Source organism: Saccopteryx bilineata, chromosome 11, assembly GCF_036850765.1.
Source record: "Saccopteryx bilineata isolate mSacBil1 chromosome 11, mSacBil1_pri_phased_curated, whole genome shotgun sequence".
Classification (NCBI taxonomy): Eukaryota; Metazoa; Chordata; class Mammalia; order Chiroptera; family Emballonuridae; genus Saccopteryx; species Saccopteryx bilineata.
In genome coordinates this window covers 75761302-75831785 of record NC_089500.1, presented here as the reverse complement: position 1 = coordinate 75831785, position 70484 = coordinate 75761302, and the positions used below count along the sequence as shown (strand labels likewise).

Below are 70484 nucleotides of genomic sequence, written 5' to 3'. Positions count from 1 at the left end.
GTGAAACCGTCCTCATAATTGAGATAGATATTTCCAGAGCCCCAAAAGTTTCTTTGGATCCCCTTTGTCACCCCTGCCCCAGCCCCTTCTCCGCCCTCTGCCAGGTGACCACCGCACCACTGTCACTATAAATACCTTGGCGTTGTCTAGAATGGTATATGAAAGTAATCATACAGCATGTTCTCTCTTTCTCTCTCTCTCTCTCTCTCTTTTGGTCTGGCTTTCTTCACTCAGTATAAGGATTTTGAAAACTAGATGTGAAATGTTCAATTAAATTATATGTTTTAGGTGATCAAACTCATCCCACATGAAAAAAAGAAACACAACTTGTATTTAATGACGTGGTGCCCCACGCACTGTAAACATCAACAGTGAAGGTGAGGCTCAGCTTTTTAAGTATGATTAAGGATTCATTGTGCCTCGGATGGAAACCCCCCTAGTTCCGCCAGCCACTGTCGTCTGAAATTATCTATGAAAAGCAGGAGACCTGTGAAGCTCCCCAGCACGCCTGTATCTCAGAGAACATAGATAGGCGTTTGGTCACCAGAGCCTGGGGCCGAATCACCCAGGCCCGTGAGAGGCGGGGAGCAGCAGTTACGGGGAGGACGGGAGCGGGGGGCTCTGCTGAGTCTCTCAGACCCGCTCCGTTAAACTGGAGGCGGCCCACGTCAGCCCGGGGCACCGTCACACGCGTGCACGGCCTCCACGCTTCTCTCCTCACACATTGCTTTAGCCTGGCTGACTTCAGCCATTGCTTCACGTTACCAGTTTAATTTTCTCATATATCTCCACTAGATTCAAACTAAAAATAGTTTTAAAAGAGAACTGTATCCAAAGCTCAGGAGCTGATAATCTAAGGAGCATGTGAAACGTGCAAACCCTAGAGTAGGTCACGAAATCCCGCCTCTTAGCTTTTTAAAAAGTGTTTCAACACAGCACCAGGATGTGTGCGTTGGAGGCACCTGGGGAGTATTTTGTTCTCCAAGGGAGGGAAGCAGCGCGCTCCGCTCTGCGTCTCCGCTGACCTCGGGTCACTCACTTCGGCACACCTGAGAAGCCAGCGCCGTCCCATCTTCCAACAGAACATACACCAACCAGCCCGGTCATCATTTTTGTGAAGTTGATGAATACGTTTTCCTTTATGAAAGCGTGTGCCTTTTTCATCTTCTTCGCCATTCCAGACAGCCCAGGACCTTTTGCCGTGTTCGGGAGAAGGGATGGGTGACTATTTCCCGTACCTTAGTTTCTGTGTTATCATTTCGCACGTTTAACTATCACAGCCTAAGAGAGGATGCCTTTCACTTCCGGCTCCACAGAGCCCAGTGCCAGATACCGTAGCGTGAGTTCACAGGGGAGTAAACCTGACCCACCCACGTCCTCTTCCGGTCAGGTAGGATGGGACGTGCGAGTTTTCACAGCCACGGACCATCGCCGCGGTTTTCTTTCCTACGCACGCCACGCCCACACATCACAAGAGTGGATCCCGCTCTCTCTTGCCGTCTGGGAATATTGCGGCCCTGCGTGTATTGTAGCTCAAGTTGTCTGTTTCTTGTCAAATGTTTTTCATACTTGTGACAGTGTTTCCAAAGATCCTTTTGCTGTGTTTTATCTTGGAGGTGATTCTCTTCCAAAAACCAACTTTTAAAAATGTAATTCTTCAGTTCATTTACCAGGGAAGCCCATTTCTCAGGGACCTCTGGGGGTGTGTACGTGTTTGGGCCAATTCCCAACTATTGGAGAAATAGTCTAGGGCAGGGGTCTCAAACTCGCGGCCCGCCGAACAATTTTGTGTGGCCCGCAGACTAATCCACAAAGTTCAAAATATTTTGGATAAAATTAAGTAAGCCTAGTGGCCTACTTGTATTTTTCATTTCTCTAGCATCCTAGCTAGATATTAGCTTAGTTAACAGCAGTTGTGATGCGAACTACAGTTTCTGGTCGTTTTGTGACACTGAGTAAACTGCATGTACGATTGTGCTTGTTGTACTGATTTTTTTTTGTTTTCAACTGCAGTGAGCAAAGTGTTGCGTAACAGTTGCCTTTTGTAGACGTAGTGCGGCCCGCCGAACGGCTGTGATCTTGTTCTGCGGCCCACATGCTGAGTTGAGTTTGAGACCCCTGGTCTAGGGTCCTTGGAAACTTCGGTGTGGAAAACCAGGACCAGTGAAAGGAGCTTTTGGTTTCTAGATAAGCATGTGTGCCATGCGGCTTACCTAAACAGGACGTGAGCCAGGCCGGCCTTGTTCTAGAGGCTTCAGTGCAGACTTTCAATGCGAGCAGAGACACTAAGAGAAAGAAAGTGGAAAACCGAATTCTTCCTGGTATTTCCTCTTATGGTTTTCTCACAGTTTGTGGCTAAGACAAAATAGAGTCCAGTGTCAAGAAATGATATCAACAGAGTGTCATTTTCAAGTATCAGTTAAGCCGAGGTAATGATATAGCTCACACCAGGGTTTTTGTTCTGTTTTATTTTTAAAACTTCAAAGAGAGATCCCATGTGACTCTTTCTTTCTCATCAAAGAAAGGTCCCAGGGCATGCGGCTTGCTCCCCCTGCGTGCTCCACACTGCAGGGCGGGGCTGCCTGCGGGCCGCAGCCCCCCCCCCTGGCTCCCCCTGCATGCTCCACACTGCAGGGCTGGGCTGCAGGCCGCAGCCCCCTGGGGCCACCTCTCCAGGCCCCCACCTCAGCTCTGCAGTCCTCCCTTTGAACCCTCCTGTCCATCCGCCACACCCCCTATCGGTCCTGAGTAATCCCTGATAAGAAACCCAGTAAGCGGGCCATGCGCATATAAAAGTAGAGTGTTCCCCACACCGCTTGGAATGGGGCGCTCAGAGAGTCGGCCCGGGGTGCCAGCGCGGGCTGCCCTGCGCGGACTCAGGAGGGGCTTCCTGCGGGCCCTTTAAAGACGGATCTTTAAAAAGCTGCTCTTCCCTGTCTGATCGTAACTGGAAACAGACCGATTTACTTGAAAACGTGCGGGAGATCAGGGGAAGCACAAGTGTAGGGGCTTTATTTTTCAAATGCCAAAGCGACCGGGTTACTCCGCTCATCATCGTTCCTGGAATGGGGCCGCTTGGGCTAAATTCAAACATAAGCAACTTCTTCTCATTTGTATCCATGGGGGTCCCTCACCGGTGAGTAGATCCACATGCTGGACCCTTAAGGCGCAGTATCAAATACAAGCGGGTTCCTTTCCGTGGCAGCCGTTTAGGTGAACGATGGAATAGCACTTGTTACAACTGTTAGGCGTCCGGTGCGCTGTGGGCGCTCAGCAGCACCAGCGAGCCCGCGGCTGCCCCGCATCCAAGCTGGACGCACAGCCCCTGAGACAAACCACATCTCCCTCTTCTCTTCCCCGACAGTCCCCAGCCCGGGGCTGTGAGGACGCGCCTTTGCGAAAGGCTTGCCGGAGGGCGTCTCTGGGAAGGGGACAGCAGGTGCAGACCAGTGGGCCGCCTGAGGAACAGCGGGAAGGGAAGGTCAAGCGGCGCAGGGCGCTGTGGACGGTTGGCCCCAGCAGAAGCCAGGCCAGCGTGGGCTCGCCGGCCGTCCTCAGGACTTGGGGTTTCTTTTGCAATCGGGAAGCTGCTGGGGGATTTTGAATAGGTGAATGGCTTGTCCTGGTTTATGTTTTTAAAAGTTCGCTTCGGCAGCTGGATAGACCACCGAGGGCGAAAGCAGGGGTGGATGGAGGCGAATGGTTTCAGCAACCGAGGGAGAGGAGACAGGGTTGGACTAAGGTGGCAGGTTGAGCGGGCACACTCACTCCAGCTGAGCACCTACTGTGTCCAGGCTCGACTCGAAGTACTTTGTACGTGTTAACATCATTTCTACAAACAACCACATGAAGCAGACGCTACTGTTACCGGTTTCACGTGCAGTAAACCGAAGCCCCCGCCCAGTATTGCTCTGGAGTCAGTGGTGAGCGGGGAGCCAGGACTCAAGCCCAGGCCCCGTGGCCGCACTCCCTGCTGGCTCAGCGTCAGGGTGCAGGGTGCAGGGGTGGCTGCCAGGGCCTGAAGGACCCGCTGTGGCGTAGGAGGGAAAAGGCAGGGGTCGAGGAAGACTCCTAGGACTTTGGTGTAAACCCCACAAGACGTTATTAGAAGAGAGAAGAGGAGGCAGGGAGAAGGGAGGGATGTTCTGCTTAGAGCACGTCGGGCCCGGGTGCCGCATACACAGCCAGGCAGATCGGGCCGAGGCGCTCTGAGCCCCTGGGCACCCGACAGGGGACAGCTCTGTCTAAATGTAAGGAGGAAGCAATAGCATAATGTCAGAGCATCGTTGTCCCACATCGTGTCAGCTCAGGCAGTCCCTTCCTGGGGACTGGCAAGGGGCATTTTGCCAATTCAGCACAGCGAAACATGCAGGTCACCCAGGACCTCTGGGCTGTCGGCAGCCGGGAGGCAGTGAGCAGACACTTTTCGTAAGAAACTCCCGGAACTCCCCTCACCTCCCCTGAGCGCTTGGCCAGCAGCCCCGCACACGCTGCAGCCTGTCACCTCCTCCGGCTGGAGAATTGGAGCCGGCTTTGGTGCCCCCTCCACCCCGCCCGGGGCCCCTGTCTTCGCCGCTGCCTGCCGGGGGCGCTGAACTTGGCCTGTAAAACACGCACAATTGCACAATCCCGAACCTGCTCAGACTTACCAAATGCTGTCCCCGGGTCCCCACGGTCTGGACTTCAGTATTTGACTTATCAGTCACTCTATCTGACCTCAGGTGACACCGCCCCTTCAGACAGGCCGCAGACGTAAGCGCCCTGCGTGCACCCTCACACCCTGCGGGCTCCCACCTGTGCGCAGGGCCTGCTGGGCCACCGGCAGGGTGCCGGCCACAGGGGCTGGCTTCGCCGGCGTGGGGGCCGCGACACAGGTCTGCGTGGGTATCAATCCTCGTCGCACTCTACACTGAGACACCTCAATTTAAAAAAAAAAATTGCCTTCAGGAAGCTTGTTCTAGTCTAAAGAAGGTACACAGTAGCAGGTTAGGTCTATGTGCCCCTTGGGTAGCCTGGTGTCATGTTAGGGGACTTGGATAGTGGAGGAAAACCTCACAGAGAGACAGTGTGGAGAACAGGCACAGCGGACCGACGACTGCGGGCCAGAGCGAGCCAAGGGGCGGATTGGCAACGAGAACAGATGTTGGGAAACAGTGAGTAGACCAGCCTGGGTTTATTCTGAGAAACAGCCGAGATGAACATTTAGAGGGATGTGATTTATGGATTTTCTCCGTGGCCAAGGGAAGTTTAGAGAGCCCTGCGTAGGCAGGAAGGAGTTACCGAAAGCGATCTGTGTGTCTTAGGGGAACTCGGCCGACCACCAGCGCACTGCTGCATTCCAGGCGGAATCCTGACTCACAGCCGCAGGGAGGGTGCTGGCGGCCCATGCGCCTTCATAAGGCCTCTGGGGACTGGGCGCTCCTTCATAAGGCCTCTGGGGACTGGGCGCTCCTTCATAAGGCCTCTGGGGACTGGATGCGCCTTCATAAGGCCTCTGGGGATTGGATGCGCCTTCATAAGGCCTCTGGGGACTGGACGCTCCTTCATAAGGCCTCTGGGGACTGGACGCTCCTTCATAAGGCCTCTGGGGACTGGATGCGCCTTCATAAGGCCTCTGGGGACTGGATGCGCCTTCATAAGGCCTTCGGGGACCGGACCGGGATTGGGACCGGACCGAGATTGGGACCGGGACCGGGAAGGCAGGAAACGCCCAGCTCTGGCACGAGGCTTTCCTCGGAGCTGTGACCCTATTTCCATTCCGTTCCAGCCCCTTTCCACTCTTCACATTTCCCTCTCGCCTCGACTTTTCCATCCCCCTGCCAGCTGTGTGTGGACCTGTGCCGGGTGCCCTGGGGACTCCTCTGAATCGAACCGCTGCTCCCTCCAGCACCACCCAGGACAGAGCAGGATCCAACCCCTCCGCCCTCAGTTTCCTCAACTACACTGAAGGCCGCCGGGCCCTGCCCCCCTTCCTTCCTTGGGTGCACGAAAGCCGTGACCCTGGTCCTCCTACTGCTCTGGGTGAGCTTCTCCCTGTCCCGCCGGCTTTTCTGACGCTCGGAGTCCTCAGACGGAGTCTTTCTTCACGGCGCGGTTAGCACCATTCCCCCCCCACCCCCACCCCCGGCTTCCCAGCAAGCCCTCGTGTGCGCCTGCGCGTGGGCGGCTCCCCTTCGCCACCCGGTTCCTCAGGTGCCTACGTCGTCCCATGGTGCAGAGGCTGCCGGTTCAGTCCCTGGTCAGGACACACACAGGAACAGATAAATGTTCCTGTCTCTCTCCAGCTGTCTCCCTTCCTTTCTCTAAAACCAATAAAGTAAACATTAAAAAAAAATAATAAATTATTTTTTAATTCAGATTTATTTTAAAATCACTCAGTCTATGTTATGGACATTGCTTTTTGTGACTCCCTCTGGGGATAAGGCTTATGAGAGGCAGAACCCAGATTCTTTCTACAGACGTTCAAGAGGCAAGAGGCCAGAAGCCCCACACCCCTGCATCTGGACTTGGGGTCCCATGACCCCCGCTCAGCCCATGTGGGCTTCCGCCCTGTGCAGCTCCCGTGGCCCCACCTGGGCTGAGACTCCGGGTGCCTGAACCCCCTTCTTTGTCATTTGTTCCTGAACTGGGCTCCAGGCTCCCCTCTAAGAGCTGCTCATGGTCTTTCAAACGAATTTCTTTTAATTTGATCAGTTATTGCTTTCACAAAACAACCTTAGTTGATCTCGGGTTCTTTTTTTCCTTCTTCTTCTTTAATGTTTTTTAAAACAATAATTGATGGCAGCCTGGGGGTCTCATTGCAATTTGGATACATTAATTGAGTATGAAAAATAAATGTCAGTAAGAGGGAGAGCATTTATTACCTAATCCGGGCTCCTACCCGACGTGTGACTGGCACCATACGGTGGAGAGAGGTCCCTTAATGACATTACTGTCCGGTCATCAAGGGATGATTTGTTTTGTTCGGTTATTGAGATTATCTTCTAATTGATATTACCAACGGTGGACTTAACTCTTCAATAACCAAAACATTCGATCGAGTGGGATGCTTTAGCCTTTCATCACGAGGTCAATAGAAATGTATTAAATAAACAGTTCTGCCTCCTTTACCACAAGTTGTTGATCTGTTTTAATGCCGCAGGCTGGGGTGCCACCGCGAATTCTGAGGCAGCAGCACACCCAAGCGCCCGCGGAGTCTGGCCGGCCCCTTCTGGGGGTTAATTTTACCCCTAACACTCACGGAACGCCTGCCCTGCTCTGGGCTCTGTGTCAGCAGCTGGGGACAAAGATGAACACGGCTTCTGGCTCCTCGTGTGACACCTGCCAGGGGCCGGGGACCCTCGGTGAATGGCGTGTGAACTGACGATGTCACCCCTGCTGTAGGGCGCTCTCTGCTGTGGGAGAGGCTGACACTCATGTGACACAGCGTGCATGCCCGTGCCCATAGCAGCGCCTGCGAGGAGCGTGGGCGTGCGGAGTGGCCCGGCGTGGTTCACATGCCTTTGAGGGTTCATCACGGTGTCACGGTCACACTGTCCTGTCCGGCGACACCTCCTGGCTCTCTCAGAGCTGTCATTCGGGTCTCTCCTCCCTGGGCCTCCTATTCAAACCCTTCCCTGGGTTTGAACTCCTATTAATAGGCCCCGTCAGCTTCTCGGCCGACTGCGTCTTAACATCAAACAGCCAGAGGCCCCAACAATGACCTGTTGGTGCCAGGCCGGCCCTCTGGCATCAAAGCCGTGTTCTGGCCGGTCAGCCCCACATGAGGACGGATCATGGCATCGGAATTCCAAGCCGGCTGTCCCCGGGTGAAGGCATTGTCCTCGAGGGCACAGGGGCCGGACAGGGAAACAGTGACACAGCTGTGGCCCCCCGCGCTGGGCACAGTGCCCGCCACGGCGCCAGAGCGTAGCTAGGAAGAGGGGCGGGGGGCATGGCGTGTCCCCCCTCTGCACCTGGCTGAGGCGGCCAGGCTGTGGGCGCTGGGATGTTCCTGGCCCGAGACCCCACCAGGACCGCTACTGCCACCCGGCCGTCCCTGGAACTGTGTGACAGCGTCGGCCGTGTGTTTCCAAATTCAGGTCCCAGCACTCAGATCCTGGGCAAGCCATTCTCCAAGCCCAGTCCCCGTGAGTGACGGACGGCTGTGAGGGCCTGTGACGGGGAAGCATTGCTCATGAGAGCCGTTTGTCCGGCCTACGCTGTGAGTCCCCACGTGACCTCTGCGGGAGGCACTTTTACCCCCAGTAATGGGTACACAGAGACCTGGGTTAATTACCCGGTGGTCCAGCGTGGGGGAGACTGGATTCCTCTCCGGCTGGCTGCCGCCCAGGCCAGGACCTTTCCCACCCTCGGGGTCCACCCAGCAGCCTTCTGGGCCCGGCCCTACAGCCTGCCCTCTCTGTCGCTCCCCGACTCGCCGTGGCTGTCTGTCGGCCTCCCTGGGACAGGACGGCCTCATCACTGCTCACCAGGTGGACGGGATACTCCCCCATGTGGGCCAAATCCTCCTGGCGGACAGACAACAGAGGACCTCCCAGGGGCCCTCACTGAGGGAGCTCCGTCTGCAACAAAGTATCGTATTTGGCCCAAGCTGCACACTGCCCTCCGTCCCCAGCAAGAAAGCTGCGAGCTGAAGCATATTGAAAAAGACTGGCTTTGGAGGATCTGGAAATTTGTATTTAAACCTCGAATCGGGGATTACAAGCCGTGTTGATTTAATCAGGCGCTTAATCTCTCTGAGCCTGTTCCCTTCCAACTTAATGGATGTGGCCGCTATTCTAGGCTCCTCCCAGAGGCATCTGTCCCCTCTGGGCTCGCCTGTGTGCCTGAGGCCTCAACCCTGCAGGGACTCCCGTGCCATGGGCTCGGTGACACAGTGTCTACCCCAGTCCCCCAGCTCTGGGCTCAGAAGGGCTCCTTCCTCCTGCTCTGGTGCCCCCCTCCGCGTCCTCTGTGCCCCTCACCGTCTGCAGCCTCTGTAAACTGTCCCTTCACCCAGGTCTGGCCATCGAACCCTCAGTCGTTCTGTTTCTTGCTCGGAACCTGACGGGCACCGTGAGCAAAGGGGTCTGAACAACCATCATGCCCTGTCCACAGAAACATAGGTTTATCAGATCAGTGTCGTTTGTGATTATTTGGCCCTGTTTTCACCATCAGTACTATGTTCTGAAGTTTGCAAAATTTTCTGGTTATACCTACATATCACCCCAGCCCAGATATTAAAAAAGCCAGAGCCGGGGATCAAGGTTATACGCGGTGAGACGCAGCTGGATCTGATGGTTTGCTTCCTCGTTACAAGTTAGGGAAACGGAACAGGTATCGAATGGAAGGGTTTCCAGTCAGGACTAAAGTCTCTTCAAAGAGCGGGTGCCTCGGTGTAGAATCAGAGACTGTTTTCATACAGATGTAACTGTGTGTGTGCATGCATGTTGTATACACATATACACATGTGCCGTTTTTAGTAGTGAGACTGTGGCAGCTGTTCCCACCTGCAGCTGTTCCCCCATGCAGCTGTTCCCACGTGCAGCTGTTCCCACCTGCAGCTGTTCCCACGTGCAGCTGTTCCCACGTGCAGCTGTTCCCACCTGCAGCTGTTCCCAGGTGTAGCTGTTCCCACGTGCAGCTGTTCCCACCTGCAGCTGTTCCCATGTGCAGCTGTTCCCACGTGCAGCTGTTTCCACCTGCAGCTGTTTCCACCTGCAGCTGTTCCCACGTGCAGCTGTTCCCACCTGCAGCTGTTCCCAGGTGTAGCTGTTCCCACGTGCAGCTGTTCCCACCTGCAGCTGTTCCCATGTGCAGCTGTTCCCACGTGCAGCTGTTTCCACCTGCAGCTGTTTCCACCTGCAGCTGTTCCCACCTGCAGGTGTTCCCAGGTGCAGCTGTTCTCACGTGCAGCTGTTCCCACCTGCAGGTGTTCCCAGGTGCAGCTGTTCCCACGTGCAGCTGTTCCCAGGTGTAGCTGTTCCCACGTGCAGCTGTTCCCATGTGCAGCTGTTCCCACGTGCAGCTGTTTCCACCTGCAGCTGTTCCCACCTGCAGGTGTTCCCAGGTGCAGCTGTTCTCACATGCAGCTGTTGTTCCCACGTGCAGCTGTTCCCACCTGCAGGTGTTCCCAGGTGCAGCTGTTCCCAGGTGCAGCTGTTCTCACGTGCAGCTGTTGTTCCCACGTGCAGCTTTTCCCACCTGCAGCTGTTCCCACCTGCAGCTGTTCCCACCTGCAGCTGCAGTGACTCGCTTTATTCCTGCTCAGGTATCTCCTTTTGGAGGTAGCAGTTTATATTCATTATAATATTTATGTGAAACTTAGCAGTTTTGCATTAAAAAAAAGGTTAGCTTCTTTAAAATTCCTTTTTAAAAATAATGTTTTGTTTTGTTTTTTAAAGAATACAATTTTTGTCAATGCATTGAGGAAAACTGTGCTTATTGCATATGTATTTTCAGCTGTGCTTGTGTGCCCTGCGGAGTGAATTTCTGCATGGCTCTTAAGGAAAACCAAAACGAATTCTCCTTTTTGCCCTTGTCAACCAAGATATTTTTTAAAGGTCGAATAATTTTAAAAGTTACATTCTCCAGACCATTTCCGTGGGTCGCTCTCTTAGGCCATTTCTGTGGGTCGCTCTCTTAGGATTCTCTTGGTCACAAGCAACAGAAATCAACAGAGACATATTTCCATGAAGGGGGTCTTCCTGGAAGGACGTAGGTAGTGCGATAAAAGCTGGGGACCAAGGACAGGAACAAGGGGACCCCGTGCTTCAGGGCCCTGTCATCAGACAGTCTTGGCTACAAATGTTTCCTGACCTTGTGTCACCCTGCTCAAGATTGAAATCCCAGGAGAATCGGCCTGGCCTGGCTCAGGTCCCAGGCACACTGCTTGGCCGAGGGGGTTGGGTCCCTTGATTGGTGGTCCTCGTGTGTGGGATGGCGGGGGGGGGGGTTGCCACAGGAAAAGTGGGGCACTGGGATGGGAGGCGGGGGGATTGCTGGGCCAGCAGAAAGGACAGATCCAACCACAGATGTCTCTGGAGTCTTTTATGACATATTAAGATATTGGATACGAAACATTTCCTTCTTTAAAACAATGTTGCAATTTGGACATGGGGAAGTGAAGGCGAACGTGAACCCAGGGTTGAAAGGCGGCACAGAGGGGTTCTGATGGACTCCTGCGGACACCACCCTTTCTCCCCGACTGCCCTGAGGGGTCGTATTTGGGAGTTGCTGCCCCCGTCACCTTCCTGCACGACAGGCGACACGTCGTAGGTGAGGAGCAGCAGCGTTTTCCTGACACGGTGGAAACCGGATAACCATCGGCAGCAGCAGAGACTGTCACCCTTTCTTCATCCCTCCTGTTAGAGGCAGTGGTTTGGATTTCAGGAGCCTTGTGGTTGACAAAACAAAAACAAAAAATGAACAGAGAAACCACAACTACAACAACAAATAAAAGCTACAAATGAAGTCTTTAAAGAGTGGTTATGAACTTGAGAGTAGGCCTTGGCCGGTTGGTTCCATGGGTAGAGCATCGGTCGGACATATGTTCACCCTGGGTTCGATTCCTGGTCAGGGCACAGAGGAGAGGCAACCATCTGCTTCCCTTCCCCTCCCTCTCTCCCTTCTCTCCCCCTTCTTTTCCTCTTCCTCTCCTGCATCCAGTAGCTCAATTGGTTCAAGCGTCAGCCCCAGGCACTGAGGATAGCTCAGTTGGTCCAAGTGTCAGCCTCAGGTGCTAAAAATAGCTCAGTTAATTTGAGCATCAGCCCCAGACAGGGGTGGCCAGGTGAATCCCAGTCAGGGGCACATGCAAGAGTCTCTCACTGTCTACCCTTTATTTATCTCAAATAAATAAATAAATAACTTGAGGGTAAATGTCCCATGTGGACACACACTATTTCTGATCCACTTCTTGTCTGTGAAATTCTAGAATGAATATAAAATATTGGTCCATAATGGCAAGACTTGTGTCTGCATCATTTCTGCACCAAGTAGGCACTTAATACCTGTTTGGGGAATAAATGAATCAATGACAGAATGAATATACCTATTATTAATAAAAGAGAGTTTGTGACCGGGCACTTTTTTGGCAGAAAACTTTTTTTTTTAATATATATATTTTTTTATTATTTATTAACTTTAGACAGGAAGAGGGAGAGACACCAGAACATTGATCTGTTCCAGTATGTGCCCTGACTGGGGATTGAACCAGCAACCTCTGTGCTTCAGAATGACCCTCGAACCAACCAAACCATCTGGACATGGTGGCAGGGACCTTCTTTAACAAGTGAGTTTTTGCTCTGAGTATGTAGACCTTTGAAACTTTCGGAAGGAAATAAAATATATTTCAGCCATTCCCTCTGGTTTTGGCTTTAGATGTAATAGTTTTAACTACTTCTAACATATTATATAATTTACATATTTATTATAGAGTTATCTATATAATTATGCTAGAAAGTAGCCTGCACAGGGCTATCTCTGCCTGCTTTGTTTACGGCTGGGTAGAAGTAAACATTAGATGTTTACTTCTAGCATGTGTTCAATTAATGTTTTGAAGAGATTAATACTTTATAAATTTACTTATTATTATATTGATGATTAATTGGCTATCTCTCCCCTATAAGGCTATAATCCCCACAAGGGCAGGAATGTTTTACTAAAATATTTTTCACTGGACCAGCTACATTTTCGGTTTTAAATAAATATTTGATGACTGGGTGAAAGAATAAATAAAATATTTTAATGAAAGTCAATCCATCTCTAAACCCCAAATATAGAAAAATATTTAGAAGTTATTTACATGCTGGTAAAATGAAGCTTTAGCATAATATTTCTTACCAAAGAGCTTTTAAAAAGGAATTAAGATATACCAGTAATTGAGATCTATCTAGCATTGTGTAAGTCTAAGGCATGTAAGTGTTGATTTGCAACATTTACATGTTGCAATATGATTGCCACTGATAGAGCCCTATCATGTCACATAGTTGCCATTTCTTTTTTGTGGTGAGAACACTTGTGACCCACTGTAGTTTCTTAGCAACTTTGAAGTTTACAACACAGTGTTGTTGTCTATAATCACTGTGATGTGAGTTGGATGTCCAGGACTTACTTAACTTCATGTTGCAAGCTGGTACCCTGAAACAATATCTCCCCCCAGCTCCACCCACCCCCACCCCCGGCCCTGGTAGCCACCATTCTACTCTCTGTGTCTACAGTCTGGTCAGAGATAGCTTTTAAAAAGAATATATCTTCCAGGATCAGATTCTTAGCTGTTTGCAGTTCCCCTAAGACTTGAGCCCTACTGGGACCTCCTCCCACCCCCTGTCCCAAGGTCAAGTCCCGGGGCGGGTGCTGACTGAGCCGCTGCCTTCTCAAGTTCCTAGTTCCGAGAGTTATTTACCATGTTTAATACGACTTTAAAGGTTGCCTCTGAAACTGCGTTTTAATATCTACTTAACTTTAATCCTCCTTAAAAATAAGAGTCAATAGTGCCCACATTCCAAAGATTCGTTAGCTTGTCAAGGATGATCCATTCGTCTGTCTAAGGAAAAGACAAAAGGTATTACAGCGTAAGTAAGGCTGGAACAAAGAAAACCATTCACTTGCTAGTGTTCTTTCTTCTTGGTCTCTGTAGGCAAAAATGTCACCTGTAATTAGCAAATGGCCGGCTGGTGGGCAGTTAATGAATTGTTTTCCAAGAAGGCCAAGAGGTTGAAGGACAGCATTATAATTGGGAATAATGCTCTTCTCTGCAGAATATCTCTTTCAGAGGAAAGGAAAAGAATATTCTCAGACCTTTTTGTTATTGCTGTCATCATTTTGCAAGCAAGAAAGCCAAAGTAAAATATCTTTTTATGTTACCTAATTATTAGTCAAATACATAAAAGTGACTGTATTTTTATGTCATTTTATTCTGATGACTGAATTCTAGTACTGAGAAGACTGACAGGCCTCATCTGGGATATACTTGTATTTCCCCAATGTCTTTGTGGTTATGTAGATATGGGCGAGAGGTTGCAGTCCCTCACTTGGTAACGAGTACTCCCTAACTCCTTGCTGTGTGCACATTTGTGTCTGGGGGACCACAGTAGTAGGTCCCTGGCCTCATAGAGCATACAATCTACTAGGGATACCCACCTTGCAAAACAACTACACAAAGAATCAATTGTGATTTAATATGTGCTAAGAGGCCCTGGCCAGCTGGCTCAGTGGTAGAGCATCAGCTTGGTGAGTGGCTGTCCCAGGTTCAGTTCCCAGTTAGGGCACACAGGAGAAGCACCCATCTGATTCTCCACACCTCCTCCCCTTCTCTTTCTCTTCTTTTCTCTTCCCGCAACCATGGCTCGATTGGTTCAAGCGCATCAGCTCCGGGTGCTGAGGATGGCTCTCTGGAGCCTCTGACTCAGGCACTAAAAATAGCTGGGTTACAAACATGGCCCCAGATGGGCAGAGCATCAATCTCAGATAAGGATTGCTGGGTGGATCCTGGTCGGTATGCATGTGGGAGTTTGTCTCTCTATCTCCCCCCCCCCCTCACTTGGAAAAGAAGAAAAAAATATATATATGTGCTAAGAGAGAGCCCAGGGCAGGGAGTACGGTCAGGATGGGCAGAGCTGTAAAGAACGTTCCTTGTAACAGAAAGCACAGATGAGGCCTTGCAATACACAAGGGCATGGGACATTCAGAGAAGCAAAGGAAATTCCTTTGCGGAGAATAAACAATGAGGAGGGAAAGGAGAAGACAGAGGTGGCGATGTTGGCAGAGGGTCTTAGAGACCTTGTTAAATACCCTGGGCTTCGTTCTAAGGACAAGAAGAAGCCTTTGAAGGATTCCCCCCCACCAAGATTTCTAAAGTGAATTTCATAGAATAACATTGGTTAATAAAATTAAATGGGTTTCAGGGGCCCAATTCTATAATACATCTGTATGTTGTATTATTTTAAAAAACAAGTTATGTTCTTAATAAACTCCTTCTGTTGGAGGACTGACTGACAGACACCACCCGACTTAAAGACTTTCTAGAAGGCTGGAGCAGTCAACACAGTGTGGTATTGGCCGGGGAGAGACAAACAGATCGAGGGAGCAGAAGAGAGAGCCCAGAAAAAGGACCACACAAAGAGTCAACCGATGTCTGTCAAGGAGCAAAGGCAACAGGATGGAGCACGTGGTGCTGGAACAACTGGACCCCCCCACACAAACGGGTGAACCAAACACAGACCCCACGTCCGTCCCAGCAGGGAACTCAGGATGGACCCTAGACCTCCACGTCCAACACGAAACCATGGAACTCCTAGAAGATAACACGGAGAAACTCTAGGTGACGCTGGGTGTGGCCACGACTTTTTAGATACAACACCGAAGGCACGGTGTATGCGAGAAAACCTTGACAAGCTGGATATCATTAACATTGAAAACTGCCGACACTGTCGCAAGAGTGAGAAGACGGGCCACAAAACTCAACAGTAAGCAAACGAACAATTCAATGAAGAAAACGTCCGAAGGCCTGAACAGAGACCTCATCAAAGAAGACACGCAGGTGGCAAGTAAACATACGAACAGATAGTCCACATCGCGGATCGTTAGGAAATTACAAATTAAAACAACAGGGGGCTACCTCTGCACACCCGTTCCAATGAGCAAAATCCAAAACACCGACAGCACCATCGCTGGCGAGGATGTGGAAAAAGAGGAACTCTGATTCACTGTTGCCAGGAATGTGAAACGATACTTCGGAAGACAGTTAGCTTGGCAGTTTCTTATCAAACTAAACACACTCTTCCCATGTGATCCACCAGTTGTGCTTCTTGGTATTGACCCAAAGGAATTGTTATGGCCGCACACAGACCTGCACACAGATGTTTACAGAAGCTGTACTCTCAGTTGTCAAAACTTGGAAAGAGCCACAATGGCCTTTAGTGGCGAGTGGATAAATAAACGGCGGTGCATCGGACAATGGAATATTACTCAGTGCTAAAAATAAATGCGCTGTTTCAAGCCATCAGAAGACATGGACGAAACCTAACATGCATTTTATTAAGGGAAAGACACCAATGTGAAAAGGCCACATCCTGTTTGAGTCCAGCTATATGACTTCTGGGAAAAGGGCCATAGTACGGAGACAGTAAAAAGATTCGTGGTCGTCAGGGGTTCGTGGGGACGGAGGGGTGAGCGGGCAGAGCACGGAGGATGCTCAGGGCGCTGAGGCGACCCAGTATGATGCTGTCATGGTGGATACCTGTCATCATCCACTTGTCAAAACCATAGCATCTACAACACCAAGAATGAGCGTTAGTGTAGTAGGGAGTGTAGGCGACAATGATGTCAGTGTGGGTTCACCGGTGGTAGCGAATGGACCCACTGGTGAGGATGTTGGCGGTGAGGGCGTGTGGGCAGGGTTAGGGAGCAGATGGGAGCCCCTCGTCCCTTCCACTCGGTTTTACCGCGAACTTAAAGCTGCTCTAAAATATAAAGTGTATTCATTATTTTAAAAATGGAATTACCACACCCTGGCCTGGTAGCTCAGTCAGTTAACACCTGATAACACCAAGGTTGCAGGTTCAATTCCCTGGTCAGAGTACATACAAGAATCAACCAGTGGATGCATAAATCAGTGGAACAATAAATCGATGTCTCTCTCTCTCTCTTCCTTCCTCTCTCTCTAAAAATCAATAAATGAAAAAAAATTTTTTCTAACTTTAAAAAGAGTTAGCAAGTTAAAGAGGAAAGAAATAATCTCCGGGCTCCTGCGTGGAGGAAATGAGTGGCGGGGGAGGGGTAGTCAGAAAGCCCCCCGCAGCGAGAGGCCGTCAGTGGAGGAGAAGCTGACGGGCGGGCTGTGCTTTGGTGACAGCATGTGGAACTTGCCGAGGAGTTGGTTGGGTCTGCCGGTAGAGGAAAGGGACAATCGAGATGACCCTGGTGACTAGTGATCTGTTTACTGAGACCTGGAAAATGGGAGGGCATGGAGGCAGACTGAGATGCATGGGAACTCCTTTATTTATTTATTTTTTTAATGTTTATTTGATTGATTTTAGAGAGAGGAAGGGAGTGGGGGACAGGACATCGATCTGTTCCTGTATGTGCCTTGACTGGGGATCGAACCGGCAACCTCTGCGCTTCTGGCAGCTGAGCCACCCGGCCAGGGCAGCACAGGGGCTTGTTGGAAGGGGGCCTGAGCTCCCTGCAGTTCTGCTGAGGCTGAGGCGTCTGAGGCACTCCTCAGAGATTATGTAGGTTACTTTTGTTTGTTGTTAACTTTGTGGCAAGCAAAGTTTCACTCTCCTAATGCCAGTTTCTCAAAAGTGGCCTTTCCTAATATGGGTTGTTTTTTTTTTTATTACCTGTCATTTGCATAACTGAAGGGCCCATCCTGACGGTTTTTCAATAATAAAAGAAACATCTGACTCAAATATATATCGAGTGTCTAATTCCCCAGAAAACTGCTTGCAGTTTTGAAATGAGTTTCTCCAGCTCTGTTGCCACCCCTGCAGGGTTTCAGTGACTTCGAGGCCGCGTGTCAGACAGCTTGGGCGCAGGAGCCGGTTGGGAAGGGACGGTCCCAGAACCTGGGGCCACAAGCACGCAAGGTCTCCAGTCCCCCCCCCCCCCTGGGATCCCAGGTGGATGCCATCGCCATCCCTCACAGGGCGGGGTGGTCGCTAGTCCTACAGTGTGAGCCTGGGAAGACCAGGCATTCCGTCTCTGCGGCATTAGCACCCCGGCCTGTTCGTGGATCTGATTTACATGTAAACAAACCTTCCTGAAAGCCACAAATCAGGGCAGCACAGAAGGAGAAGCTGTGAGGGAGATGGGAAAGGCCAGGAAGAGAGCCGGTCGCCAGCCACGGGGCTCTTGACTGCAGATGCACGGCTGTTCCACCCGAGGTCAGGGGTGAAACCCAGAGCCGGCCGTAGTCCCGTCGCAGTGGCCGACAGCCGGTCTGACCGACGTCCTTCCCTGAACGGGAAGAACTTGTTAACTTCATAGTAATTTAGCAGATCTCTCTTCTTCTCAGAGTGGTGCGGGTCAGCGTCAGGTGTAGCTCGAGGACGGCCCCACACACTTCCGTGGACACTCGGGGCCTAAGTCAATTGATGTTTAAGGAGAAAGAAACAGCACTTGACTTTCTGCGATTTCAGTTATTCGCTGGGCGGGTGTGTTAGTGACGTCTGGCCCGGGGACTCCACCTGGTTCACTTGTGGAGTTTGCAGTCTGGTGGGAGAAGACAAGCCCATTACAGACCCTGTGCTGGTGATCATTTCAGTGCTGTGGGGGGAAACAGAGCAGGTTGAGGAGACAGAGTGCCCTGGTGGATGGGACATGGGTCGCATGGGGAAACGGAGCAGGTTGAGGAGACAGAGCGCCCTGGTGGATGGGACATGGGTCGCATGGGGAAATGGAGCAGGTTGAGGAGACAGAGTGCCCTGGTTGATGGGACATGGGTTGGATGGCGCTGGATGGCACACAAGGCCCGAGTGGGGGGGGGGGAGGAGCTGTCTGAGGACAGAACAGGGGAAACTGCAAGTTCAAAGGCACACAATTAGTTTCGAGTGTATGTAACAAGCTTCAATGATTGTCTTTTTTATTACTTAAAATGGACTTATTTCAAATAAGCAGGACACCAGGAGAGTGACTGCCGTGTGACCTTCCAAACTTCCTCACTTTTCTGCAGTTCGAGTCGAGTGACAGAGACAGAACCGGAGTGGCCGGAGGTTCTTGGCTGAAGTGTGAGAACACACAGAAGTCAGTCCGTCTGTTTGCTCCCTCGCCTCTAGTGATCAGCTCCCCTCCTGCTACAGAAGAGAGATTTTTTTAAAAATCAAAGACAGCCCTGGCCGGGGTAGGTCGGTTGGTTAGAACATCGTCTCCGTGTGCAGAGGTTGCCGGTTCGGTCGGTCAGGACACGTACAGGAGCAGATCGATGTTCCTCTCTCTCTCTCTCTCTCTGATATCAATCAATAAATAAAAATTTTATTTACAAACAATAGAACATGTAAAAATTAGAATGGCTCGGGGGACAGAATAAGGTGTGAGGACAAAGAGTGCCAAGCTGGGCGCGTCTGAAGAATACTGTCAGGACTCTGAGTTAATACACTAAGATCCCGTGAGCACTGGGGAAGCATCTGTTTACCAATCCTGGGTTGGGGGGAAGAGGCCACAGCGGAAGAGGGTTTTTGTCAGAAGCAGGACCTGGAAGGCCCAGAATGGAATGCTGGGGATGGAATGGAAAACCCCTGTGCGTCCCAGAGATGATGGAGATCTGCCCAAGGCCACAGACTGAGGCCCCTGGACAGTGTAAGGTATTTTTCCCCGCCAAGAAGGAAGGAAGGGGCCGTAGCCACAAAGTGTGGAATAGTAAAGGCTTTATTGAGTACCGCGCTACCCAGACGATGTTCTCTGGTCCTGGGGGGCAGGGGTCAGAGCAGTTGCAAGGGGTGACCCGCGTGAGAGATATTTAAAGGGTCCCTAGGGTGGTCGAGCTAATATGAGGTGGTGAAATCTCACTGGCTGACGGACAGTCGCTCTTTTCCCAAGGACCTCTGGGAAGTTTTTCTTGGCGTGCTTGGTTGTGGGCAGTCCTAGCCCAAGTTCCCAGGCCTGAGTCCCCCACATGACCGTCCCCCATTGCCCACCACCCTACAGACAGGGCATGGGTTCCTGCCTTCGCCACGCCTGGTGCCTCACAGAGCAGGGCAGGGTCCTTCTCTGGCTTTCCAGCCGCTGTGGCAGGGAGCCCTGGGCTGGCCGCAGTGCCAGGTGTCCAAGGCCACCACAGCAGAGCAGGCAGTCCTGGCCACCCAGAGGAACAGTGCGAGGTCACAGTGTCCGGCACTCCCTGCCTCCTGACGGTTCCTCGTGTACTGCCTGTGTGTTTCCTCACGGTCCGTCTTCTCTACGGGATGACACGTCCATGGCGTCAGGGGCCTCATCTGTCTCCTCAAGGCTGCAAGCCAGGCCTGGAAGAAGTCATAGCAGGTCCACAGCAGGCGCTCCATGGACAGTGGTTGAGTAAACAAACCAGCTTCCCTTTGATCTCGACTGTTTCAGGATGGCTTCATCTCGTTTCTGATACCCCACGGTTTGGAAATGACGGCTCTCAGTTTCTCCTGGTGTGTGTGCTTCTTGCTCTGCGAACATACACGTGAGAGCTTTCTTTAAGGGACCCCTCCCCACTTTGTAATGCCAGGAAGCCCTCTCCAGTGAGGGGGAGGCTGTTAACATTTATCACACGGTCAAGAGCCCAACAATGATGGTGGGAGGATGAGGAGGAGGTGGATTCAGAAGCCCCTCAGGGTCACCACTCTTGGTGGCCAATTTCACACGGGCCGTGAGAGAGAAGGAGTGGCCAGAATGGAGTCTGAAGGTTCTAGCTGGTCTGAGGAGGCGAGTGCTGGGGCCATTAATGATGTGTCATGGAGTAGGCGGGGGGGGGGGGGGGGTCAGAGGAGAGATGCTGAGGTCCCAGGTTCGAAACCCTGAGGTCGTCAGCTTGAGCATGGGATCATAGACGTGATTCCATGGTCGCTGGTTTGAGCCCAAAGGTCACTGGCTTGAAGCCCAAGGTCGCTGGCCTGAGCAAAGGGTCACTGGTGGCTCGGCTGGAGCCCACAGGCCAAGGCACATATGAGGAGCAATTAATGAACAACTAAAGTGACACAACTACGAATTGATGCTTCTCATCTCTCTTCCTTTCCTGTCTCTCTCTCACTTTCTCACAACAAAACAAACAAAAAACTTGGAGGCTTTGATCTTGAGGTGCATGCAATGCACACAGAGGGAGGTTTCCAATACATACTTGGGGGTTGAGTTTGGAGAAAGGTGACGTTAGAGATGCAGAGGGCAGAGCTGTCTGCACACCTGTGGCAGAGAGAGCCCAGGAAGTCAGTGAGTAAGACCAAGAAGGTGTGACCGGAAACGAGGGAAGATGGGGGAGGTTGCGTTCAAGGAAGGCAGGATGCACAGTGGAAGTCTGCCTCGTTTTCTTCATCTGTAAAATGTTTTTTTTAAAATTTATTAATTAGTACCTTGCTTGTAGAATTGTTGAGATAAACTCATTACCTATAAAATGCTTCTTTAGTTCCGTGCCTGGCACATGATGCAGGCTATGTCATTATGACGAAGTACAGAAGGGGATATTTAAGATGATGTAGAAAAAGGGATGCCGGTTCGGAGTGCAGAGAAAGGAGCCGGCTGAGTGAGAGGACAGAGAGAGAGTGAGCAGGGGACACAGGGACAGAGGGGGGCATTTCAACAAGGGAGGTGGGCGGTCAACAGCATGCACTGGGAAGGCTCCCCAGAGCGGGCCGCTGCGCACCTCTGTCTGGGCTGCGTAGGGCGTCGTGTGCATCCTTAGAAAGGTCAAGCTCAGGAGAACCGATGCAGACTGCCTGGTGCAAGAGAAAATGGAAATGACCTCAGTTCAGAGATAGCGAACTGAACACTTTCACTTCCTCCCACCCCCACACATCACACACATAATAGCGATGGGATTTTTTTTGTTTTGTTTTGTTTATTTGTTTGCATAAATGAAGAAGGAAAAGTGTGAGAGGCGGCAGCAACAAAATTTTAGAAACTGAGAAGCAGAAGGAAGAGACTTGATTTACTTATTAGCACAGTTAAGAGAACCGAAGACCCAGGTCTGGGCAGCCAGCAGCCAGCTGACGGCTCTGCAGAGCCCCAGAGAGGCCCAAGCTTCAGAGGTCTGACGGGTCTCTGGGAGCGGGGTTGAAAGTTAAAATGAAAACAGAGAGTCTGCCCGACCGTGACCACGACTTGCCCAGCCTGCACAGCTGGAATGACTGTCTCCCCCCTAGTGGAGCAGGAGGCTGGGGGTAGAAACGGCAAACAAAGTGACTTTGACCAGGGACACCACAGTCCAACCGAGAGGGTTTCAGGGGCGTCTTCATGCCAAGTGGTGACAGACCTCAGCTCCATTCTCCCACTCTCCTCCTTCCGGGGATGTGACAGCCAAGATGAAATCTGCTAGGAAGGGCAGTGGGGATGTTTTTTATTCCCCTTTGGATAACTGAGTATCCAAACAGAAAAAATAAACCTAAAGATATTGATGGTAGGATGGCTTGTTATAAGATGAATGAACTGTGACATGCATCCTTTTAAACCAATCTATGTGTAGCCCAAAGCCAACTTCCCCTTAGCCAGACTCCAGAAATGCTGACAGCAGCTCAAACAGCACTCCCACCCAAGGGGAAATGAGAGAGAGGAGACTCCTGATGGGCAGACACGACCATGGCGGCCAGTCCTGGTTACAGTGTCTCACCTTTAACGTTTCCACCGGGACCTTGGCGGCCAGGGGCTCTGAAGTTCCGGCTGCATGGGCTTCAAGGTTAATATGCCTCTCACAGCAGCCATTAAAATACTGGAAAATAAATTCATGTTTAATTTTAGAATTAAAAGTACGATAACAGAAAGGAAAACATTAGCTGAAGAGTTGAAAGACAAAGCTGAGAACTCAACTAGAAATGAGAAAAAAAGATAAAGATATAAAAAAATAAACGTGTGGAAATTTAGAAAAACCAGTCCAGATGGTCCGTAATCTACATAGTGGGAGTTCCAAAAGATAGGACAGAGAAACAGAGAAGATGGACGTGTTGAAGAAATAATTTCAGATGACTTCCCACGCCGGAAGGGTTCATTGTGTGTCCAGGAGAAAGCTTGGAGAATCGAGGCATAGCATAGCACCATCCTGCAACACTGTGGCGAGGAGAAGGTTCTGAAAACATCCAGAGAAGGAAAAAGTTGTAGGTGACGTGTTGGAGTATCAACGCAAGAGACGTCCAAACTGGTTAGAGTTTTTATGAGTTGATTTGAGCCAGACTGACAATAACTGCTGGAAAGCAAAAATCTCCACGGAGTGAGAAAATACTCCGGGAAATGGCGGTTTCACCGCTTATTCCACACGCGAGAATCAAAGGGGGAGACATTACGGGGGCCACATGAATCCCACTGGTGAGAGATGACGGAGGCTGGAGGAAGCCAGGTGGGGATATCTCTAGGATGGAATTAAAAGTACTTCTTTTCCACAGGCAGGCAGACCATATTTAACAGTTAACAACTAACATGATGATAATAACAATGAGGGGGTTTGTGGTTCCTGCTCTGGTGGGGTGGTTGTGCCTTGGGGAGGCGGGGGGCGGAAAAGAAGATCACTCTTACATTTCAAAGGCATGTTATCAGGTATGTTATTGTCGATGCAAAAAAAAAAAAAAAAAAGGACAACAGACAGGGCTCTCAATGAAGGTAAGCACGGACATTGGTTAGAGAAAAATCCCGCCCTAGGACAGGGCTACCGGCCACGAATTGCTTTTACTGTAGAAAGTTTTAATTTGAGACCATCCTGTGCGGTCACTTTAGGTCTCCGAGCCTGCGAGGCCTCCCCGGAGGTTGTCAGGTTGAGCATGTGGCCCCTTTCTGGTCCACAGCAGTCAGAATTTATAGCTCCAGACTTTCAGGGGCAGCATCAGAAGTTAGGAGACAAAAGCCGCAACGCCTTCAAGAATTCCCAGGGAAAGTTAGAACCTAGAACTCGAGTCAGCCAAAATATCAGGTGTAAACACTAAATGTTTAAAGTATCAGACGTGCAAAGCTTTAGAAAGTTTATAGACGTGCAAAGGTTTAGAAAGTTTATAACACAAGCAGGCTTTTTAAGGAGAAGTGACTTGATACTCCTTTACAACAGCAGAAAATCTGTCGGCACTGGTTAGAATTGATCATCGAGAAAGAGGTGGAAAGCATGGGATTTAGAGAGTTTCAAGCAACCACTCGGAGAAAGATCAGTAAGACCTCAGAGTGGCTGGAAGGATCTGAGGACCAGGGGCCTCTGAGGTCCGATGTTCTTCCTTCTGAGTTTTGTGCTATTTGATTTTTTTTTTTAAGCCTGTATTACTTTGATTTAAAAAATAATTTGAAAATCAAAAAGGAAGTGAATAGAAGGATGGCAGTAAGATAATGAAGTAAGGAGAATAACAGAGTTAGAGACGGAGGCCGTGGAGGGTGGGACGTTTTCTCTCTGCCGCGGAGGGTCCCTTATACACAAGAAGCTCCCTGTTCCTCCTCTTCCTATGCCTGCGAGAGAGATCATCACACCACGTGAGAGATGAGGAAGCCCAAAGAACCGGCTCAGAGTCCCTTGGCTGGGAACTGGCAGTCACAAGGCTGACCCCCCCACCCAGTCTGCCACGTTCCACCACACAGTTGTGACGGTTGGCAAATGAGAGACAAGAGAGAGGTTTCATTGGGACCTAGAATGAGGAGAAGACAGAGAGTTTTTGATAGAGGAAACACAAAAATATGAATGTGCGTTGGAAGGTAAAGAGTCACCAGAGGCCAGGAATTGAACACACGAGAGAGAGCAGGGAGAACTGACCGGAGTCTTGGAAAGCCGCGGGGTGGGTGGGCGTCCTGTGGCACAGTGGTACGGTGGGCGTCCTGTGGCACAGTGTACGGGCAGGAGTCGGCCCTGGGAAGGGGTGACACTGTGGAGGGAGGGAGGGAGGGGTGGTGAGGTCCTTACTGGGCCGGAACTGAGGGAGGGGGGGGATTGAAGTGGTGACCCTGGTTTCTCCAGAAAGCAGGGGTGTGGGTCCCCTATGAATACGTGAGGACTACGGGAGCCGTGACTCTTTCCCGGGGGCTGCTGGGAGGGAAGTGAGGCCATGCCCAGACCGCCCAGGAAAAGGACGGGGTCACCAGACTTAGCAACCGAAACCCCAGCTCACCTGGCTAAACTTCAGCTGCATGGAAACAACAAGTAACTGCTCTTCGATTTGTTTTGTTTCGGTACATGCCCCCAACATGGCGTGGTGTTTTCTCTGGTGACCCTCAAAGAGACACACCCACGCTGCTTGGAGATCTGAAATTTGGCATGGGGCAAGCTCAGCGTGACTTGGTTGTGAAGCGGTCACCTCGGCACCGTGGGACGCAAGGTAGAGACACTGGGCTTGGCTTCCGGGCAGGAGAGGGGGCTGGGCCAGCAGCCAGGAGACAGCCTGAGGCTGCGAGTCTTCCGGCCTCTCCTGACAGTAATGGGGAGACCTAGGTGAGAACCCCAGACGTGGGGTTGGCAGGGAAGCCACCGCTTTGCCTCCCTGTTTGTCTTGCCTGCGTGGGCAGCTACGTTTTATACCCCACAGGTGTGCACTGGCGATGAGCGTCACTAAGGAATCGTCTAGTCTAGCAGGTGGAAGGCTTGGGTCAACATCAATCAATCGTCCTCACTTACAGAGCTCACTGCCAGAAAAGGGCTGACTTGCCCGGCCTCGCTCCTTGACACGCTTGAGGTTTAACGTGGTGGTTTGGGGCGGCGGTTAAAAATCTGCTGCCTGTCTACAGTAATAGCCCACGTGAACCGAGCCGCTCAGCGTGTCTGGGACTCAGTTTCCTGGTTTGTAAAATTAGGCTAAAAATAGTACTTACCTGGTAGGGTCGTTGTAAGGATTATGTAAGTTAATATGTGTAACACTTAGAATCTGGTATACAACTGCGAAAAGTGCCATCTTACGTTAGATATTACAGATAGATAATGAGAGGTTTTTATAAAAAATCATTATAGTGGGGATGGATAAGTAGGCAGACAACAGAGGGGTTTTAGTGCACTGAAAATACTCAGTATGATACCATAACGATGGGTATATGTCATCACATCTTTGTCCAAATCCGCAGAATGCACACCACCAGGAGTGAACCCCAAGGTAAGCCGTGGACTTCGGGCAGAATGATGTAACAGCGCGGTTCAGCAGCAGCAGTGAATCTGCCAGGTCTCCGCTGAGTGACGTTGACGGTGGGGGGGGGGGGGCGAGGTACGTTGGGGACAGAGGGAATATGAGCGGTCTCTGTACTGTCCACTCAATTTTGCTGTGAACCTAAAGCTTAAAAAAAGAAAAGAAAGAAAAGAAGGTCTTAAAAATAAAAATAAAAAGTAGTGAAAGTAAAAATAACATTTCGGAAAACATTTCAGCCAAAATAAAATGCTTCAGGGTGGGGAAAAAAAAGGACTTGCATTCTATGCTTCTGTTGCAAGTTATGCATGCAAGATTTTTAGACTGGGTGGTCAGGAAAGACACTCATTAGCACATGCTGGTGTGCATTTTGCAGTCAAATGCTCTACCCCCATGGTGTGCATTTTGTACAACTCTATAGTCAAGACACTGAGATACATTTAAAACATCCAAGCTAGAGGTCTGCTTCCCCTTCTGTTCCTTCGCTGCTGATTGACTGAAGGCTCCTGCCACCCGGGAGCCACGGCCTCCCCAGTGTGAAGTTTTGGACCCCAGCCCTGCCTCTCACTTAGCTGGGATTCAAGCTCTCTGAGTGACATTTCCCTTGGTTAAATGACCAAGGCTGCATTCTTCACAGAGCAGGAGTGTTAAAGTCAGATAACCTAGCACGCCCCGTACAGGCTGGGTGTGCAGTGTGCCCTCGTTTCTTTCCCTCTGAAGCACTCACAAATCGGTGGGTGGGGTGGCTTTTCGCAAGTCCCCAGGTTGTGTGGTTGTGCTGGGCGGTGGGCTCGTGGCATCTCCCCTTTTCAATGAAATGAGTCCTCTCACCCAACCCCAGCCCATCTCAGAGCCGGGGGCACCTGGGCTTTGCTTCCAGCCCTCTGCCCTGTACTGTTGTTGTGGAATGCGCCCTGAGTGCTGGGTGTCTGGTGAAGGCTTTCAGACAGCTGTGGAGTAACTGACACGACTCTTTTCTTTTGCAAACTCAGAAGATCCCATAAGCCAGGGGGTCTGTTGTTTACTGGGGCAGCCTCTCTCTGAGTCATTCAGGTACAGGGTGTGTCTGTCATTGAAACTGCGCAACTGAAGTTTTGCTGTTCACATCTGCAGGGATGGGAAGCCAGTGTCACCAGACATGGGTGGGCCTGTCTTTGCAGCAGTAGGGCAAGTCAGAGTGCCCTGAGCTTGTCACATGGCGGGAGCTGACCAGGGCCACCTCGCAGTCTCAGGTTCAGGAGTGGTGTCTAAGCGCCAGGAAAGAGTGGGCTGGTTGCGAACCTTGCAGTTTGGGGGCACCTCCGGAGCAGAAGGGAGGGGAGGGCGCAGGGCCCCTGTCGGGGCTGCACCCGGTGGCGCCCCCCCTGGGAACGTCCGGAACTGACCAAGCTTTAGGAAATGTCTCAGGCTGGGGCAGCCTTGCAACTCCTCAAAGGCCTCTTACCACCGGCCAGAATCTGGGGCACACTGCCTGCCCTGGCGCCCCGCCGAGGGAGGGGCGCCCCTAAACAGCACCTAGCCCCACGCCTGTCCATTTCACCGCGCGCCGGGGAACGCCACCCTCTGCCCCCCAGACCGCGAGTTTAAGGCAGCGGCGGAATGGGGGTGGGGGTGGGGGTGGAGTTGGGGAGGAGTGGAGGAGACCCCCCCCCCCGGCGTCCTCCCTCCCTGGGCCCTCGCCGCCCCATGCCTGTCGCAGCCCCTTCTCAGCCTGTCCCCTCGGAGCGCAGCCGGCCCTGCTTCCCCCACCTCCGCGGTGGCGGCCGGGGGGTCGGGGGGGGGGCGCCTGACCAGTCTCGGACCCCGACCCACCAAAGGCGACCCGGGCAGAGACCAGAGTGTGCGCTGCGTCATGGCCGGCGGCCCCCTGCTCCCTAGGACTTTTCGGGAGCCAAGTTCCCGTGGGCGCTCCACCTCCTCTCCTTCCCCTGGCGCGGGAGAGTGGTCCCCAGCGCCGCGGCAGACTGCGGGGCGGGGCGCGAGCTATAATTAGAGTCCAGGGGGCACCCGGCTCCGCCCCTTCTGTTTTTTTTCTGTTGCCCCGGGTGGAGGAGGGGTTCTTCAATTTGCTTCTGCCCCAGATCTTTCCTGGACGGTGAGTCTCCGCAGCCGAGATCAGCTCCCCCTTCCCCCGCCCCCTCCCAGCTGTGGGTGGAGGGCGTGGGAGATCGAGGCACTGAGCTCTCTCCGCCTCTTCCTAAGGAAGCCACCCAGCGTCAGCGGGCGCTCGGTGACTTCAGCTGGCAGGCCGGCGCGCGCCGCGGCGAACGGGCTGGCCAATGGAGTGTGCGGCAGCGGAGGGAGGGGACCCCGACTCCGCAAGTTTAGAGCGTGACGCTGTCAGGACCTGGCAGCAGCAAGATGACGGGCGCGCAGTGCGGACCCAGCGCTCCTCGGACGCCACTGGGTACCGCCTGAGCGAGGTAGGAGCGCGGGCTGGGGCCGGGGGCGCCGTGTGGCCGCAGGGCTTCGGCGACCCAGGCGCGCTGGCAGGCTGGAACGAAGCCAAACAAAAAACTTTTCAACCAGCCCTCTCTGGGCGCTGAAAACATGCAACTCCGGGCAGCTAAGGAGCCCAACCCGGCCGGGTCGCTCGTGGGCACTTAGGATTTATGAAGTTTGGAAAAGGGTCAAGTCCCAACTGTAGAGCCGACCAGGGATGGCCGGTCGTGGAAGCCGCGGTTGGTCGGTGGGAGGGCGGGGAGGGAAGGCACTATTTTTGGAAATCCTATAGACAAAGAATATTGGGGGTGGGGGATTAAGGGCTTAAACTTGCACTGCGGAGTGGAGGGTCTGGGCGCCAGCAGCCCCGGGGAGGGTGGGAGCGCCCTCGCTTCAATCACTCCACTGTTATCACATCGCTGCGTGAACTTGCAACTCTTCAACTACCTACTAGCCGACTTCTGCTAAGCAGGGCCACCTTGCGTTTTCTGCACACTCTCTAGATCTCTGAGGAGCGGGCAGCCGCGGGGGCAGGGCGGTAATGGAGCAGCTGCGTTAGCTTAGCAATGCGCCTAGCGCTCTTGCATGTTTCCGTAGAGCGGTTTTGCACCCCGCGTTAGGAATGCAGGGGCATCAGGCAGTGTTATCAGGGGTGTAACTTCTCTGTGTGTGTGAGCTCTATTGACACGAACTAAAAAAACTCCTCCTTATGCAATCAAGGAGCATAGGAAACTTCTGGGGTTTATCGCAGCCACTCTCAAATGGTTTCCACAGGACACCTTTCGATGGTCTTGCATTGGCCTTGGAGGAGGAAAAGAAGAAGAAAGGAAAGGCAGTTTCTTGACAGAGGCGCTCAGTTTTCCTGTTTATTGCCAGGCCAGAGCGGGCTCGGGGCTGGGACCCTAAACACACCTGCTCACGGAGTTATTAATAGAGCCCCCAGATGACTTACACTCTCAAATGACTTTCTTGCCAATATAATTTCCTGCATGGCAATTAGGAGGTGGTGCTGGCCTCTTTCAGCGGGGTGGTGGCAGGGTGGAGAGCTGTGCATCTCCGCAGTCACTGTGGCTGGTGGGTCCCCTCCGAGGAGCCTGCCACCTGGTGACTGCTCCTGAGAGCCTGCCGGGAGCCGGGAGGGGTTCGTGGAGAGCGGAGGATGTGAGGGTGGGAGCCGCGTTCCACGAGGCTTTTCCCATCTGCATCCGAGTGGACGTGACCGTAAGGGAGGGTGTTTGCTCTGAGTTGGGAGTTTTCAGTTGGGCAAGTTTTTTTATTTTATTTTTGCTTTTTCTCCCTCTCTTTCTTCCTTAAAAAAGTTTTTTTTTGTTTTTTTTGTTTTTGTTTTTGTTTTTTTTAGCAAGAGATGAGAACTTTGTTTTTTTAAATCCCTCTCTTTGCGCTCTCGCCAAGTTTCCTTAGAACTGACCACTCGAACTGGAGCAATGCCCGAGCTAGAATGAATTGTGCTGGGGTGCCGTGGCTCCTCCCTGACTCTCTCTGTGACTCGTTTAAGGCTTGCGGTGTGCGAGGCCGTCTCCAGCCGGGACGCGGGCGAAGCCTGGATCAGTCACCCTGAAGCCCCCGCCGCCTCCGCGCAGCCGGCGACGCGCGCTCTGCCTCGCCCTCTAGCGTCCGCTGGGGACGCTACAGCCCGGCTCCCGGGGACGGGACGAGGACGCCGCCAGCACCATGGGCTCCACCAGCATCCCGCACCCCCGGGGCGCCCCCAGCTCCGTCTCAGACCTCCGCAACTACGACATCATCATCAAGCATTACAACTACACGGGAAAGCTGAACCTGGGCGCAGACAAGGAGCACGGCCTTAAAGTGACCTCCGTGGTCTTCATCCTCATCTGCTGCTTCATCATCCTGGAGAACATCTTCGTCCTGCTGACCATCTGGAAAACCAAGAAGTTCCACCGGCCCATGTACTATTTCATCGGCAACCTGGCCCTGTCGGATCTGCTGGCGGGCGTGGCCTACATCGTGAACCTGCTCCTCTCGGGGCCCCACACCTACAAGCTCACGCCGGCGCAGTGGTTCCTGCGGGAGGGCAGCATGTTCGTGGCGCTGTCGGCGTCGGTGTTCAGCCTCCTGGCCATCGCCATCGAGCGCTACATCACCATGCTGAAGATGAAGCTGCACAACGAGAGCAACAGCTCGCGCTCCTTCCTGCTCATCAGCGCCTGCTGGGTCATCTCGCTGGTGCTGGGCGGCCTGCCGGTCATGGGCTGGAACTGCGTGCGCGCGCTGCCGGCCTGCTCCACCGTGCTGCCGCTCTACCACAAGCACTATATCCTCTTCTGCACCACCGTCTTCACCGTGCTGCTGCTCTCCATCGTCATCCTCTACTGCCGGATCTACGCCCTGGTCCGGACGCGCAGCCGCCGCCTGACCTTCCGCAAGAACGCGTCCAAGGCCAGCCGCAGCTCCGAGAAGTCGCTGGCGCTGCTCAAGACGGTCATCATCGTCCTGAGCGTCTTCATCGCCTGCTGGGCGCCGCTCTTCATCCTGCTGCTGCTGGACGTGGGCTGCCGGGTGAAGACCTGCCACATCCTCTACAAGGCCGAGTACTTCCTGGTGCTGGCGGTGCTCAACTCCGCCACCAACCCCATCATTTACACGCTGACCAACAAGGAGATGCGCCGGGCCTTCATCCGGATCATGTCCTGCTGCAAGTGCCCCCGCGCGGACGCCGCCGGCAAGTTCAAGCGGCCCATCATTGCCGGCGTGGAGTTCAGCCGCAGTAAGTCAGACAACTCCTCTCACCCCCAGAAGGACGACGGGGACAACCCAGAGACCATAATGTCCTCTGGGAACGTCAACTCTTCCTCCTAAGACTGGAAGCTGCCGCCCCATGGGGAGCATTCTTGCCCGGTCACCCACCATCCCAGTGTTTGGAAAAAAACCTCTGTGCCCCCGTCGCTGCCAGGGAGGAGCTGGGGGCACCATTGGGCAGACGGGTAGGGACAGTAAAGAGTGCCCGGTGGTGCCGGGCGGGGTCCTCGGGTACAGTTGGTCCCGTGAACAATGTCCTGGGAAGGGTGGAGAGCAGGCCGTGGGGCCTGGAGTCTGTTTCCTCCCCACCCCCAAGCTTTGATCTTGCACTGAGCCAAAGGTCTAGCATTGTCAAGCTCCTGATGAGTTCGTTGGCCATTTGAAGACCAAGGTCCCCTTGTGGAAGTGTGTCTGTGTGGAGCTCTGAAGAGAAGATGCTTTCTCTCACGTTAGTTTCCAACCTTGTGAGTGTGGACAATTCTGCTCCTCTGGGGAGGCTCCAGATCCCACCCTCCCTTCCCTTTCACTCCCCCCCCAAAGCCCTCTGACTCTATTCTAACTACCTAGCCAGTGTCCGGGCTGGGGGGTGGCACGGCCCACCTCTCCACCCTCTGTGGCCAGTAGGCTGTGTCCAGAGTAGAGCGAGGAGCTGGAGGCGGTTTGGACGTGTAAGGCAGTGCCATTGCTAAGGCCAAAGTTTCCACGTAAACTGGATCCACGTTTTGGAATTTGGTTGTAGTCATGTTGATTTTTTTTCCTTCTGTACAATGGATTGTGTTACAGTATCCTGCGGAGGGAAGCTCAGCTTATCTAAGTGGCATCAGGCAGGACCCTCAGTGTCCTGGGTGGAGCAAAGGGACAAAACACAGTGGGGATCCACTGGGGGATGTGTCAGCCCAGAGGATTTCCTGACGAATTTGTCGAACGAATCCAACATCTGTCTTTGGCACTTTTGTTGATGTTTATTTCAGAGTATTATGTGAATCATTTCAACCAAGAGGCGGCTGTATTTTGTGTTGAAAGTACTTTTCCTGATGTTTGAATGTATTTGTTTCAACCTTTTATTGGATTTTTCTAACCTGTGTTAACATCATTGAATGTGTTTTTTTAAGAAAGTGTCACTCTCTTGTGCCCTTAAAGCATTACTTTAACCGGTAAGGAACACCTGAAGTTTTTCATTAAATAGTTCATTGAGCGAGCATGTGTATAAATGTTACAAAGAGTTAAAAATGTATTGCTGTCTCTTTAGAATGGTTTTCAGTGCAATTAAACCAAGAAATGTCTTTTTTTAAAAAAAAATAGTATTTAATAGGTTTCTGACTTTTGTGGATCATTTTGCACATAGCTTTATCAATTTTTAAACATTAATAAACTGATTTTTTTAAAGATTACTTTGTGAAGAGATTTTAAAAATAATTATGAAGATCTTCTAATTGACTCTGTGGCTCTTTAGAATCAAAGTCAAGGGCAAATGTCTGCTATTGTTTAAAGGTTTACCTTAACAAATTAGGGTATAAGAAAAAAAAATGTGGTTTGTTTAGAAACCACTCTGTCTTTTTCAGGAAGAGAAACTTCAATATGTTAACACCGAAGAGTAGTAAAGAATGAGATGAAAAACCACCGACCTACATACCACATGGCGAGGAAATGTAATTGAGTTTTAAATGGCGCCCAGGCCAAACAACAGGAAGGCCAACAGTTCTGTCCTGAGGCATGGGCTTTTAAAGAAATCATGCGGGAACAGAGAGTGGTTGTAGACATTTAAATGATGAAACTCGAGATGGTCGGTTCACACCCATCCACAGAAGACTTACCTTCTTGGCTCTCTGCCAGCGTGCAGAAAGGAGGCGGGGCTGCGGGTGTGAGCGCTAACATGGAATCACGGGAGGTTGCAGGGCCTTGGTTTCTCCCGGTCTGCACGGAACGGTGTGGTGTCGAGGCGTGGCACACAGGCTGCGGCGCGTGCGCCTTGGATCTGAAAACGTGCAGCGCGTAGCTTCTGAAAGCTCTCACGTCCCGCCATTCATTTCTCCAACTCTGGAGTGAGAGCAAGGGTACCTGGACGAGCAAACCAGAATTCCTGTCGCAGCGGGGGTTACGTGGCGGTCGGGCGGGGTGGCGAGCTCTCCCGGGGGGCTATTGTTTCTCTGAGAACGCGCGCTCTCGCGTGTGTGTCACTGGGTATGCACAGGACGCAGTTGGAGCCCGGAGATAAACCGCGCCTAAGAGAGTCCATGTCATTTCTGGGCAAGGTTAACTGTGGGAAACAGAAGCGTGTTGGCGAAGGAAGCCTGAGGTCACAACCCCCCGTTTCCTGGAGGAAATGCCAAAAGTGCTCCCAAGACAAAAGACTGGAAACGCTGGAAGGCCTGTCCATCCGTCGGCTGCGGCGGAAGGAGTGAGTTCATGCTCCGCTCACTTCCTAGGGCCTGCGTCGCAGAGTCAGGCGCCCAGAACGGAAGAGCCAGCCTGCTTGGTGTTTGTGGGGAAGGTCACGCCGCCCTACTCCCGGCTAGCCTCTATCAGCGGTGACTCACGGGACCCGGGAAGCTGAGGCAGGACAGCTGGCCCGGGTGGGGAACCGGGGGGCTGGGGGGCGGGACAGGGGGGACAACCTCCCCCGCCCTCCTGTGAGCTCACTGCCCAGCGATCATGCGTGCTTCATCCCTGGGGACTCCCAACAGTGCATCCCCTTCCCAGGAGGCTGGGCGGCGTGACTGTGGGCCTTCTGGGCACCCGAGTGGCCGCCCCGGGGTTCCGGGCAAGGAGCAGCAGCTGCGGCAAAGGAACCCTTGGCTGTGCCAACATGAATATCTGGTTTCACTTCAGTGTATCCTGAAAATTGAGGATGGGAAGGAAAAAAGAGGGAAAAAACCTAACTGAACCTCCGTAGCTATATGTTTATACTAAAATAAGCATCCTTCAAGTTGTGATTAAAACATGTTGAGTTTCTCCGGAGGACTAAAACAGACAAACTGAAACAACAGCTGACATTCTTTTTCTATTTAACTTGTCAAACTTCTTGGCATATTATTAACAATATTCTCTTATATCCCCTTTAATTTGGATAAATCTGTAGTAATGCCCCTCATTTCATTCTATTTTGTAAATACTTTATTGGGGTGAGGCTGGTTAGCATAATTATCAGGTTTCAGGTGCACAGTGCTACAACACATCTCTGTACACTGGATGGTCTGGTCACCACCACCACCTTTGGTCAAGTTTTCTTCCATACTTGACATGTTCTTATTGGCTCATAAATATTCAGTGGAGTCACAAAATGATATCAAATAATACTTGATTCCCACAACATGAAGTCTGATTACAACTTCTCAGAACATCCAAACAAAAAAAATTTTTCCTGTTCTCTCACCTCAGAAGTAGGAAAAACAATTACTTTAATAAACGTTGATCCATTATTATCAGAGATTCAAAAATTTTATCGTCATAAGAGTTTTGCAGTCGTGCTGATGATAAAGATATAGATACTGGATTCTATTTTAGTAATATCAGCACTTTGGTGGTGATTTATGGTATCTTCAGATCTCCCCCTAATATGAAAAGTTCTGATAAAGATTTTTAACTTCACTCTTTTTCTCTTTTCAGATTGGATTAACTCCCCAGGGCGTGTGTTAAGGATGTGCCCAGGGCTATGCTCTTGTTGTACTTCTAGCCCAGCCTGTACTTCTGGGATGGTTTGGTTCCTCACGCCCCCTGTCAGCACGCCGCTGGGACCCCTCACGCTTTTCTAGGCCACTGCCAGTGTAGCTCTGGGAGCTGCTACTCTGAAACAGCGACTTTAGAAAGATGGTGGGCTGATTCGGGAAAGCCGACACAGTGAGGCCTGGATGTTTAAGAAAATCTCAGTATTAGCAAGCCCACCTTCAACCGAGGAGCAAGGGATAATACGCGAGGGACACACAGATATGCTAGCTATGAAACGAAGGTTTGAGCTCGTCGTCACTGGCTTGAAAATGAGCCTCTAACTAGAAAGCATTATTATTTAAAAAAATTTTTTTTTTATTGATTGATCTTAGAGAGAGAGAAAGGGGGCTGAGGAATGGGAAGAACCAACTTATAGTACACGCCTTAACCAGGCAAACCCGGGGTTTCGAACCGTCGACCTCAGCATTCCAGGTCGATGCTTTGTCCACTGCGCCACCACACGCCAGGCTGGGAGGCATTTTTTACTCACAGTACTTGCAATAATGAGTTTCTGTCATCTCTGTGTGATGCTGAAAGTTGTTGTTTTTTTAGTTACTCTTTTAAAATATTTTTTCCACACTCAGCTGTAATGATGTTTGCTGACATCACCTAACTGACTAGATCAAACTAGATATGTCTACATATTTTTTTGCAAATCAGTTTTAAACATCTTGAGGAAGGAATCACAAGTAATCGAAAGGAACCCTCCCAGGATCTTTGATTCTGTCCCCGTGGACACCGCCAATTCTCGATGACAAGAAATTGTAATACACTACATTAGGGGTCCCCAAACTACGGCCCGCAGGCCACATACAGCCCCCTGAGGCCATTTATCCGGTCCCTGCCGCACTTCTGGAAGGGGCACCTTTTTCATTGGTGGTCAGTGAGAGGAGCACATTGACCATCTCATTAGCTAAAAGCAGGCCCATAGTTCCCATTGAAATAATGGTCAGTTTGTTAATTTAAATTTACTTGTTTTTTATTTTAAATATTGTATTTGTTCCTGTTTTGTTTTTATACTTTAAAATAAGATATATGCAGTGTGCATAGGGATTTGTTCATAGTTTTTTTATAGTTCAGCCTTCCAACGGTCTGAGGGACAGTGACCTGGCCCCCTGTGTAAAAAGTTTGGGGACTCCTGCACTACATCATTCTCCCCAACCTGCCTTCCTACTGTTTGGATGTGGGCTCCACGTGGTCCAAGGAAAGGGGCTTGGAACATTCTCCTCTCTACAGCGTGGCCTCCACGGCCACTCTGGCTAACTGGGCTGGGCTCATCTTCCAGAATCCCCAGGCAAGCATCGTCTGCTTGGATCACTAAGAGCCTTCACCCCTAATATAACCTGCCTCTCACTCCCTACACTTTCCTCTCGGATTCAGACTCTCAGGTGATTCCTTTCTCTTTTCCATCTTTTTGAGGACCAAAGGATTAAAAAATCAGATTTCGCTCTGCCTATAATCAGTAGCAAGAGCCAAGTGTGACTGCAGGTTTGAACAGGCGTTGTGGCTACATTTGGTTTTATTGAAGCCCCCTCACGTGCCGACTGACCAGCTTTTTGTGTTAATAGAGGCTAAACACCTTGTGATAGATTCATGCAATGGGATGCTATTCAGCAATTAATATTCAAGAACTACCTTTGATACTTGCCGCCACCTGCATAAATCTTAAAACCATTAAGTTGAGGCCCTGGCCGGTTGACTCAGTGGTAGAGCATCGGCCCGGCGTGCGGGAGTCCCGGGTTCGATTCCCGGCCAGGGCACACAGGAGAAGCGCCCATCTGCTTCTCCACCCCTCCCCCTCTCCTTCCTCTCTATCTCTCTTCCCCTCCTGCAGCCAAGGCTCCATTGGAGCAAAGTTGGCCCAGGTACTGAGGATGGTTCCATAGCCTCCACCTCAGGAGCTAGAATAGCTCTGGTTGCAGCAGAGCAACGCCCCAGATGGGCAGAGCATTGCTTCCTGGTGGGCATGCTGGGTGGATCCCGGTCAGGCGCATGCAGGAGTCTGATTGACTGCCTCCCCACTCTCACCTCAGAAAAATACAAACAAAACCAAACCATTAAGTTGAACAAAAGGAGCCCTCCAGCCAGCAAGGAGAACATAGTGCACGATTCCATTGATGTGAAATTCAAGAACAGAGAAAAGTAACCTATAGAGATATAAATCGGAAGAGGAGTTGCCTAGGGAACGAGGATTCAATGAAAAGGAACCTGAGGGGACTTTCTAGATTGTTAGCAATGTCCCGTATTTTCATTTTTTCAGGATGTCATTGACTCAGGTACATACCTTTGTCTAAATTTATCTAACCAAATTCTTAAGACCTGTGCATTTAAAAAAAAAAAAAAAGTCAATATGATAGACTTCCACTTTTGAGCATGAGGGATGTTTGGGACTTTCTCTGTGAAAATTATGGAATGAGTTTCCAAAATGTTCCATAGAACAGGTTAGGAGTTCCAGAGGGTTCCAGAGAGGGAGCCTGGGCTCCTTCAGCATTCTCTGAGGCCTCGGAACCAGAAGATAAAACTGCTACATAAGTGCGAGCTCATGACACTGTCTCCGCTTCTGTGGGGTAAGCATTAGGCTCAGGATTGGCCTGTGTGCGTCTGAAGAACTTCTGTGTCTCAGAAAAGTCTATGTTGGTGGTGAAGCCATCACAATACAAGTCTGTCGACACGGAGACGTCACATTTAGGACTATGGTGCCCTGGAACTAACTCTACAGAGAATGGACATGTACACACTGGCTAGGGGGCCGAGACACATCTGTTCTGGTGACACGTGAACTGCAGTGGGCCCAACCTTTGCTAACCCTCTGAGCGAATGTGCGGAAAGCAGGCATGACCTCGTTAGAGGAGGTTGAGATGCAGAAGAAAGCGAGACAGGCTCGTTCTCCTGAGGACTTTCTAAGCTTTTGTGACTGATCCCTTGTTGGCCTGTGGGCAGTGCTCTCCGTGGGGTCCTCCCCTGGCTCCGGGGGTCACTGCAGGAACGCCTCACTGCAGGTGTGCGGGGACCTGGGCTGCAGCGCAGAACAGGACAGAGGGTGGTATGCCACGGGGCGGTCGCCTCCTAGAGCTCTCTACTTCCATCACCGCTTGCTTTTCCGCCTTTTGCTGACTCGGCAGAAAGAACAGCCCTGGGGAAGCCCTGAGGCTCTGGCGTCCTGCACCCCCTCTCTCAGTGGGTGTGGCCACCCACGGCCCCCCCCATCCATGCTACGGGAGTGAGTGTCCCAGGCTGTGGGCTGCGCACCCTGGGCAGAGGCTAGACAAGTCCCTTTTCTGTGCACACTGACGGGGCGCTCCTCCAGCTCAGGCGCTTTGGGGTCCAGGGAGCCGGATGTTGATGTCAGAGTGTCCCACTGTAAAGCCAGTAGTCACAGCCAGGGCCACCACTATCACAGCAGCTTCCTTCTGGCCCATGCAGGTTCGCATTGGATTCGGACAGTCGGTAAAGAAACAATGGAGCCAAAAACTGGTGGGCCATAGTCTTTAATCCTAGCTTGCACCCGGCGGGCAAGTAAAAACACACACTGGGCTCCAAAACCCACTCACATTCAGTGCTCACAAAGCCACTGACTTATCTGAGTTTCCTAGAATCAAAGGTTTCTAGCTTACCAGCCTTATTTTCCTCAGTTCCCCATATCCTTCCTTATCCCAGATACAAACTCTGCACAAACTGGCTTCTCACTCAGCACTCCGCCATCTTGGCTGCTTCTCCTGGCCACATGGCCTCTTTCTGCTCTCTGCTCTGCTCCCTCCTTTAATGATAATCTCAGGAACCAAGAGCGCAAGCTCTCGTCTGCCCCCATTTTATAGTGTAGCTTCACAACCTTTAATCCAATATACAAAATAGGGAAGTCTCTAATACAAAGTCACTTCTCTGAGGCATGATTGGATTGTACCGCCCCACATCAAAATGGGTGGGAAAGGCTTAATCCCAAAACCAAGCCCCAGGCTACAAGGATTCTCAACACACATTAATATCACCTGGGCGACGGCCTCCACGTGGGCAGCGGCGCCATCTTTAACAAAGTGAGCATAATACATTTTATCTGCCCAACACCCACCCTGTGCATGACTTTTATAAGGACTCTGTTTGAGTTTTGGCTGGGTGCTCAGTGGATAAAGCGTTGTCCCTGCCCACTGAGGTCACAGGTTTGACCCCTGGTCAGGGCACTTAGGAGAAGCAATCAGTGAGTGCACAACCGAATGGAACAACTAAGTGGAACGGGTTGATCCTTCTCTGTCTCTCTTTCCCTGCTCCCCACCCCCTTTCTCTTTCAAATCAATGAAAAAATTAAAAAAGAAAAAGAGGAGTTATTTGAGCCCAAACTGATGACAGCTGCAAAGAAGCAAGATCTCAAATGCTCCAGAAAGTGAGTTTTGCAGGAAAGCATCAACACATAGCTGGTTCTCGAACCGGCGACCTCAGCCGTCCTGGTCCAGCGGACTCCTTTCCCACTGCACCACCACTGGTCCAGCGGACTCCTTTCCCACTGCACCACCACGGGTGCAGTTCCTTTGATGCGTTTGATATTAAGGAGGGAAGGTTAGGAAGATGACATGGAGACGGAGCGAGCCAGGCAGGGGTGGGGTCCCTGGAGTGTTCACCTACTGGCTCATGAACATGGGCGGGGCTTGCTTAAGGCAAAGATAAACCTTTTACTAAAAAAAAAAAAAAAAAAAAAGTATACGCCTGGGGCACAGCTACTGACCGTGACCTGCCCAGGGGGGAATTTATGATCAAGCCGCCCTGTGAGGCTCCTCCTTTCTCTAGGACCCCTTTCTCATCCACGCTGACATGACAAGAAACAAGTTCTTCTCGCGAGTTTGCCCACTGTTGCACACACCTTCTTATATATGTTGAGTTCTTAAGCAGTGCAAAATAATTTCATTTAACCAATACAATCCATGTTGGAAGCTCCTAAGCTCTGGCTTTTATTTAACCAGTCAGTATCTTTAAATAGCATTAAGGTAAATCATGGAGAATTCACTTGTGGAATGATTTGGATTGGGAGGAAACAAAGTTCTTTGTGTAATCAGTGATACTTTGTATTTGGTTTTCTAGGTTGTGAAGTCAAAGGGTTCGAGGGTATTTTTAGTTTCTGTCTCACTGCAAGGTTGTGCTCCGCTTCCTAAAGGCTGCTTGTGAACTCTGTCGGGTGGGGTCGCTTGGGTGAAAACGGGTAAACAAAGCCTGCATTTGAATAAGTCTTAGGTGGTGCCCAGTGAACCTGGCTGAAAGAGAAGGGAGACGAAAATACCCAGCTGGGGAGGAAGCATGATACATGCCCTCGATTATCAGTCGCAGATCAACCGTCACAGATGATCTAGAAGAGCAGAGAGCGACATGCCAGGGAGCAGGGGTGGTCGCTCTGGGCAGCCCGAAGACTCTGCATCCCAGTCTCGCACACGGATCCCACCACACCCGAGGTGGCCCTCGCGCAGTCGAGAGTGAGTGCCAGTAGCTCAGACGCCCGCTCGCCATTACCAGACCTCCCCCTCAAAGGTGTGGAAGAGAAAACCACTGGCCCAAAATGGCATCGCTCGTGCTAAAAAAACCCATGATCCCATGATCCCGAACGGAGAGTTAACACCTACCCTCACTGCAGTTTCAGCCTCTCCTGGGAGTGGAATTTCCAGCCAATCAGTTTGGAATTGTCAGTCCGTCCGTCCGTACTAGTGAAGCAAGCTGTCTCCTAAGGACCCTCCCCCACCTCACACCCTACCTTCCTTCAAAGGGAGATGTCTTTGCCTGAAACAATCCGCTCAACTTTTTAATCCGGTCTCCTTCTGCCTAAGAACTTCCCACGGTGCCCGGCCCCTTGGAGCGCCCTTTTAGCCAACGAGTGGAGGGCCGTCCGACTCACAAGCCACTGGCTGAGGCCAGTCAGGTCTTCCGATGCACTCGGCTGAGGGTTGTTTATGAACAGGGGTGCAGTGGTGGGAAGGCCAGAGGTTTCGTGCTTTGTGTACAAAAAGTAAAGCACGTTCCCTTCTAATTTCAGAGTTTCTCTTGGGCTCGTCTAGACACTTAGAGGGGGAAAAAACAGAATTGAAGTCATTATGTTCTAAAATATGTTCTAAAACAGGAGACTTGTGCTGAGCCAGCTGGAAAGGCGCAGGCGGCCGGGGGCCCCGCGACCCCTCGCTCCCCGGGGCTGCTGCAGGGACTCTGAGGCGGCAGGAATAGTGGCCAGCGCTCACATGCTGTTCCGCTCGGGCTGGCTCTGTGTGCGGCCACCTGCAGCAGCAGTTCTCGGTTTCTCTTCCTCGTCTCGTTGCTGGTCAGGGAAGCATTTAGAAAAACACAGATTTTTCAGTACCCACTGTGTAAGGCCAGGAGCCGCCATCGTGGCCATTCACATACAGGTTCCCATTGGATTCGGGCAGACAATAAAGAAATGGCAGAGTCAGAGGATGGGGGGCCATCCTATTTATTGGTGTCTCACCAAGACAGGCAAACCACAAAAGAAGACAAGGGAAAAGCAGAAAACCAGCTCTTCCCATGAAGGGCCAGGGATCAGGGAAGCCCCTGCAATTGTGATAGCAGGAACTGTGTGTCCAAGCTCCTGGTCTGTCCCACTTTATAGTGTAGAAAACCAAAATTCCTTAATCCAATATACAAACAAGGAAGTCTCTGATACAAAGTCACTTATCCAAGGCATAATTGGATTCCTCATGAGAGTGCACCACCCAGATCATACAATCAGTCAAGGGTGTGGGGAAAAGCTTAGTCCCAAAACCAAACCTTAGGCTACAACGACCTGGCCTGCTTATAGCCTGTCCCCCACACCCATTATAAGTCACAAGCGAGCAAACATATATATCATATTTACAAACTTATTTGACCAACACACTGGCATGGGCAAAGTGAATCAAGATGGCAAAGAGTGGCCCAGGTGGATCCATCTGTAAAATCCTTCGCCTCGGTTTTCTGAATATTCTACGTCAGGGTTTCTCCTGGTTGAACGATACTATACCAAACACCTCGGTGGGGAGTTGCAGGGTTCTATGATATCTATGCTAAAGAATTTAGGTGACATATGCACAAGGACCCCCCCCCATTGAAAGGGGGGGCAAAAAGACCCCTGTAATATCACATCTATAGTTTGAAAAGCGGTGTTATATACGTTCTCTCATTTTATGTAATCGTTATCTTAGTGTTTCTTTTACAAACGACACTCATTCTGTGTGGTCCCTCCCCTCCCCCAACCACAACCAGTTATTTTGAATCGGGCCACTACCGAGCAGAGATGAAATGCGGGCTCTTTAAAGCTCTGCAGGGGGGTTTGTGCCCAAAACGACTTCTACTCTCTGTTCGTCTTTTTCAGGAATTCTGTATGAGCCTCTTTAGTTGCTGACCAGGTGACCAGGAGACACCTGGGTCACACTCTTGTTCCATTAAAGGGGTACCCAGGGACAGGCGCAGTGCCCAGGTCCACACGGCCCACAGATAAAGAATTCTGGGATTGTTTGTTTGGTTGTACTCATCGTTTTTTTTTTTTTCTATTCAATTTGTAAAATGGCCAGTATTGGACGTTCTCACAAAGTCCAGGTTAAATGCTAATCAAAGACACTACATGTGAAGTGAGTGTGTGTGAGAACCTAAATGTAAATGTTCATAGCAGAATTGGCAGTCTGGGATCCTGGACATGAAAATACACCTCGGAGCTCCACTAGAGAAAAAATTGCTCAATCTTTTGTCTGCTCAAAAAAAAAAAAAAAAAAAAAAAAAAAAAAAAAGGAATGAACTACTTTCTCCCTAAAGTAAAAATTGAGAAGAAATGTATTCATTCAATGCAATTCTCAACATTGAAAACCCAAAGTATTTTTAACCTAACAAATGGACAGTTCGTTTTGTGTTTGAAAGTGGACTTTTATTTTATAGAGAAACTCTATCAAACTTAAAATTTTTTATTTATTTATTGTTTTTAGCAAGAGAGGAAGGGAGGGTGAAAGGGAAAAAGAGAGAGAGAGAGAGAGAGAGAGAGAGACAGGAACATCAAGCTGCTCCCGTGTGTGCCCTGACTGGGGAATCGAACCAGCAACCTCTGTGCTTCAAGATGATGCTCTAACCATCTGAGCTACCCAGCCAGGGCCATTGGTTGATTCTTGTATGTGCCCTGTCTGGGGCTCAAACCCATAACCTTGGTGTATCAGGATGATGCTCAAACCCACTGAGCTACCTAGCTAGGGCAGAAGATAATCTGATATTATTAAAATTCCTTACACTAATAGAACTCAGGAGAAAAAAAAATGTATCTATATGATGCTGAAAATGCAATCGATAAAATTTAGCAACTATAGTTAGTTAAAGAAAACACTCAAAATAGGGGTTTGTGGGTATAGTATAAGTAATTAAACATGTGTGTTTTACCCCAGATGATATTATCAGCCTCATGAATAAGACCCTAAGATGCTTCTGGCAAAGCCAGAGACAGGAGGACCCTTCTGCCGTTAGCACTGTGGCTCCATGAGAAAGTTCCCTCGTAAAGGGAGCTCACCCTGTGGGAAGTCCTGTGCTCAGGCTGCAGGCTGTGTGTGCGCGGTTTTGTACTCCAAGGCTAATAACGTCCAATGGCCATGGATGGGGCTCTGCAGCAGGAAGCCCCCGGCACACACCACGCAACGGGAGGGTATTAATGGCAGGACCCCTGGCCCCCTCACACCACGCCCTTGCTTCCCTGTGCCCCGCCGGCTGTGACCCTGAACGGAGGCTGAGTGGCCGAAGGCCTCCCCCGGCCAGCACCCGCCTCGCTCCTCAGCCTTGCTGTGCCTAGCCGTCCCCTGGGTCACCGAAGACCTCTCACCCGGGATGGAAAGGACCCCGGCTTCCTGTTCTTTGGGTCCACTTCTGTTTCTGAGGTTTCTGGGCTCTGGCCGCAAGCCTTCGGGACTGACCGAGTGTCCGAGTGTCGGCTCCAGTGTTGGGAAAGGCCACGGCCTGGACGTGACGAGAAGCCTGGGTGTGGTTCTTCGCGATGCACTGTGAAGTGATGGCCACTCTGGGTGCTGCGTCGCTGACCGCACAGACGGTGTGGTGGGGGAAGGAACGGCCCCACCCCTGGTGGCCCGGTGGTCTGCTGGGGACCCGTGCCCCCTGTCACCGCGATGTTGAGCTCTGACGGAGGGGGGGCTCCGTGGCCTCCACAGGTGGCACCGCGCTCTTCCACCAGAAGACTCAGTGGGCGCCGACATTTCCAGGAGACACCAGACCCGACACTGACCGCCAACGAGTGAGACGTCTGAGGTATGCACGTGTGTGTGTGTGTGTGTGTGTGTGTGTGTTCAAATCCCATTTTTTAAACTGAATTTATTGGGGTGACAGTGGTTAATAAAATGATGTAGGTTTGGGCAGTACAGTTGTATAACACACCATCTGTACATTGTATTGTGTGGTCACCACCCTGAGTCACATCTCCCTCTGTCACCATTTATTTATCCCCTGTTACCCTCCTCTGCCTCCCCCACCCCCTTCTCTCTCTCTCTCTCTCTCTCTCTCTTTTTAGATTTTAGATAGTTGGCTTTGGGGAAGCAATCCATGATTTTATCAGAAACAGTTACACAAATTTTTTTTTTTTTTTTTTTGCCTAATAGCTAGAATAAACCTCTGGAGAAATGGGAGGCGTTAAATAAACATCAAAGGGAAGAAAGCACACAAGAGATGAGTTCCATGGACACAGCGTGCCGTGGTCACGGGCTGTGACTGTCCCTGGCGCAGCCAGACCCAGGGGCAGCGGTGCCACGGCCGCCGGTGTTGGCGGGAGGCTCACGCAGCTCTGCGCGCGTCCTGCGGAATGGTGTGTCCCTCCGTGCGATGGGAGGTCCTCCACACTTCATTGTGAATTCAGCAGGCGCTGGTCGCTGGCAGGAAGCTTCCGCTCGGAGCGAAAGAATCAGAACGTTTTCTTACTGTTGAAAGCACTCTGACTTCTTCTCTCCTTTCATGAGACCCTTCCGCAGGGGAAGGAGAAAAGAGAGCGATTTGTATTCTGCGCGAGAGCAGGCTGAGACCTCAGGGACCCCTCTGGTTTCTGTGCTGGGAGCATTGGCATTCTCTCCACGTCACCCCCCACCCACCCACCCACCCCGGACCTGCCTGTAAGCAGGAGGTTGTCCACAGCAAGGGACTCTTCTGCCCTCAGAGGCTGGGACGGCCTGCCCACGGCCCCTTCCTGGAGCCCCCCTCTCTGCTGAATCAAAGGAGAGGGAACAGATGGAGGGTGCAACACTGTCCCCCGCGTTGGAACTGGCAGGGTATTCCTGGGGCTTGCGGCTGCCCGCTTGAACCACCTCCAGGACAAACACCCTTCAGGCTTTGTGGCTCTCGCGAGGGGCCATTAGCAGCCGAGAGCAGAGTGCAGCCTTTCACTTCACTTGAAGGAGAACGGAGAGACCCTGCCAAGGTTCGGGGAAGGGAAACAAAGCGAGAGCCCTTTACTGGGGCGAACTCACAGAAGAGCCTTTCCCACACGCAGGAAAGGCTGACGGCCGTCCTGTAGGCCGAGGGACAGCGCCACGGAGAAACCGAAGTGATCCCATGGGAACGAGCCACCTGCGGGCTTTGGGGAAATAAGGATCTATCTGCTGAGCTGCACTGAGATCAGGACCTCCCTGACTTTTAGTGGTTTTCCCTGGGACGGGGTTTATTTTTATTGGGGAGCACTGTCAGATCTAGAAAGCATCAACTTAACCGGAGCTCTGTTCAAATTCGGCTTCGAGGAGGCCGACGTGTCCCCTTGACACTGTGGAGATGTCTTCGTAGATCTGTTAGCTAGTTCAAACAATACCTTTTAAAATGACATTTTATAGAACGTGCGTGGCAGAACGCTAGGGAAAAGAATTGCACCATGAAGATGGTGCTCGGGCCTGGCCCTAATTGCCAATCGGCGGAGTGCGAAAGACCCTCGGCCCGTACGACACGGAGCGGGCTGGCGTCCCCCCACACCCCTCGGTTCCCGGGTGTCTTGTTCGATCTCAGCGGCCACGCAGATCCGGAGCAGCGGCGTCCTGGAAGTGGAGGGGCCTGCAGAAGCTTCGCAAGCCCACTCAGGCATTCCAAGGCAGGGAAGGCACCCAGTGCCACCAGGGGCCAGGCAGGGGAGTCGCCCAGCGGGGACGCAGATGAACTCGAGGGTACAGCAGCCCCTTGTCCGCGGCAGGTCCGTTCCCAGACCCCCCCTGGGTGCCTGGAACCACGGACAGTACCAAACCGAGAGGCACCACGGTTCCGCCCATACTGACGTACCGGCAAGAAGGTTTAACTTTTTTTTTTTTTTTTTTTTTTCCCGAAGCTGGAAACGGGGAGAGACAGTCAGACAGACTCCCGCATGCGCCCGACTGGGATCCACCCGGCATGCCCACCAGGGGCGACGCTCTGCCCACCAGGGGGTGATGCTCTGCCCCTCTAGGGCGTCGCCCTGCCGCGACCAGAGCCACTCTAGCGCCTGGGGCAGAGGCCAAGGAGCCATCCCCAGCACCCGGGCCATCTTTGCTCCAATGGAGCCTTGGCTGCGGGAGGGGAAGAGAGAGACAGAGAGGAAGGAGGGGGGGTGGGGGGTGGAGAATCAAATGGGTGCTTCTCCTATGTGCCCTGGCTGGGAATCGAACCCGGGTCCCCCGCACGCCAAGCCGATGCTCTACCGCTGAGCCAACCGGCCAGGGCCAAGAAGGTTTAACTTTTACACGAGGCACAGGAAGAGATGAACAACAGTCACTGACAATAAAGCAAGACAGTTACAGCAATACGCTGTTACACGAGTGGGACGTGCTACTGTGGGGGTCGAGCCGCTCCCCCAGACGGCTGCTACGTCCCTGACGGGCGGGTGGTGCGTACAGCAGGGAACTTCAGTCACATCCAGGCGGGATGAGAGGCTGAGGGGACGACTCCCCTTCCAGCCCTTGCTGCCAGCTGAGCCTGGGAGCCCAGTGCTCTTAGGTGCCCCGAAGGGGGCTAAAATTATGGAGTTTTGATGTGAGATACTGGTAACTTATCCAAAAAAAAACCTTAAACCGAATGTAATATGATAGTAGCCGTAAGTGACCTTGGGGCTCCTCGTCGGCCCCCTGATTCACATGGGAACAGCTCAGCTCTCCGCTGGAGCCCCGCCCTAAGTGCTCTGTGGGTCCCACACTGGAGCCGTCCTCCCTGGTGGTCTGGGCTGGGACCGTGCTGGGAGGGGTGGGGGGTGCCAGCCAGTTCATGTCGGGAGGGGGGTGTGTGTGCAGCTCAGGAGGGTGTCTTGGTTGGCCTGTCCGGTCATCAGAGGCTGCGACATGTCTGAATGGGACGTGCCCAGTCCCTGGATGTCCCTCACTTGGTGACGATGGTACGAAGACAGCAGCATCTCAGTCTTTCTGAAAGGCGCTATCTTGTTTGACGCACATCGACCACGCGCGTCCTACGCTGAGTTCCGGGCACTTTCCAAATGCAAGTCCCTCTTTCGTCCTCTCTTTCCTAAGCGTCCCTCAAAAATGGGGAGGTCTAAGAAGTGGTGAGCAAGTCTGACTTTCTGGCTCCTCCGCCAGCCACGCCCAGCAACCTTGGGAACTGCCTGGGAACTGCCAACCACCGGCTGTCCCCGAGGATGAGGACTCTCACGCTAATGGGGCTGAATAACGTCGCCCAAGCCACATGGCCAGTGACCGGAGAAGCCGGCTTCTCGTTCCCGTGGCACAGGGCTTCCCAGACTCAGAGTCACGGACCCACGGAGTTGGAAGGGATTTGAGAGACGAACATGCCCAACTGCTGTGGCGTCTTAGGGACAAGGGACCTGCTTCTGCTGGAGATCAGAGTCGGGTGACCGAGCGCAGTGACAGCCCGAGGGTGACAGGGTTGTGTCTGGAGCCCACGCTCCTGCCTCCGGCTGCATTTCTTTTGCGAGCCAGCCAGGTTTTCTTTTGAGACTCGAAGGCCATTGGTCCTCTCTAATTTTTTACAACTGGGATAAATGGAACGCAGGCTTCGGAAATTACAGTGATTTTGTTTCTGTGGCCTTGCGGATGTCTGCTGACTTGAGAGGGAGCCACAGATCAAAGCAGAGGGTGGGACCCGTGTCGACGCAGATGAGGAGGTCTCACTGAGTGGCCACCGGAGGGTAAGAGCCCACGCTGTAATTTAACTAGACGGCGGAGCCCAGTGTGGCTTGTGACGTCACTGCGCTCCCAGGGAAGGATTGCTGTGAGCGTCCCGGCCTGTCCTGTTGTTTATTTTGATTGCCCAAACATCCAGGGTCCCTCTGACAGTTAAAAAGGCCTATTTCGGTTAAAGTACTGGTTACAGTCTGTTTCTCCTTTTCTCTCTCTCTCTCTCTTTTCTTTCTTTCTGGGATTGCATTTCGATTTCCCCCACAGCTGCCTCTACTTCCCCACGGTTTCCTTCTCCCCAGATGCCTGTCCTATTCGCCTTTCCCTCACCCACAGCCGCTGACCCCGAGGCTGTGCCCCTGCCCAGGGGGGGCAGGCCCCCCAGCCGGTCCCGGCAGAGACCGTCAGTCAGCCTCTTTCTCATCCCAGAGAGTGGGGGGCGGGTGGCAGAGATATCCTGGGAACCTCAATCTGGAGCTGTTTCCTTCCTGCGGAGGGGGAGATATATTGAAGAAGTCGCAGGGTCCCTCTGGCCTGTGTTTGAATTCCGCCCCCACCACACGTCTTAGGTCCTCGGAGAAGCTGTTCACCCTGCCTGAGCTCGCTCCTCTACCTCTCAGAGAGAGTTGGCAATGCCGACCTGAAGGGCCATGGTGAGCACTAAACAGGGTTATGTTTTACAACGACGTCCGGCACATGCCAGGCGCTTGATAACTCAGATCTGTGGAACACCTGCTGTGTTCAGGCAGCGCTAACAGTGGCGAGCACTCAGACCGCGCGCCTGCCCGCGGCCAGCTCCCTTCCTCTCCCCGCTGCTCGGGCCCTGGTTCCCCCGCCCCCCACCCGCCCCCCGAAGCCAGACCCCACACGGCGGGCGTTCCTGTTCTTCCGACAGATCCCCCCCTTTGGAAGGTCTGCTCGGGAACAAGTGCACGTGGTGCTGAGGTCACCTTCTGGATCAGAACGCGGGTGCGCGTGGAGGTGGGTGCGCGTGGAGGTGGTTTATTGAGTCCGTGCGGTTGGGCTTTCTTCCCAGGCCCTCCCCTTCCGGCCAGAGAGAGACGCGGCCTTAACTAAGGACCTGGCTTACAATGTTCAACAATGTAACCCGTCCGCATAACCTCAGATAACCTCTTGCTCCCGAGCTTGTCGGGGGCTCAGGAGAGGGCGGAGGCGGACGTGACCTCGTCGTGATGGGAGGAGCCGGGGTCATCAGTGTCAGCTCTGGGTGCTGCTCGCCCTGTGGGTGTTTGTGGTGGGACCGGGGGCATGTCTCACGTTCAGGTCAAAGTCCTCGTGTGTTCCCGATAACCTGCCCTCTCTCAGCTCCCAGCTGCTCGAGAGCCCTTTGAAGTCTGGCTGGCCTGTCCTCCCATCCCCCTCTCCCGCCTTGGACCGCAGGCAGAGGCTCGTGATGTCTGGGTCCCCTCTCGTGCCTCTCTGAACACACCGGGTCCCTAGGTTTGCGTGGGGGCATGTCACACGTGGGGCCACCTCATCCCAGAGTCTATGCGGGTTCTCTAGGAGAGCGACCCCTCCCCCCTGCCCGGCCTGGCCTTTAGCGATAACTCCGACTTCCTGGCCCAGACTCAGAAGGGTGGAGGGCGGGGAGGGTAGGACCCCTGTGACCTGAGGTGTCCATGCTTGGCTGGCCAAATGCCAAGGGCTCACGAGGGGTTCGGCCAATCCCCTTTCAAGAGGCTGGCGTTGCCCTAGTTCTTTGAATGACAGAAACAGAACGTCACTCCTTCCCTTGTTCCTTCTGTGGTCGGTTCCCACCTGCCCTCCGGGCTGATCATTACCCAGGCCAACTCGGGCGAAGGTGCCCACTCAGGAACACGGAAAAGAGAAAAGCACTTTAAACATCTGCCCCGTGACAGAGCCGTGGCAGGCGTCCCGAGGAACTCCTTGTTCAGAAGCTCAGTGTTACCCTGGCCGCCGGGGACTGGACACGCCCACGCGTCGGGGGCTCCGGGCTCCGGGTGGCTGGCTTCCCGTCCGTCCATGTGGAGTGAGCAGCTTCCACACGGCGAAGTCAAGCTCCTCCTTTGCCCGGCCGGGTCTCCCTTCCTCGTCCTCTTCACCACATCCGGTCTAGACCTCAGCTTTCTCCCCTCCTCGCTCCCTCGCCTGCACTGCGTCCCTTCACACTCAGCCAGAGCCTGGCGCAGACGCATCCATCCTGTTTCTCTGCCCCCCATGGGGACACCCTGACAGCCCCGTCTCCCCGGCTCTCCCTCCAGACCTTTCTCTTTCGTCCTCCCCTGTAAGTGAGCGTTGATTCCTTCACGTGATGGCAATCATCGCTCTACGTCACTGAGCCCCTCTTGCAAACAGAGACGAGAAAGGTCTTTTTTTTTTTTTTTTTTTTTTGGTATTTTTCTGAAGCTGGAAACAGGGAGAGATAGTCAGACAGACTCCCGCATGCGCCCGACCAGGATCCACCCGGCACGCCCACCAGGGGGCCATGCTGTGCCCCTACAGCGTCACTTTGCTGTGACCAGAGCCACTCTAGTGCCTGAGGCAGAGGCCAAGGAGCCATCCCCAGCGCCTGGGCCATCTTTGCTCCAATGGAGCCTCGGCTGCGGGAGGGGAAGAGAGAGACAGAGAGGAAGGAGAGGGGGAGGGGTGGAGAAGCAGATGGGCGCCTCTCCTGTGTGCCCTGGCCGGGAATCAAACCCGGGACCTCTGCATGCCAGGCCAACGCTCTACCACTGAGCCAACTGGCCAGGGCAGAAAGGTCTTTTTGTACGGGTTCTCTTGTGTCATCCTTAGGCTCTGCACTGCAGACAGGAAGCAGAGGCATTTAAAAATAAATGTGTCCAAGGCTCCAGCACCGGTCATCGGACTTGAACCGAGGCTGCACGGGTTTCGAAGCCCATTCCTCTCGAAAGCCTGGGCCTGGAGAGCGGGGCTGTTGGATAACTTGAATTACCTTACCACCAACCACATGGGAACATGGAAGTCAGCAGTTGTCTGAGGGCACGGGTCAGACAGCCGTGACTCTGCAGGAGGAGAGGGAACTCCTCCTCGGAGATGATTCATCTTCGATGCGGTCCCCGAAGAAGCGCTGACTGAGGTCTGAGACTGCGATTCTGCTGTTTCGGTCTCCGCAGCGGCGAGGAACCGGAGAGATGCGCCCAGACTCCAGGCACTCGGATTTCCTCGCCGGGGCCGTCTCCGGGTGGTTTTGATTCCAGCCTCTTTTCAGGGCTAATTGAACTCCATCTTCTGTTCTTCTGCTTTGTTCTTGGGGGCCCGATTATATTTCCCTTTTTCCTTTAGGTTATGACTAATTTGTAAAAACATAATTTCCCCCATTTTTTTTATCATCTTTTAGCATTATCCGTCCTTATTTCCTCCCCTTTCGTGTCCACGTTTTCCCCTCTTTCTCTTGCTTTGTCACCTGCGTCCAGCCCACCGAGCTCCCGCCCCATGCCGTTACTGAAAATAAAATGCTCCGTAGCCCCGGTCCCTGAAATCCCGGCTGGCTCTGTTCCTGGATGGCTGGCTCCCTCACTGGTCACACGGGCACCATGGTAGCGCCTGGAGTGGGTGTTTGCAGCCCAGACGGTCCACGTTTTATTCTGTGAGGTTTCGCTGAAGGGTAACAGTGGCTCAATGGAAAGACTGATTGAGCATGCGCTGTGGAAAATAAAAGTGAGTGAGTGTGTGTGTGTGTGTCTGTGTGTGTGTGTGTGGGGGGGGGGCGCACGCCTTTGGGAATGAGAAGGAAGAGCCGTTCTACCTAAAGAATGGAGAGCCATTTGCTGTGAGCCACTTCTCAGCACCCTCTTGAATCAGGGTGAACTCTTGTATCAAATCAAAAGGATGGCTCAGCGTGCCTCCGTGACTGTCGTTGTAAGGATGAGGGAAGAGAGGGGACTAGTAGGAGAGTTTTCAATAAGACCGTAGGAACTGAGACGGAAGCCTGGTAGGGCGGGTCTCCTTCCTCCCCCGCCGCCGTCCCTCTGTTCCTCCCCGTTTCCTGGGCTGGCCTGTCCTTCAGGGAGAAGGAGGAGGACCCCCACGGCCTCCCCTTCTCACAGCAGAGATCACAGTTTCCTGTTTCTCTGAAGGGGGCAGATCCTTCCAGGCTTGGAGGAGGCCAAGGGTAGTTAGTTCCTCAAGTTTCTGGGTTGTTTTTTGAGACATGAGATATTTTTTTCCCCCAAGCTGCTGTGACCTTTCAGGAAATGTCACTACCAGCGACATCTGAGGCACTTGCAGAAATGCAGCCCGCTGCAACACCGCAGCCCTCAATGGGCACGAGGTGCTAACAAAGCCCAAGTAACATTTGTGAACGACTGAATTGTAAGACGTGCTGTGTATAAAAATGGAGATCATTAAATCACATAACATCTGTATCCATGCGCTTGTTTTATTTATGTCCATGTCATTAAACCCACAGGTCCCATGAAGAACAACGTGTCCAGGTGACCCTTAAGCATGTAGAGCCTCCGGGATGTCCATTCTGAGGTGACAGGTGGTAGTGGTGCACTTCTCTGGCTGAGACCATTTACTCTTTAAAAATTAAAAAATATATATTTTTCAATTATATCATTTTAAGGTGTACAGCACAGTGGTTAGACATTTATATACTTTACAACGTGATCCTCCGGTAAGTGTGGTGCCCACTTGACACCATACAGTCGCTACCGTACAAGACTATTGACTGTGTTCCCTATGCTGTTCTTGCCTGAATCCTCCTGACTGTTTTTTTTTGTAACTGCCAATTTGTACTTCTTTATCCCTTCACCTTTTTAACCCATCCCCCAACCCCCTACCCCCCAAATCTGGCACATGTCAGTTTGTTCTCTGTACTAATGAGTTTGTTTGGCCTATTGATTGTTGATTACCCATGTAAGTGAAATGATGTGGCGTTTGTCTTTCTCTGTCTGTTTGACTTCTTTCACTTAGCACAATACCCTCGGTCCATCCATGTTGTGGGCAAATGGTAAGATTTCCCTTTTTATGGCCAAATAATGTTCCATAGCATATTCCTTTTTTGTGGCTGCATCAGATTCCACTGTACATACGTACCATCTCTTATTTATCCATGTGACTATCCAGGTTGCTTTCATATCTTGGCTAATGTAAAAAAAAAAAGAAAGAAATGCTTCTGTGAACATCGGGGTGCATGTATCTTTTCAAATGAGTGTTTTGGATTTTTCCAGATAAACACCCAGAAGCGGGATTGCTGAGTCATGTAGCAGTTCTATTCTTACTTTTTTTTTTGAGGAACCTCCATACTATGAAACTATTTACTCTTAAGATTCTACCAAGAATTGCGCAGAGAAGCGGGATGTCTGGGGGGGGGGGGAGGGGAGGCAGTCTGCCTGCGGTACTTCCCCCGAGTGCTCCACTGTCCCTTGTTTGGGAGTGCCACCCCGTCATCCTGCCAGCACCGACGGGGGAAGAAACAGAGCGAATGCAGTAGTGTTTGTAAAGGAGTCACCGGCCCACCAGGCATGGGCAGGCATCCCCACTCCTGCTTCTAGCTGTGACCAGAGCCTAGCTTTGCCATGCAGCCTCCTTCCCCGGGCCCAGCCCTGCCCTTCGCCAGTAATGGGCATTTGGACGAAGTGGACAAATATTGCCGGACTGGTGGGGTAATCAGAGCCAGAGGACTGACGTGGGGGAGCAGGAGACAGAGGCACGCAGGGGCGCATGGCAGGTCTGGCCTGCGAGCTAAAAGGAAAACAAGTTAGCCTCTAAGTGTGCTTTCTTGTGGTGTGTTTTAACCCTTTCTAAAATTCAAATTATAATAGAATCTAAGTCAAAAAGTCTAAGCTATGAGGAGTAGATTACAGAAGGAGAGAAGTTTGGGCTGATACGAAGAGTTTTGTTTTTCCTACAAGTCAGATAAGCAGGGTCAGTTCAGACAGATACACCCTGGAAAGTCTGAGCAAGGCGCACAGGGTCGGGCAAGTCGGTTGGCCAGCAAGGGCGCAGGCAGGGAGCGGCGCCCTCGAGGACCGGGGGCGGGAAGCTGGCTCTGGGGCAGAGGTTACGAGTGCGCCCGCTCTCATTTTCAAAGATGTCACCTTCAAGGATGTGTCTGTCGCCAGCCCCTTTTAGCGGTGATCTCCACAGGAAAGGGGGAGATTTAATAGGAGCTGTGGTTTTTCAAGGTCAGGAGAAAGAAGGAAAAAAACTAAGATTCCCAGCAATTTTTATCAGAACGCCTAGTCACTGTCAGCAGGCGTAACTGAGCGGCACAGTCTTCAGAATTCAGGAGGCCGGCTAACTTGACAAGGGGAAACGAAATTTATAGAAGACAGAGAGGAAACAAAACAAAAACGCAGAGAGGGAAACTGCATTATGTGGCTGCCAGGGAAACTTTTCCTGACTGGAATAAGGCGGACACGGAATGCTGGCTGTACAGCACACTTTGACCATCTCTTGTCTTGTGCCCAAGCTTTCCGGAAGAGAAAGGGCCAGGTTTTCCTCCTCGCTGCGCCCAAGGAGAGACAGGAGCGGGGCACCGTGCGGGGTGCGCAGGGGGCACGGACTGCGGTCGCTCTGAGGAGCCGCAAGTGGGCGGTCTCAGGACCCAGCGGCTCTGGGCGCAGAAGGGCGAAGGGATTTTGAGGTCATAGCCACAAACGCTGAAGTAATGGGAAGCCACCACACACAGGCTTTTTAAAAAGTTGGAGAGCTTCTTTGAGAAGCGGAGAGGAGGAATTGGATTACGCTGATGTTGCCTGACTCACGAAAGGGGCTGTTAGCAATTTACGGAGCCCCTCAGACACTCGGCTTCCACGGGGCATTCCAGACTCAGACCCGAAGTCAGGGCAGATGTCACAAAAAGCAGAGAAAATCAGGCTAGGGTAGAAGAGAGAACTCCCAAACCCTCTATCTGGTTCAATTATAGGTTACAAACGGCAGCCTATAATTATAGTATCTGTACGTAAAGGACAGGGCTTACCAGGGACCTGACACTGGCTCTAATGTTAACTTAAAATTTTTTTTTACAAAAGCCATACATATAGAAAAATGGATAACTACTGATAAAATTTAAAAATATAAAAAAAATAGCCTGGTGGGGCAGTGGCGCAGTGGATAGAGCATTGGACTGGGACACAGAAGACCCAGGTTCGAAGTCTTGAGGTTGCCAGCTTGAGTGCGGGCTCATTTGGTTTGAGCAAGGCTCACCAGCTTGAGCCCAAGGTCGCTGGCTTGAGCAAGGGGTCACTCGCTCTGCTGTAGCCCCCCACTCAAGGAACATACGAGAAAGCAATCAATGAACAACTAAGGAGCCGCAACAAAGAATCGATGCTTCTCATCTCTCTCCCTTCCTGTCTGTCTGTCCCTATCTGTCCCTCTCTGACTCTCTCTCTCACAAATTAAATAAATAAATAAATAAATAAATAAATAAATAAATAAAATAGTGCCTTGAATACCCAGACCCAACATTACAGCTGGCCCTCTGATCACTTCATATATGCCAGCCATTAAAAAATAATAATAATAATAATAACAATAAGTAAAAAATGTATTTATATATCTCTTTCCATACATATCTGCCTCTTGACTTACATTTAGAAAAAAAAAATCCAGATCTATTGCTAATTATTAGGGATATTTTTTTCCATGTCAATAAACATGTTTTGTAGTTTTATTTAGTGTTTTTGTTTTACCACGAATATCTGTGTGCTCTACGACATAAGGTCGGATGTCGACCATCTCGACCCTGTCTGGGAGTCAGCAGACCCGAACTGTGAGATCCCTTCTCCGCGGCAAAGAGGAAAAAAAACCAGCCAATGGCAGAGATGGCGAGTGCGCGCAGGCGTATGGACACGCGCCGAGCCCTGGACTAAAGCGAGGAAGGTCTGCTCTGAGCCCGGGGGAGGTAGGGGAGCCCCTCCCTTCCCTGCTACAGGATCCCCCCACCCCCACCTTCCCTTTGCCGCTGTCCCCGCGGCTCCCAGACCGGCGCTGTCTGGCCCCCGGTCCAGGATTTCCTGATTGTAACGGGGAGGCACAGCTGATCAGACCAGGGGCTCCTGATTGAGATCTCACCACCTCCTGACCTTCATTCAGCCCCACCTCTGTTTACCGGTCTGAGCGCTGGCTCACGTGACTTTCGGTGGAGAAGAAAGCAGAGGCAGAGCAGCCCAGCCAGCGCCAGATGCCGGCGGCTGGCAGCCCCGCCGGGCCCCACCTTGTCTCTCTTCCTGTGTGATAGGAGAAGCAGAACCGTGGGGCCGCGGCAGACCTGGGTGGGACGGAGCTGCAGGGTGCAAGCAGACACCTACCTGCACGAGGAAAGCAGGGCGTCCGTGGGAGCCGGCTTCTTCTCCCACTACCAACCTGGTCCTTTGTCATTTCCCACAGTCCTGTTCTTGTCCAAGGCTGGGCGCTCTGGTTCTGCTTTGGGACCCATCGCCCATAAGGCATGGACCCTCAGCCGCCTTCTCTCAGCCTTCCTTCAGCACCGTTCCCTCATCCCACGGACAGAGCCAGTAGCTATCAAATTAAAAAGCGAGCACACATTTAAAATCCTCTGTGGAACCCTTTCTCCCGCCGGCTACTACCTCCACCTCTTTCTGTGTTTCTTTCACAGTGAAACTCAAACAAGTTTTGTTATGCCCTGACCGCTAGCTCAGTTGGTTAGAGCCTTGTCCCACGACACCAAGGCTGCAGGTTCGATCCCGTCAGGGCACATACCGGCATCAATCAATGAATGTGTAAATAGGTGGAACAACAAATTGGTGTCTCTTCCTTCTCTCTCCGTTCCTCTCTCTAAAAATCAATCAATCAGTCTTTTTCTAAAAAAGGCAGTTTTGTTACACTATCCTGTATCCTCTGCCTGAACTCCATTTTTGTCTGTCAACAAACACACTCTCATCTGGCCTCCATCTCCACAAGTCACGACAGCAGCTTGGGTCGGCGATCAGTGGCCTCCGTGTTGACAGGGCCGTGGGCACGTTGGGTCCTGTACTTGTGGGCGGGCGCTGAGCATCATTCTGGATGGTGAGCGACTGCAGCCTTGGTCCCTGATTTCAAGAACAGTCTGCTGCCTGGGTTTACTTCTCCGCACTCACTAACTTTCTCCATCTCAGGGTCCAGTCCCGGGGACCCACCCTCTTCATGAGGGCCAGGAAACAAACTCCTGGCTAAGCTCCAGCTGCAACGGGTCCCCTAGGACTCCACCCACCCAGGCTTCATGTCTCAGACCCCCGGGCGCACAACTGGGGTTGTCACACTGGCGGTCAGAGGAGCCTCTGTGTGGCATTTCCGGCCTGAGCAGGAAGAGCCATCAGAGTGGGGAAGGCCACGTGGAAAGCTCTGAAGCTGCCCCCCACCCTCCGCAGGCAGGGACGGAGAAACTGCACCCTGGCAGGAAGGAGGGCGTGGGGGGCGTTCGTGCGGCTGTGAAATCCCCGCAGGACGCAGGGGTCTGGGCACGTCCTCGTCCACGTCACCGGCCAGACTCCTGGCAGGAACTGGATGTTTCTGGAAGAGTGACTGCAGAGAAAGCACACACTCAAACAAGCGGTGCCCCTGGTTACGGCTCCAGCACCGAGGTGGTTTCAGTGCCGGATAAATGAGATAAAAGGGGTTACAAAGGCCTCTGCCACATGGCATGTGGTCATAGGTTTGGGAAACGTCCTTTTAAAATTCCAGTTAGGAAGCGGGTCGGAAATACTTTCCGCTCCTGTGACATTGAATAATATGCAATTGTGGCTTTGACCCCGGATTACGCTGACTCGCTCCCGTCTTTCGTAATGTAGTTTGCAGATGTTTGGACCATCTCGAAATCCCACTGAAAATGATATTGACTCATTTCCACCGATGACGTCATGCTGATTGGACAGTACTCTAGGCGACTTCGGAAGACACATGGAGGTTAAATACAATGAGGATTTGGGGACCTGACCCTTCAGGGATATTTTTATGGACCCAGCGGTCAGAAGCATGCTGGGCAACCCCCGCCAAGGTAAAAGGCCCATCTTACATCACCTACAATATAGAAGGTAGGTGTCTTTGGGTTCAGGGGCAGCACACCTAGGAATACCACTAGCTTTGAGGGGGGCCCAGAGCCGGAAGGGGCTCTGTAGTCAGTCAAGGTCGTGGTACAAGCGAGCCTTTCATTTAGGCCACATGGCCAGCACCTCATTGTGTTACAGGGGTCGGGGGCGAGACTCACCACATCATAAATTAGGGCAGGCCCAGCAGCACCCCTATCAAAATGGTCCAGCTGCGATCAAGCCAGAGGAAGCCCACAGCAGGGCAGGGACACACAGCATGCCACTCTGCAGTTTTGTACAAGTGCCCTCTCCCGGCTCACACCTGGGGCCGCCTGAGGGATCTCGTAAGACCAGCAGAGGGAGGACAATGGAGCCTGAGCTTGATTTTTCAACAATTGGACGTGGTGTGTGCACGCAGGCCAAAAATAAGCAACAGGTGCGTTATAGTTACAGTCAGGGTCGGCCTTGCAAGGCAGTGGAGGGGGAGGCTCTTTCCAGCGGGGAGAGCTGTTGGGGGGATTCCTCGTCATCACATGGTACGGAGGGAGGGGTGGCCCAGACCGTTCCCGTGATGAGCGCTGTCAACTATCTAAGGCAGACATAACACCAAGCTCACACAAACGTCTTCAAAGTAACACTGCATTTCCAGTCAACATCCCAACAGATTTGTTGGTAGAAATCGACATTTTAATTTTAAAAGTTAGCTCCGGCTGGGTTGCTCAGTGGCTAGAGCGTCGGCCCAGTGTGCGGGTGTCCCGGGTTCAATTTCTGGTCAGGGCACACAGGAGAAGCGCCCATCAGCTTCTCTCTCCTCTCTTCCCAAGATTGCACAAGAAGGTTTACAGCAGTCTTATGTAGCATATCTCCAAAGGGAGAATGAACACAAACATCCAGGAACAGGGAAATGGATAAATAGTGATGTGTAGAACAAATCATCACGTATAGGACACTGGTCAGTAAAAATGAATGAGCCAGTGTTACCTGAAAACAACACAGATGAATTAAAACAGCCCAGGGTTGAATGACAGGAACCAAATGTGGAGTAAATGCTCGGTGAGTCCCTTTGTGTGAAGCTCTCCAACATGCAAAAGCAGTACGTGGTCATAGAAACTGGGCGGGCGGCTTCCTCCGGAAGGAGTGAGGTGGGGTTGGAATTTCCTGTAACCAACGAGAGGGGACCCTCTGGGATTATGGCGGTGTTCCGCCTGGCGGTAACACGGGTGTATGCAACTGTCAACCCTCATCCCACCGACCGTATAAGGCCTGCACGTGCGATCGTATTTCAATGACGTCTAGAACGGAGTATTACCCACTAATACCTGCGACACGGTGGAAGAATCTCAGAAACATAAGATCCAGGAAAAGAAGCCAGGCACCAAAACAGTACATTCTGTTTGAATTTGTTTATCCGAAGCTCCATCGCGTGCAAACTGAGTCTACTGTGACAGGAATCAGAAGAGGGATGGCTAATGTGGCGGGCGAGGTGTGGCCGGGAGGGACCGTTTCTGGGGCCGACGGGAAGTTCCTGTATCCTGGTTGTGGCGTCGGGGACGTGGGATAAACATTTATCAAAACTCATCAAATTGTCCACGTATGACAGATGTATTTTAATATACGTAAGTTCACTAAACGTATAAAAGAATTGCGTCCATCCACACGGGCAAAAATGACCCATTCTGGGCAGAAATGAGGCAAAAGAGCCCTCCCATACCTTCCCGTGGGAAAGGGAAGTATCCGTCTTTTCGACGACAACCCGTCACCTGGATCTATTGACAAGGGACACGTGTGTCTTCTGGCCCAGCTGCCTCATACCTGGGACTCTGTCCCCCGAACAGCCCCCGAACGCAGGGACGCTTGAGCAGTAGGGCTCGCTGAGGCGGCGTTAGTGGCAGCGGAAGGACCGGGGACGAATGAATGTCCGCAGTCGGGGAGCCCCTTCGTGGGGAGCCCCTCCGTGGGCCACCAATGCCTGCCATCTCAACTGGGACTGTCACAAGGTAGCCTTGGCTGAGCAAACTGTGCATCATATCATTTGATTTTTTGCCAAACAAAGACAAAGGCGCCTCACATTTAAGGGCACGTAGGTGACCTCACACGTGCCGATTTCGGACTCTGTGGTGGGAAACGTGGCGTGACTCGCCTTCGGGAGGCGAGTGCCTGGGGGTAGGGGGCAGAAGAAGAGGTCAGGAACAAGGCAGAAGGGCTCGCACCTGTTTGACGTTACATTTCTGTCTGTAGGTAAAACTACGCTAGTAAGGCTATAGATGGGAAGACATCTGTTATCGATTTATCTGTTTATTCACTTGTGTAACAAGATCAAGGTACTGTCTTAAGTGCTTTCAAATAGTAACACACTTAATCCTTGTAATGACTCTCGGAGGCAGGTACTGTTAGTTTCTGTATTTTTTAAAAATATTTTAATTGTATTTTTTAATTACAGGTGACACACAATATGATATAGATTAGTTTCAGGTGTATGGCATAGTGATTAGACATTTGAACACCTTACAAGATGATCACCCTGGGAAGCAATTTTTTAATTACAGGTGACATACGATCTTATATTAGTTTCAGGTGTACAACACAGTGATTAGGCATTTGTATACCTCACAAAATGATCACCCTGGGAAGCCTGACACCATACATGGTTATTATGGTGTTATTGGCTCTGTCCCCTGTGCTGTACTTTGCTGTTAGTGTCTGTATTTTACAGGTAAGGAGACTGAGGCAGGGAGAGCTTGCCCGCAGTTATACAGGTAGTAATCACAGGGCAGGGGCTTGAACCCGGGGATTCTGGCTCCGGACTCTGTTTGTGTTACCTTGGGCTCCGTCTCCTCTTAATAATCAAAAGTAGGTCGGCCATCAGGCTGCTCTGTAACAGCCTCCAGTGGCCTTGCCGCGTCGCTCAGAAGACACGTCTAACGCCCTTTCTGGCCTCTGTGATCTGTCCCTGCCACGCCCAGCCACGCTGACCCACGCTTCTGCTCTGACAGCCCTGTGCTGGGTCTGGCGGTCCCCTCACCTGTCCCTCACGCCGCCTGCTGGCCGGTCCTGTCACGTCCTTCACATCTCAGGTCGATGTCCCTTCCTCGGGGGGCCCCTTCCCTGGCCACCTCTCCGAGGAGGTCTCTCCCCTTTGCTGCTCCACCGTGACACCCCATTCGGCGTCCAGGTCGCATCTGACGTGCCCTGTCCTTACTTTCGCTGCCTGTGTGCTTAAGGCTTGTCCACGGCCTCTGAGGAGCACAAACTCCGGGAGACAGGGACGGTCTCGGCCCTGACCTCCGCTGTGTCCGCGCCGAGCGCAGTGCTTGGTGAACGGTGCACACGCCGAGCATGCCCTGAGGACGCCGACGGGTGAGTGACAGGCAGCACGGAGAGCGGAGCCCCCAGGCCTGGCCGTAGAACCAGGTGGACACGGGTCTGGCGTAACCTCCTATCTGGGGAGCCGGGTGAGACCTCGCACACACATTTTGTCATCTGCATGAGGGAGACGACAACAGCGTCCACCTCACAGAGCTGTTGTGAGGATGGACGGAGAGAACCTGTCCACCAGGCCTGTGGTTAACACTTGTGAGGCTGAGCTGTTACTCTTGTCATCGTCACCGTCATCACCTCAGGCTGCCCCACAGGGGACCGTCCTGCGTGGAGCCGACGCCCTTGGGTCGGAGCCTGTCCCTGTCACAGTCAGCTTAGCTCGGCAAGCGGAGCGGGAAGACCTTCTAGCTGAGCTCTCGGCGGGGGCAGGCGCGTGGTTGTCACGCCCAGGACCGAGCTCAAGGCCAGGGACAGTTCCCGTGGAGCCTCGTCCCCTCCCCTGCTTTTCTCAGCCTTTGTCCCAGTGACCCTGCCCTTCACGTTGCTCGGATACGCTGGCCTCCGCCCCCTTTCCGGGGCCAGGACGGGCCTCAGCAGGGCCCGGGATCCTGTCCGCAGCATGCACTCAGCAGAGACAGGTATTTGATGCTGCGTTCACATTGGTTAGCGAGACGGGGCACATGGTGGCTTCACCATATAGCACAGGAAATGCTAGCCTACTCCACCCTTCCCAGCGGTGGCTGGCAGAAAACACTGGTGTGCCGCAGCATCTACAGTATTTACAGAACCCAGACGGGAGGGGACCGGTAGGTAGCCGGTCCCACTGTTTCCACCGGGGGAAAAGCCTGGGACATTGGAGAATGAGACACAGGGAGGGGAGGAAGCTGTGATGGCTCTGTGTTGAGTCAAGGCGAGAGAGAGAGAGAGAGAGAGAGGGCAGAGCTGTGGCTCCCTGGGGGTCAGCCCCAAAAGGCATCCTGGAAAAGTACCGAATTCTCCAGGTTCCTGTCACCAGCCGGGAAAGGACTTCCCGCTGCTGCCAGCCGCTGAGCCGCCTGCGGCTCTCTGAGGTCACCGTCCTGTCTGTCTGAGGTCACCGTCCTGTCTGTGTGCTGCTGTCTTCTCTCCCGGGAGCGGCGTTGCCACTGCCCGTGCCCTTCGCCACCTGGAGAATGCTGGCCCTGTGACTGCCCCACCACTGAGCCCAGCACCCAGCACAGCACTGGGGGCGTCTCCTAGTGCTTGTGGGCTCAGCTGCGGGCATTCCGAAGTGTCTTGGTTCATAGAGAGACAGTAGACAAGGGGGGGAGTGGTCAATGCCAGGTGCACACAAAGGATGTCCCACGATGGGGTTGAGTTTGGGGAATTAATTATCGCCAGAGGTGATGTAAGCCAACAAAAGAATATGGACATAGCCTTGGAGGACAGTTCCATCCTGAGGGGCAGAGGGGAGGGGCCTGGCTGGCAGGAGCTGGAGGGCGGGGAGTGGAGGGTGTGCCCTGCACGACGTGAGACAGAGGGCTCGTGCATGGGGCTGGCTTGTGGCCCTCTCTCCGCTGGACAGGAGGTCACACTGCCCACCGGGGAGAGCGGGGCACCTTGCTCTCACTGGTCCCCTGGAGCAGCTTTGCACAAGGTCCCAAGCTAGCGCTGGCCCCAGAGGAGCCGTATTTTGATTCTTTTTCTGCTGGCGTTGTAAAGAAAGCCTTGTCCTCTTCCACAGGAGTGCCACGACTGGACACAGTAGGGGACCGCCCCTCCCCTAGGACAGCACTGCTCACGTTTCTCTCTCTCTCTCCCTCTCTCTCAACCAGAGATGGATTCCTACTTGATGGGAAAGGGACTCCCACGTTGAGCTAGGAGGGTCTTCCACTCTTCCCCTTCTCTCTGGTTTTTCTCTGACGGTCGAGGAGGGAGCCTTTGCGTCCCCTCCTCCTCCGGAGGTCTTTAAAAGGGGGCATGGCTGTCATCTTCCCCGACATGGTTTCTGGGAAGCCGGGCTTGAATTTGAGGAGCTGTCCTGACCTATCTATGCATGTCTCTTCACAACCTTCTATTCTGATCTGATTCTAGGATTTAAAATTTACATGTGCTGAATATTCATATATGCAATCAGCTGTGATGATCCGGGGGCCGGCTGTGGATGGTGATGGGGTTACTGGGCCGTTCACAATCAATTTTGATTTCAAGGTCTTAAGATAATCACAGCCTCTGTTTCAGCAATCCCCGTGTGGAAGTTATTGCTCTCAGGTGTTGAGTCCTACGTGGGCGTTCGGGCGAGCATACTTTCCTCACGCAGTCGCTGGTGTCCCTGCCCGTCCCCCTCCCCCTCCAATGGCCGCGTCAGGAAGAAAGGAGGCGAGAAGACCCTCTGTGTTATTCCGACGCGGACGCTGTGGGCCAGGGGTGCTCCGGGCGTGGGAAGAAGACGGAGCAGGGGTCATTCAGTGAACCAACCTTGGTGACACGCAGCTCCTGTGGCCGGTCAGGCGTCCTGGCTTCACACACCAGCTCAGCCACCTAGCCGTGACCCGGGGTGACTCGCCGTCCCAGTTTACTCAGGACTGCCCTGGTTTCGGCACTGGAAGCCTCTTAGTCCTGGGCGAGAGGACCGGAAGTCGGGGAGTTGGTCCTTGTGCGTGTCGGGAGTTTGGTGAGGGTCAGAGGGGGCCAGGGGAAAGAATCGTAAGCTGGGCGGTGCCACACAAACACAGAGAGTTATCTGTCTTTCCCAGGCACCTGTCGGGAAGGGCTTGGACCTGTGATGGGATTTTCACACTGGAGGAACGGCAGGGGCTCACCTCGTGCTGTGCCCATCAGTGTCCTGCGGGCAAGTGTGAAGAGGTCCAAAGTGGCGGTGAGCTTTTTTCTGGAATGTTCTCGAGTACCTCTGTCCGCAAGTCAGGGTCGGGGCGTCAGCCTGGGGGCTGAGAGTCTGGGACTCCCTGGGGGAGGAGACTGGTGACAGCAGCCGGGTGGACAGCACAGGGACCTGGGGCTGGGCCCGCACCTACAGCATAGACACACCCCGGCCAGGCCCCGAGGCAGAGCTGTTCTCAGACCGGACAGAGGGTGGGTGGGGGTGGGTGGACCCTCAGCCAAGGTGACTGCAAGGCGGGGCCACACACACACACACACACACACTCAGATGGTGGGACTGAGGCTGGAGGCAGGAGGAGTCTGGGAAAGGAACAGGCGGTGGGGCGGTGGACACGTGGACTCCCCCGGGACGGACCTGTGAGGAGTTGGTTGTGTTTTCATAGAGTTTGCTGTGCCAGAGAAACTGCTACCTATACACCTCCAACTCTGTCTTTATTTCTATTCTGTTTTATTTTTGTTTGTTTGTTTTTTGTATTTTTCTGAAGTTGGAAACGGGGAGGCAGTCAGACAGACTCCCGTATGCACCCAACCGGGATCCACCCGGCATGTGGCATGCCCAACAAGGGGCGATGCTCTGCCCATCTGGAGCGTTGCTCTGTTACAACCAGAGCTATTCTAGCGCCTGAGGCAGAGGCCATGGAGCCATCCTCAGCGCCCGGGTCAACTCTACTCCAATGGAGCCTTGGCTGCGGGAGGGGAAGAGAGAGACAGAGAGGAAGGAGAGGGGGAGGGGTGGAGAAGCAGATGGGTGCCTCTCCTGTGTGTGCCCTGGCCGGGAATCGAACCCGGGACTCCTGCACGCCAGGCTGATGCTCTACCACTGAGCCAACCGGCCAGGGCTATTTCTATTCTGTTTTTGAAGACTTCTCATCACCTTCCTGCTTACTTTATGCTGTTCAGCACATGTAAGTGAGCGCCAGATCCTAGACACTGTCATCCAACGCTGGCCACGTGCTGTGCCCTGGGACCTACAAGACAGGCATTAGTTCGCCCCTTTCAGAGGTAGGGAAATGAGGTTCAGAGAGGTTAGCTAACTAACTTAAGTTTGCACAGCATTCAAGGAGGTGGGACTTGAACTCAGCACTACGTTCCTCAAAGCCGTGGTCATTCCAGTCTGGGATCCTGCTTCTCCACCCGAGCCCACAGAGCTGGAGTTCACGCATCGCCTTCCTGTGTCTTACCATTCCCGCAGCCTGGGCCACGAGTTTTCTTATGTCCGTGCATCGTCTGCCTCTCTTTGCTGACCCACCGTGACCGTACACGTCCCCCTTGGAGCCGATCGCCAGTGCCAAGAGCACCGAGTCTGGGCCCCTCTGGGCGCTGGGCTGCACCGGTTCCTCCCAGGTCCGCAGGGACGGGGACACTTGCCCAGAATGGAAACCAGTGACACCACAAAGCATGCCCGTCTTTCAATGGACACTTTTCTCTCACTCAAGCAAGATTTTCCTCCTGATGGAAGAGCTGCCTCGGGGTCACTTTCTGACCCAAGTTCCTTATCTCACGGCAGATCAGTAAACTCATTTGGAAGGCTGACCTTGGTTCAGAAATTGCCACTGGCCTAAGGGCAACCCTGGGTCGCCTGGGCAAGCTAACAGGACCGCCTGTCTCCCTCTCTGGCCTCTGGGCCACTCTGGGGGTTGCTCCGACTCTTAGATGGCAGTCCCTCTCCAAGTCTTCCCCCCCCCAGGGCCTTCTCCACTGCTTTGCCAGAGAAATCTTCTCAACAGCAGATCTGTGTGCAACACTTCCTCCTCGGGGCCTCCTCTGCCTCCTGACACGGTCCACACCCCACACGGGACCCTCGCCAGCTTTCCTTCCAGGTCTCCCGTGCTCCGCAGGGCCGGTGTGTCTGAATTACTTGTGGGTCCCCAGACAGGCCACGCCCTCACTTCCCAGCGGAGTATCCCTCCGCCAGCCGCTGTCCTCTGTCCTCTGTCCTCTGCCGGCCACTCACACGCATCCCCGCTGCCGGGCCTCTCTGGACCACAGCTCCGGGGGACCCCAAAGGGGATGTGCGAGTCCAGATGGGGCTGGAAGGGTGTGTGTCCCCTTCAGGACCTGAATAGGTGGCAAGGAGCAGACGAGGCCCGGAGTGTATGGGGCGGAGTGGGTGGTGTTCTTAGAAGGCTGGGGGGTGGGCCCCGCGGGTGGGACAAGGGAAACAAGGGTACGGTGTGGACGCGGGGTTTCCAGCACAAGAGTGCTGGTGCTCCCTGTGAAAAACCGCAGTTGGACTATGTTTTTGCCAAGAGGTCATGTGCCTGGTAATGGTACACGAAGACCATTCGTGCAAAGACTATTCCTGCAGAGACAGTCCCCTGGGTGCTGGGGTGGGGGGTGCGCACACAGCTGGGGAGGAAGGACTTCTCCCTTTTAATATCTAAGCGCTCATCATTGCGTAAGGCTGTAAAGCACTGTTTTTAAGCAAGGAGTGACTCCTGCTAGCGGGGCTGGCGGGTGATGGGCTCCCGCGTGGACAGAGGAAGTGGTTCAGGCCCACCCCTCCCCGCCTCCCGCCCCGGGCAGGGCAGGCTGCGGACAGCGAGGGTGGTGGAGGCGGGAGGAGTGCTCAACCCTCAGGGAGAGACGGCTTCCCCCTCTTCCAGGCCGGACAGGGCCATGGCAAGGTCACCAGCTCCCGGGCCTCTGTCAGCCGCTGATAAGCAGGACCTCAGGGGGACAGACATGCTCTCCTCCCTTCCTCACCCACACTCGTGCTGTGTGTGCCTTTCCCACTGGGGAGGCTAAGACTGATTAACATCTGCAAACTGCCTCCTTCAGGAAGACATCTTTATCAAAGGATTAGCTCCCCAGCAGGTGTCTGATCTGGTGCTGGTTCTAGAAAGATGTGAATAGGGGTTCTCCACTTGCTGTGAAGATGAACTCACGCGCCCCCGGGGACTGCTCTTGAGGGCCCTTATCCTCTGCTTGCAGCCGGGGAAGTGAGACCCGGAGAGGTCTTGCCCGAGGCTGCAGCAGGTGGCGGGGAAGGAGACGCCTGGGCCCCTCTGTCTGGTAGCCTCGCAGCCAGCAGGGAGCATGGAGCCCCGAGCCCCCGAGAAGACAGAAAGCCAGGCGGAACACGCTGGTTGTGTTGTGGGTGCCGATCAGTGAGAACGTCTGATGACATCGGGGGGCGGCGTTTGCCTTCCAGAGTTCCATGCCTCCCAGGAAATGGCGGTCAGATTTCCACTGACAGGAGCTGCGGACGCAATGTGTACGTCGGAGCGTGGCGGTGACTTTGCTCCACAGCCTTCTACTGTGTGACCAGCGCACACGGACCGCTGTTTCCTCCCAAGAGCTCTTTGAAGCATGGAGTTAGATTTCAAAGGCAGAATTGTGTCCCCCACAAAACTTACATGTTGAAATCCTTAAATCCAGGACCAAAGGATGAGACTGTTTGGAGACAGGACCTTTGAAGAGGTGGCTGAGTTGACGCGAGGTCCCTTAGGGTGGGTCCTAATCCAACCTGGTGTCCTTCTCAGAAGAGTAGATTTTGACACAGAGACACCAAGGGCCTGCACGCAGAGGGACAGCCACGTGGGGACACAGGCCCAGGTGCCCACCTGCACGCCAAGGAGAGGGGCCTCAGAAGAAATAGCTCTGCCGACACCTTGGCGTCAGACTTCCAGCCTCCAGCGCTGGGAGACAGCGCGGTTCCGTCGCTGAAGCCGCCCAGTCTGCGGAGCTTTGTTCGATAGGCAGCGGAGCAGACGAAGGCAGGGGCCCCGTCTGGCGCACCCTGACGCACTTTAGAAGTGCTCGTCCCTAACCAGAAGACGCCCATAGTAATCAGAGCATTCTCATGCTGCCTCGTTAATAAACACTTGAGAGGCCCTGGCCGGTTGGCTCAGCGGTAGAGTGTCGGCCTGGCGTGCGGGGGACCCGGGTTCGATTCCCGGCCAGGGCACACAGGAGAGGCGCCCATCTGCTTCTCCACACCCCCCCTCTCCTTCCTCTCTGTCTCTCTCTTCCCCTCCCGCAGCCGAGGCTCCATTGGAGCAAAGATGGCCCCGGGCGCTGGGGATGGCTCCTTGGCCTCTGCTCCAGGCGCTAGAGTGGCTCTGGTCGCAGCAGAGTGACGCCCCGGAGGGGCAGAGCATCGCCCCTGGTGGGCAGAGCTTCACCTCTGGTGGGCATGCCGGGTGGATCCCGGTCGGGCGCATGCGGGAGTCTGTCTGACTGTCTCTCCCCGTTTCCAGCTTCAGAAAAAAAATAAATAAATAAATAAATAAACACATGAGAAATGGCTCACACTTATGTCACCAGGCGCTGCTGTGATGGTCTCACTTCGTTTCAGCCTCATAAAACCTGTCCAGATAGCTACCGGGGGACGGGGCTGACAGGATTCCTGTTAACTGGAGCAATGAGAGAAACAGAAGGTGGCCGATGGGCAGACGCCGTGGTGACAGTGATCGCTGGTGAGAACCACCGAGGGACACTGCAGTTAGTGGGTGGAGCACAGTGAGAAACGGATACGGGCATCGTTTCGGGAGTTGCTCCCCACCAGATATTTATGAAAATGGTAACGACAGAGGAGAAGCCTCCCCAATAACGAGGCATGCCAAGATCACGCTGCCCCCAGTCATGACGCTCGGAGAGCTGCCCACATCACCCACGCGGTATCCTGGCCCGCAAGGTCTGCCCTCAATGGACACATGGGAAAACAGGAGGGACACTTTGCAGAGAATGGCCTGGACTTCTGGAAGTGTCACGTGTTGGAGATGTGGAAGACATGAAACCCACATCCAGTGTGGGCTCCCGGATCGCAACCTGGGCCAGAAACAAGAGCGGGAAAGCTCTGAACATCCCAGACGGTCTACAGATGTCGTCAACAGCATTAGTGCCCCTGTCCATGTCCCGGTTTGGATGGGCGGGCTGCATTCAGGGAAGATGCTCACATGGGGGAAGCTGCGTGGGGGAGATATAGAAACTCCCTACAATCTGTGCAGCTTTCCCGGAATTCTAAAGCTGCTGCCAAGTAAAATATTTAAAACAAATCCTCCGTATTTGGTGCTTATCATGATTCTCTCTCTCCCCCCACCCTTTTTGTCTCTAGTGATAAGCTTTTATTATACTTGATGCAGGAACAACTTCAGGTTTTATTCTACACACTCTTTGGTTATGGGGATCCCCAAACATGTTCAGCTTCTTGTCTACCGACCCCATAAATGCTCCTTGAATCTGAACGCTGAGCTTTATTTTGCAAAGGAAGGGGCACGCAGGTGACCCCTACGGAGGGAAAGTGCGTTCATGTTCTTGATTTATGGCAGGTGCGTGAAGGCCCGGGTGGTCGTCCTGAGGGGGAGTTTCCCCAATCTTCTGCAGATAAGCTGAAGTGCTCACAGCTGTGTCTCCGGTTCCGAGCAGCAGCCTCGCTTCTGCACCTGCGCACCTGGTGAGGACGTGAGGGCAACTCGGGCGGGCTCCGCGGTGCCTGGGTCTAGAGTCCAGGGGCCCCCAGGATGCAGATGTGGAGTGGACACGAACGTCCGGGCCCCACCGCGGTGAGTACCTGCAGCCCCACATCCTGGGACTTCTCCGGTGCGCTGGGCCCCTCCGTGCGCCCTCAGACCAACGCCCACTAGGGGCTCCGGGTCGGCCTGCGGCCTGTTTTCTCACTAGCAGGCGAAATAACTCGCCCAGTGTCATCCAGCTTGTTAAGGGTGAGGCCATGGTATGGACGCAGGCTGCTGAAAGTCAGCACCAGAGAAGTAGTTCCGGCTCTGGGCGCGGAGGTCAGAGGACCCCAGCCGGGGGGAGATGACCTGTAATGTGGCCTTCCAGCATGAGAAGGGTGAGTGGAAAAAAAAAAAAAAAAAAAAAAAAGGCCGTGGATGAGAACATGGGAGCTAGAGGAACAACTTGGGAAAAGACAAACGAAGGAAGAAAACCCAAGATAGTTGTGCGGACCGGTGAGATGGCAACTGTGTGTTGAAGAAAGATGTTTTTAGCAGGGCCCCCAATCTCAAAAGCCTTCAGGGGCCTTGCAAAAATGTGTGGAGCAGCCCAGAATAAGACGTTAAAGAGCGGAGGCAATTCTGCGGCCCGGAGGGGCCTGCTCCACCTAAAGGCGTTTTGGGTTAAAACAAAAGACCAGCACCAACCCCCTCCTGCTGGTTGGTGCTTGCCTGACGCGAACAAACGCGCTCTTAGCCGTTACAATAGAGGACAGAGCTTCTCAAGAGGGTGAAGCATTCTTTGGCGTTTGCACTCATCCCTCTGGCTGGGCTTCATGGCCGCCCCGCCCCGTGGGTCAGTTGGGCGATATTAATTCGATATTAATTCACCGCGGCGCTTTCCAAGCGCTCGGTTGTGGTTGGGACACTGCTGCCACCTAGCGGTCGTCGGGCTGCGCCGAAAAGGGTTTACACTCAGGCTCGCTTCCTATATATGGTGCTTTTATCTCCCAAATGTTTGCCTTGTGAGTCATGCTGCAAAATGCCCAAACAAGCTGCACAATCCTTTATATGGTGTGGTAGTTAATGGTGCAGGATTTCACAAATGGTGAGCGCTGTGACAGTCAGTACTGCGAACATGAGGCGTGTGCCTACGTAATTGGTAATTTGGGT

General features: G+C 52.7%; 1 protein-coding gene and 1 long non-coding RNA gene across 2 annotated transcripts; one reads left to right on the top strand and one right to left on the bottom strand.

Annotated features, from left to right (window-relative positions):
• Positions 1–21301: 21301 nt before the first annotated feature.
• Positions 21302–27805, bottom strand: LOC136315297 (uncharacterized). Its single transcript, XR_010727471.1, has 7 exons — positions 27534–27805; positions 25621–25871; positions 24723–24856; positions 24371–24479; positions 22265–22363; positions 21911–21969; positions 21302–21374 (listed from the first exon to the last, which is right to left on the bottom strand). It is a non-coding gene; the product is annotated as an uncharacterized lncRNA (long non-coding RNA).
• A 182-nt stretch (positions 27806–27987) lies between these two features.
• On the top strand, positions 27988–32332 carry S1PR1 (sphingosine-1-phosphate receptor 1). Its single transcript, XM_066246775.1, has 2 exons — positions 27988–28144; positions 29680–32332. Exon 2 carries the CDS (start codon positions 29856–29858, stop codon positions 31002–31004), a length of 1149 nt encoding a protein of 382 aa, XP_066102872.1. The 5' UTR covers positions 27988–28144; positions 29680–29855; the 3' UTR covers positions 31005–32332.
• The last annotated feature ends 38152 nt before the right edge of the window (positions 32333–70484 follow it).

Coding starts and splice junctions, on each gene's coding strand:
- S1PR1 (XM_066246775.1), top strand. CDS start 29,856: ATGGGCTCCACCAGCATCCCGCACCCCCGGGGCGCCCCCAGCTCCGTC.